The sequence below is a fragment of the Ipomoea triloba genome, chromosome 3, assembly GCF_003576645.1.
Source record: "Ipomoea triloba cultivar NCNSP0323 chromosome 3, ASM357664v1".
NCBI classification, from domain to species: Eukaryota; Viridiplantae; Streptophyta; class Magnoliopsida; order Solanales; family Convolvulaceae; genus Ipomoea; species Ipomoea triloba.
Genome location: NC_044918.1, coordinates 7,438,524 through 7,510,320, shown reverse-complemented (window position 1 = coordinate 7,510,320; position 71,797 = coordinate 7,438,524). Strand labels below are relative to the sequence as shown.

Sequence of the window (71,797 nt, the reverse complement as noted above, 5' to 3'; positions counted from 1 at the left end):
TAGTTGAATGACCATGGGTGATTAACTTGAACCATGGATGATAATAATGTTAAAGTCAAAGGAGCACAAGTGGTCAATTTGAAAGCTTATAATAACTATACTCAGAGGACCAAATGGTATTAACTCATCGTAATTCTATGGTAAATGAACAAGGTGGAAATAAAGTAGAAATTCAAATTATATTATTTTGTGTGAAGAAGAAAATTTATGGGAATTGAAAGGAAAATATTAAAATGCCCTTGGTAATAATAATAATAATAATAATAATAATAATAATAATAATAATATCATCAAGGATAATGTTGTATTTTCATCTTTGTTTTTTTCCATTCACCACCAAATTGGAATTTAAATGGGGAGTCCTATAAATTTTAATCCCACAAATGGAGACACAGAATTACAATTTTCTCTAATCTAACAATATAATGCCAAGGACCTTGTGGTCCAGTGCCATCAAACCATTCCCTTTATACGGGAGGTGGTGGATTCGAGCCTATGTTGAGAAAGTAGTTATAAACAGATACTGCATTGAGGTTGTAATTAAATTACAACGACATCCTACCAAACATGTACTTACTGCATGTAATTAAATTCCTGTTAATTTCAAGGGCTTTATGGCTTTATATACCATTATTATACCATTTATGGTGTGGGCATTTAAGTCATCTTTACCAAATAACAATATGACTACAAGCCATTAATTGCACCATAAGTCTACTAAAGTTAAGCAGTTACTGCTTAGAGTGGACCCAAGGCATAGTCTCCAAAACTTCATTCAATTCATTCATTGCAGGTATTGACTTTTTCATATTTGCAGCAACAGGTGTTGATGAATGAATTGAACCATTGCCCCAAAACTGCAATGTTTGATAGGTTACGTTGTGAATTGTGATGAGTAATAAAGTTAAAAGTTAAAACATTTGACGTCTTTATTTTTATTTTTTTTTATTTTAAGGTAAACGTAGCTATTTCATTAAATCATATCATAAAATGTTTACATCAACTATCAATGAATGGTAAATCATTCCTTACCGTCAGATATAGAAACAACTTTTCTAACTGTGTGTGTGTGCATATAATATATATACATATAATATATGTGTGTGTATATATATATATAACATATATGTATATATATTATATGTATATACATATATGTATATATATATATGTGTACACACACACACATATGTATATATATACATATAATATATATATATATATATATATATATATATATATATATGTATATATATATATATATATGTATATATATATATATATATATACATATATATATATATATATATGTATATATATATGTATGTATATGTATATATATATATGTATACATATATATATATACATATACATACATATATACATACATACATACATATATATATATATATATATATGTATATATATATATACACATATACATACATATATATATATACATATATATATATATATATATATATATATATATATATACTAGTATCGTACCCGCGCGATGCGCGAATGTAAGTAATGCTATTATTTAATCGAAGTTATTCGAAGTTATTGTAATGCAATAAACGTTTCTAAAATTTGATTAAACAAATTTATTATTTAATATTAGAAATTTACGAATTTTCAAAAATTTCATGGTACGCAACATTGGTAGTATAATTACTACTTCCTCCACCTTCGTTGGCTATCAAAATTCTTAAACATTTAGGGTTGCTAATCCTTGAAGCAGCAATATACAATTGACCATGAAAAAAAACTGGTTTACATAAGAGTAACCCTACATGAGTTAAAGTTTGACCTTAAATTTTGTTGATAATCATTGTGTATGACAACATTAAAGAAAATTAGCTTATTTGGAATTTAAATGACATGTTTAATGTTTGTCCCTGACTTTTGCCATGCAATTATTGTAAAATGACCAATTAACACTACAATAACAACAATATGCCAACATTCTCTAAAAAAAAACATATATATATTAATAACTATATTGTATGAATTCATATTACTATCTAAATCATATAAAATAATAAAACAAATTTTAAAAATTAAATTATTTGAAAAAGAAATTATATTATTTTTATAGGAGCATATTACATTTTTTCATACGTTCTTTTTAATCTATGCTAACTGCCAAATTGCCAAATAATTTATCAGTAGTAACTGCCAAATAATTTATCAGTATTGTCCCTGTCTTTGCTTTTTGTAGGCAATGGATATTCTTAATATGTATTTGAGACCACAAATACGTTCTTTTTAATCTATGCTAACTGTCTAGATTTAGGAAAACAACTCAATTAGGAAAAATACTAACTTTATTTTTTTTTTTAAATAAAGTAATATCGAGATGTACATGCAATTTATTTACCAAAAGAATAAATTTTTCTTCTCACTAATAATAACCAAAAATATTTATGGGATAACGGTAAAAAATATTACAATCTAAAAAATAATTCATTATAATACTTTAAAAATTATATCATTTTAATAATATTATAGTAGATATTAATAATAATAATAATAATAATAATAATAATGATAATAATGATAATAATAATAATATTAATATTTATAAGATTAATAATAAAATGGTTAGTGAGCAAAGATCCGTTGTCGAGAAGCTTCTTCATTCCAGCATTTCCCTCTCTCTCTACACTCCCCTCACGATGAGCTCCTACTTCTCTCTAAAAATTTGGCCAGTTCGATCGTTTAATCTTGCCATTCTGAGTGTTAAATGCGTATATCCTTTCCGAAATCCTTGATTTTGGAATGGATCTTTTGATTTTATGTGTCATGCAGACTTAGCCCGGTGACTACATGTAGCCGGATATTTTTTCCAGGTCCGAGTTCGCCGGAGTTGATTTTGTAGGGAGTTCAGAGTTTGTCTTCCGGCATTGTAGACCTTATACTCTGCAAATGTCATCGTAATGTTCTGTTCCGGGTTGTTGTAAGAACTCGGTTCCGGTTTGGTACTCCCATGATATGGTTAAGATAATTTTTTTGAACCTGATAATTGGCTAGATGCTTACATATTCATTGATTCTGGAAGTTTTTACCGGAACTCACTACCATTTATACTGACCTAGTCTAACATTTTAAGCATGTATAGCATTGCCTCCCACTTTCACTACCATTTAAGATCTAGGAATTTTACTGGCGATTCATGTAAGTTCTGTCTAACAGTGTGTTGAATTCATGTAAGTATCATATAATTCTGTCTAACAGTGTGTTGAATACTTCATATGCATTAATATATATACACTGTTGCTTACCGCCATCATATCTATTATTAACCACATATATATATAGACTTAAACTTAACTGTACTAAAATTTGAGTAGAGAGAAGTACCTTTGTTTTGCTAATGATGTTTCATCTTAGACCCAATAATAACTAAAGGTGTATAAAGTCCCTTTTATATAGATTACCACATGTTGGAGTGTTTACCCAGGAATTTTTGGAGAGATATGTTCTGAAAATGTATAGAGTCCCTTTTATACTTGACTGTTTAAGTCTCATATTTCGAGAAGAATTTATAGAGTTTCTTGGAAAACTTATAAAGCACAGATAAGGTTTACGTGTGCTAATAATTACCTGTGTCCAAATATTCATGTTTCTCTCTTTTTCCTACACTATATATCTCTCTTTAATTAAGTTTTTCAGATGTGTATTTGAATTAGAAGCATTGTGAATAGAATATCAATTTTAGTTTTGAGACATGCTCTTAATCACGAATTTCATAGACACACATTAACTCCAAATAGTATATATACACATTAATTATTACTAATAATATTAATCCTATTTTTGGACCACAATAATCCTATTAATAATGAATTACCTAATATTATATACTATATTACATAATATTATATTAATTATATTAAATTAGATTAATATTAATATATGTACGCCTCCATTCTCCCACTGCAAGGTCATTCTAGATTAGCAATCCCTCCATCCGATTCCAGAAGTTTCACTCCAACATCTGCTCCCAATTTCCAATTGCATTTCTCTATCCTGTCACTTGTGTTCTTCGCCATTTTATATAGACTTTTCTCCAAATCACACCATGTACTACGGTTATCTGTACAGTCTGCTTTGTGAAGCATTTTCAGAAGGTTCACTTCACGTGAATCTTCGCTGTCGATTTCTAGTCCGTGTATTTGATACTCAACAATTTTTGATAGAATACTACTAAATCTCACACAGCCCGCAGGCAATTCTTGTAAATAGCCCTACCTTATGGTTTGACGACGTTGTTTGTGTTGGATTTTCAATACCACCTGCAGATCGGTTCGGGTAGCACAATACTTTACTGTCTAGGTTGGATCGGTCACCCAAGGTAAGTGTTATACTATATCTTCTACCTAATGGGTATTCTAAGATACACATCTCTACAATTTGAGTTCGATGCATAAAACCCTAACAGTTTAAGCTTGAGTTCTATTTCTTGTTTACTGCCTTACTCCTCTTACAGTATAGATATGTGAAAATCTATAATTTTTAAGCACATGCATATCACTTTTGCGTATTAATTTCAATTCTAGGTTATTCTATTCGATGATTGATGTATATTTGCTTCTATCTCTGTTATAGACTACCGATTGGTCAGAATTAAGTTCAAATCTCTACCTAGAATTGCTCATAGCAGTAGAGATGTTTCATTATTTCATTATATGTTATCATGTATGCTCTAACATTTATTTCTAGTTTGTGAAAATGATGATAAGAAATTCTGATGCTATATACAGAATTCAATATTAAGTTGTCCACTAAATCATCACTCTGCGTTGTAGGGACAACTTAGCTGGCTTTTCTGTGGTAGGATTAGTTAGCTGGATTTTCTGTAATTCTCACGTCAAGTAAACTTACTTCACACTGTTCCTCTTTCATGTTTGGTTAAAATTTTGTTAGTACCATCTCATAGCCTGTATAGCATTGCCTCCCACTTTCAATTTCCTATAGTTTTTTTTTGTTGCAAATGCTATAGTGAACTAAGTTGCATCATCATTGCATTTGCTCACTGCCATGGGTGTTTTCACATTTAAGTTTCACTCCCTTAATAATTGACAGTTTTGCACCTAAGTATTGTTCTTCCCCGAAATCTTTAATGTTTGTAACTTCATAAATTTTAAATTCAAACCCCAGGCATTTAAAAGTTAGCTATCCCTGGAATACTTTCTCTATTTTCTTAGATTCAAATCAGAATCAAGTTAAGCAGCTATTTGGACTTATGTCTTTAGCACGGAAACAATACTGGTAATTTATGATTGTTATAAGCAGAAATATTCCAACTTTTAAAGCAGGTCTCTATTGCAGGTGGAGTAAAAGGGAGATCACCAACACTCTGTAAATTCATTTTTGGTATTAAAACATTTTAAGTTGATACATACTTAAATTATCTTTGATATATTGTTTTAATAATGCTTAGCCACTTAGTAGAAAAATTATCTTTGATATTAACTTGTCTTTATTTGGCTATAAATGTTTGTTCATGATACTATGAATTTGTGTGTTATTTTCTTTGTGTTTTCTTAGACTTGAAATTCCATATTTCATCATGATATCCTAGTATGTAGATTTAGCAGGGGATTTTGAATCATGCCCACATGTCTAACATAACAAAGATCTAGATGACCTTTAAGTACAACCTTTTTGTAAGAAAATGTATTCTGCAGTTCCAAGCAGTTTGTTTCGCATTTGTGGATAAAGAGTAAGTTAAACTTCTGACTGATCAATCTTCAAGTGTGTGTTTGCTTAGACTTGAAAATCCATATTTCATAATGGTATCCCAAGTATGTAGATTTAACAATATGGAGAATACATTTTCCTGAAATTGTATTTTTTTTAGATCTACAAATTTTAATATGATTAACAGACTCTAGTCTACTATTATAGTTGAGCCTATAAATAGTTGAGCCTTCAAGTTTAACCATTAATTTTTTTTTTAATTTTAAGAACCTAGAGCATAGTTTTCAAATTTTTTATATTCAATTGCTTTATAATTAATGTCATACATGGTGAAGCATATTGAAGCTTGTACTTGGAGAAATTCACATTTTTTCTAAGTAATCATCTGAAAGATATATGATGCTTATGTATGGCCATCTTACAGCCAAACTTTATTATTATTTGTATATTATGTATCTCTCCATACTTATATTTACTTAAATACTACACTATTTCTTATTACTATTTTTATTTTATATTGCAGTTTGGTAATGGAAGCTCTTAGTTTTGGTAAAGCTAAATCTCAAAGAAAAATATGCTGCATAGGTATGTCAGTTTTACATTGAAACCTTTTAGATCCAATTTGTTTGGACTTGTGATTTGTCTTGTGTAAATTTGATGAGATAAAAAAACAGTAGAACCCTGTTTGGTCTCCTCCTCATCCCGAGGTGAAAAATTTGAAGGTGTCAATTAATTGATATCTGTCTTAGACATTAGTACCAACTGGCTAAGGATCTTTGACTCTTATGTTTGCTCTCACACTGTGAGACTTATCCTTATCTTTCTTCTCAAACTTCATCCATGTGACCAATTCATCTGCCCATGCAGATTCCAAACGCTGCATTCTCGATCTGCATATATACTGTCAAATTCAAAAATAAGTTTAATGGTATTTTCACTCCTGTCTCTCGAATTTCTTTGCTCCTTCCTCCAGTTTCTTCATCTTATGGTAAATTTATTATCAAACATAACTTCTTTCACATAGTACATAAAAAAGGCATAAATAGAAAGGTGTAGAGGTAGTAACCATAATTGAATTAAACAATTGAGATTAGGTGTGCATTTAAATTTTACCTCTATTTGCAGCAGTGTGTTTCCTCCAGCTACACATTTTCACAACCAATTTGGAGATATGAATTTTTAATGATAGATTTTTCAGAATCTGAGGTCACACATTCATTCACTATTCCATCAGAATATAAATAATACTCAATATTTTGTATTCATCCTAATTTCAATTTTTTATATTTATATAAACAATACTAATTACTGATATTTTAATTACTTTAATTCAAATAATGCAGGTTTAAACTTATTCCAATACTCTTAGAATACATTACCTCTTAACAGGCAAATGGGAGATCCATAAATTTGAATGCAGGTACATGCTCTTCTTCATTTAAAAATTCATTAGGCTTGCTTTAATTAAAGAAGTATAAAAGAGAGTATACACAAATAAGATAAAAGTAAATTAAACATTAGAATTATATCACAACAGTCAACAATCAAGAAAACAATATGCATACATTACATAAATAATCCTATCTACATAAAGTACTGAAGAATTGCATTTTGTAAAGAAGGTATCAGTCAACTTTGTATTCTTTCTTTTTTTATTCCCATAAATGAGTTACTGTTTTTTTCCCATATTGAATGGCAACCCCAAAAAAAAATAAAATTAGAGGACATAGATATTACCTGGTTATACCTTTGCTTTGCTTCAAAATGATTAGCATCTGAGATAAAGAAATCAACACAAATTTGTTTTAAAAACACCAAAAATTACAAATAGAAGGGTTTTTACCTTTCCCGTGTGCTTGACTACGGTTGTCTAGTAGATTCTTGACGTTTTCCCTTGCCAGGCTCTAATTCGGCAAGCTGCTTGCTTTCCTCTCCGGCGAGGCTTCCGGCATCACTGCTGCCCTGCACAAATCACTGCTGCCTTGCACAGCCTAGTTCGGTCGTCAATTATAAACTCAGATGCCTCTACCAAAATGTATTTATAGAACTCCATGGATGGCAGATATGAATGTATCCTATTAATGATAACCCATCGGTTGAGGAAACGATGAGTCTTCAGTAATATCTGCATTGACACACTGCAGCCGGCATTGAAAGGATTGAAATCGAAATACGAAAGGGTTTAAGCAACTTTCGATAAAAAAAGTAATAATAACCTAACGTTTTACGGAAAAAATAAAATAAATATAATTAAGTTTGTTACCTTTCAGACTTCTACCGCCTGATTTTATAAAGGAATCATGTTACCCCTAAAACGGCGCCGTTTCATTGTGGGCGGGAACTTTTGCTAAAACTGCATTTAATGCTGCTCTTGTTGCTATTATATATATATATATATATATATATATATATATATATATATATATGTATGTATGTATGTACGTATATATAAACGCTTCACAGCCATCCACATGTCCAGATCAACGAATCAGATGCAATTTTAAAAAAATGATGCGGTGACATTTTCATAAGTAAGAAATGAGAACGCTTCACAGCCGTCCACATGTCAGATCAACGAATCAGATGCAATTTTAAAAAAATGACGCGGTGGCATTTTCGTAAATAACTAGAACTTTGGTGCACCTAGTTTCACTTACAAGTGCACCTATTTTCGTACCTATTTTTACTTACAAGTGCAAGTAATGTACCTTATTAATATTCATGCACCTATTTTCGCAAATACTTTCACTTACAAATGCAAGTGATTTACATTGTTAATATTCATGCACCTGGTTGCAACCTAGGTGCACCTAGTTATAACATAGGTTGCACCTAGTTATAAAATTAGGTGCACCTAGTTATAACAGTAGGTGCACCACTTATAACATTAGATGCACTTAGTATTGATGCTCACTGTACAATTCAATTGCACCTGTAATACATTTTACTTGCATTTGCAATACATTTTACTTGCACTTGTGCAAGTAATTTACTTTGTTAACATTCATGCACCTGGTTGCAACCTATGTGCACCTAGTTATAGCATTAGGTGCACCTAGTTATAACATTAGGTGCAATTAGTATTAATGCTCATTGTACAATTTACTTGCACTTGTAATACATTTTACTTGCACGTGTGCACCTATTTTCACTTGCAGGTGCAAGTAATTTACCTTGTTAACATTTATGCACCCGGGTGCACCTATGTGCACCTAGTTATAACATGACGTGCACCTAGTTATAACGTTAGGTGCAACTACATTTCGGACACATGTCGCGCTGTGATTCGTCCGCATTTCTCTCCTAGGCGGCCAGTATGCATTTGAACGCAATCCTATATATATATATATATATATATATATATATATATATATATATATGAAGGAGGGAGGAAGAAGCTTGTGCGACGGGGGGCAATGGTGGGAAACGGAGGCCTGGCTGCGAAGGAGGGAGGTGGTGGTGACCGGCTGTGGTGGTGCGGTGGCAAGAGACGGCTGTACGGTGAGTGGTGGAAGGGGAAGTTGCTATGATGATGGAAGGCGGTGGCCGCTCTTCTCCGGCCAACGGCCACCGCCTTCCACCTCCACATACCTCCCCCTTCGTTGCCTTCTCTCCCGCCACCGCCCTCCTTCGACCAACTGCCACCTTTTTTGACGTCTTTAATTAATCACCTAAACTAGTAAGAATAGTTTGTAAAGCAACGCCGATATACGTCACCGTCTTAGCTTGATCCATTATCATAGTAAAGATATCATTTACCATACTCCTGTACTATTGTACATTATATTATCCTTTAATTAATTCCTTATTCTTTTAAGCTTTCCTCGTTTTATCTTGGTTTAACGTAGCTGCAAAAGATCGAGATACAAAATAAAAAAAGAATATCTTGTAAGACTCCTGAGATGAACTTTTTGACAATCACTACTTCTGAGGTAATAATTAAGATTCTTGAACTCTGCATTTTTACTTCTGATCACCGTTTAATGCTGAGTTTCTTGTTGTTGTAATATAATCACGAAGGACTATGATGACCAAACACGAACCAAAAATAGTTATTTAAAAAAAAACAGCTTATTCTCCAGCTCTATGGCCGGAGACCGAAGCTCTTTTTTTAAAAAATAAATAAATAATAATTTTTTAGAATTACTTTTAAAAAATATTTTATATTTGGGTGACCTGTTAGAAACTGGAAAAATCTGCAAATTGAACGAATTGCATGAAACATGTATACTTAGGGATTCAACGGTTGTTTTTTTTTTAAGTTTAGTGACATAATTGCACTATCGTGTGCATTTCGATGACTTATTTGACCCTTATTCCTTTGATAGGATAAGTGGGCAAGCATCCGACCCGGAACCACTAGAGGCAAAGCATGCGGTCACGAGAAAGTCAGTGAGGCCGTCGACCCACTCACCGATGGGCAAGCACCTGGGTGTGGTTTTACAGCAAGTCCATGAGGCAGGTTGCCCGCTCCTTCGTCCCCATGTCGATGCCGATGAGGCCGCCGAAGCCGTAGCCCTTGTTGGCCATAGACTTGAAGCCGACCTAAACTGGGTGTGGTTTTGTAACAAATTTATGAGGCAGTTGGCCCACTCCTCCGTCTCCATGTCAACGCCAATGAGTTCGCCGAAGCCGTAACCCTTATTGGCCATGGACTTAAAGCCGCCATCACGTGATCACCGGAGTTGAGGAGCTGGAGCAACACCGACGATATCGCTGACATGCTGGAGGCGGTGCAGTAGGCCGCCTCTGTGCCTTCCATGGAGGCTGACCTTGAGGATGGTGAGGTTGAAGTGGCGGTTGTAGATGAAGTAATCATAGTCGGGTCCCAACTCCCCAGCGAACATCCGCTGTAGCGACTTCGGCCCTATCACTGTGAACATGGCGGAGGCCTCGATGGACATATTCACGCCGCCGTGCTCACTGAACTTATGGCGGGCGCTAGCCAATGACGCCGCCGGGTCATCCCATATATGCACGGGTGACTTGCAGCCCTTCTTCACCTTCAACATTTCGTCACACTCTCATTCCTTGGAACCCAGCCTTCTTTTGTTCGAAACGTTGACGTTTCAGTGTGTCCACCCCCATAAACGTGTTAGCCTCCATGCGTCTTCCTCCTCGAGTGTATCCGCCTCCATAAGCGTGTTCACCTCTATGCGTCCGCCTCCTCAAGTGCGTCCGCCTCCATAAGTGTGTTCGCTTCCATGCGTTTGCCTCCGAGCATACGTGTAGGGGGGTAAAGGAATGCGAGAGAGGACCCAACGATTATCAATGTAACTATTGGTCATGGTCTGCCCTGATCAATTTTGTTGAATAAAAAAAAATTTCTATTCTTGTTACACTACGTGATTATCGATGTAACTATTAGTCATGGTCCGCCTTATCAATTTTGTTAAAAACATAATTTTACACTCTATTCCCTTAAGGCCGGCACGGGATCCGATCTCGCTAGCTACCTGACAGAAGGGTGTTTTCTTGGTCAAGCTTAAGACTTGGTTAGGAAAACACTACACTCTATTCCCTTAGGGCCGGCACGAGATCCAATCTCGCTAGCTACCTGACGAAAGGATGTTTTCTTGATCAAGCTTAAGACTTGGTTACGAAAATGCTATCCCCTAAGGAATGGTACGGAGCCTGACCTCGCTCACTACCCTACAGAAGAGCCAACCTTTGACCGAGCCTATGTCCAGCCGAAATAAGCTATGAGTGCGCACAAAAAAACAAAAACAAAACAAAATACAAAAAAAAATCAAAAAATGCAAAATAGTCGATGCTCGCCTTGGCCGTGGCAGTTGAGGCCTCTCCCGCGACTGATGCCACCCTCGGCCTTGGTGGCCAAGGCAGTACTCAGTCACTCTTGGTTGTAGCATAATTTGTAACAACCAAATACCCAGAGTATCGAGTTATCGATCCACAATGAAGCAGGGCGTGTCGAGCACTAGTTACTAACCCATTCACAAGAAGTTAATCCTAGCGAAAATGGTGATTGATTGATTGCAAATGTAGTAGTAAATAAAGAGAATAAAGAAAGCAAGTTGATGAAAACAATGAAGTGAGAGTGAGATTTCCGGGTTCAAGTGTTTAATCACCCAGTGTCAATCTGAAGTGAAATATTTAATTTGGGCTTAAACAAGTGTTCAAGATGCACATAAGAGGGAAATTATTCCCATAACTCCTACAATACAATAACAAGAACAAGCATCTTAAAACCCCTTAAATAAATACTCCTTAATCACATGCATCAACAATATAAATTACAATTACAACACAAGTATAAAACCCAAATATAAACATATCATTGAAACATGAAGAACTAGTTTTTCATCCTTCCTCCAAAGCCCTTATAGCTCCTTGATGATGAGTATCTTCTTCCAAAAGTTGATGGATCCCTCTTTGAACTTCTAGAAGAGACAACACGCCCTTACTCTCACTCTTTTTATCTTAAAAAATGCAGCTTGGTCCTAGGGTTTTGGGAAAATGAGCCTTTTATAGTAGAAACCGAAATAGGGGCAAAATGGGAAAATCTACAGAGCTGGAAAATATCACTGCACAGGATTCTCGACGCGTCGAGCCTTGAATTATTGAAAAAAATCGCGTACTGGAATTACTCGACGTGTCGAGCCTTGAACTCGACTCAACATGTCCCGTACTAGAATATCTCGATGTGTCGAGCCTTCAAAATTAGCTCGCTCAATATCTGTTGACTCCAAAACATGCCTTAGAAGTTCCATTGCTTTGCATTTGATCTAAAATGGTTTCAAAACACTAATAAACACCATAAAACACTTCAATCAAGCATTAAATCATATCTACATGAGAAAGCAAAGAAAAAGGCATTGTTGATGACAATTTAATTCATTAAGTCTCAAAAGTATATCCAATTCATGTGGAAAAATATGTACAAATGAGATTATATCAACTCTCGTGGTCGAGGCTGTCCTTGGCAACTCCCATGGCCGAGGCAGTCTTTGGCCATGGCAGCCGACTCTATTCGGTGGTTCTCTATCTCATTCGGCGACGTTCCAAACCCGTTCAAAAAAAACTTATTCGCCCTTTGTGTCACTTCTCTATGTTTGTAGGATGGGTGGGACATTCGAAAAATTATAATTCTGCACTATTATTACTCCCTAGCTGACTCCGCTACGCTCTCAACTTGGGAGTAGGGGAGGCTGGTGGCAGGATAATTAGGCAAGCACCCGACCTGGAACCACTAGAGGCAAAGCAAGCAGTCACGAGAAAGTCAAATGGTCACATAACAGTGCATTACTCTGACATATTAAAGAGATGATAATTACTCCAACGGCTCTCCATTATTACAACCTAGCACTTAATGTAGGCTCACCATGATTAGGAGTCTGTTACACTCATCAAATGGGCTATTGTTGTATTGCACCTTCAGTATAAATAATGAATCTTGTAATAGAGAGATGGATGGGCTCTGTTTTCTTACACGCAAACTCTTGTACTCAGACTAGGATTACTTACTGATCAATATTATTCCGGTAACTATTTTTACTATCATCCTTTTTTATCTTTTGCCATAACTCTCGGTAAATATTTGTCAGGTATAATGACAATTTTGTAATTTCTCAACCTTTAGCTTTAATTTGAGTCTTTTGTACTTAAGATATGTTTGTTTATAGTTTTTGTTAATAAAATTGCTAAAAAGAAAAATATTTGTAAAACTCCCTAAGTTGTAACAAGTCCTTGTGACAATTTGTTAGTTCAGCAGATAGTTCAAAAAACAAGTTATCTTATGTTGTATTAGGTTGCTTATAGTTCAGCAGAAGGATCAAAAGGCTTTAAGGACAACTTGCTGAACAAAACACTGGACCAAGACAAGGAAGACAAGAAGAGGAATCAGAGTCAGTTACGAAGGCTTCAGACTTAACCGAATCTGGGCAAGATATATATATGAGGAAAATTTCCAGTGATTGGGAGATGATTATACTGGATACAAAGATCTGAACGTGAAAGCTTCCTCATATGTGATATAACGAGATATCTTGACAAAGCTTACCTTTGATTCAAGATGCATCTTCTTCATGAAGTCTCGGGCAAACAATCACTCTGAAAGCCAGTTGCGCTACGATTGAGGGGGAGCCTCAATTCAAGAAGATCGGGAGATCAAGTATTCTTCAACTCTTCAAGGTTGAACTCTAGAATGGTGATGATGAAGATTTCTAGAGTTGCCGTGTGATTCTCAACTGTAAACTGGTGATACTTTTTCAGTTTGATCAATGAAGAGTTGGGCAATCAGAGTGATGCCCCCCAGATGCAGGAATTGAGATTCCGAACTGGGTTACCAAGTCTTGGTGTTCTTTCTGCTTTATTATTCTGATTCACATTATCTACTTAATTCTCTCTGCTCTACTCTTTGCACTAGATCAGTAAATAGTTAAAGGTCATCTAACAAATCTAGTAATTGGATTTAATAGTTAGAAGACTCTTTCACAATCTTAGACCTAGAACACGGAAGTCTAAGTTTTTCATTTGGTATCAGAGCCCAGCCTCAAGGTCTTTTCCCTTGATAATGATCCTTTGAATTTCTTTCGAATCTCTCTGTTTTCCTTGTTACTAACCCTTCTTCTCAAGATTGGTTGCTGTGTGATCTAAAGAAGATATGGAAGGGCAAGCAAGACCTCCTCAACTGATTGGTACAAATTATGCCTACTGGAAGGCAAGAACCAAGATCTATCTTCAGGCACAAGGAGTGAATGTGTGGAAGGCCGTCACTCATGGCTGGACTCACCCCAAAAGGACTCAAGAAGATAAGTCAGAAATTCTCGCTCCGGTTGAACAGTGGAACGCCGAAGAAATTAGCGACAGTGAAAACAACAAGGCCTTGACACCATTACTGGATCGCTTGATGAGGGTCAATTCGGGTTAATTGCTGGATGCAGCTCTGCAAAGGATGCCTGGAAAATTCTTGAAAACTTTATGAAGGACACTCCTCTGTCAAACAAACCAAGATGCAGCAAGTCCTCACCAGATTTGAAGAATTACGGATGAAAGATGAAGAAACCATCGTCGAATTTAATGCTAGGGTTCAAGAGTTGAAGAACGAAGCTGCCGTATTGGGGGAACCATTCTCCTCGGACAAACTGGTCAGGAAGATTCTTCGATCCCTTCCTGTATGCTTCAGGATGAAAGTCACTGCAATTCAGGAAAGCGTAGGCTGGGAAACGAAATCTGTTGCGGAACTGATGAGCAATCTAAGAACATACGAAATGGATATCCTATTGCAAGACAACAACTCAAAAAGGGGTAAGAATGTTGCGTTTATTGCCGAAGAATGTGACTCAGAAGAAGAGTGTGAAGAATTGGATGATGAATCTGTGGCAATGATAACAAGAAATTTCACCAAGATTCTCAAACAAATAAATCGGAGAAACAGAGGAGGCAAGAATCAACAAAACAGACCCAACAGTGCTGCTCCATCCTCGTCTAACTCATCACGGACCGTCGGAAAATCATCAAATTCAAATCAACAGAAGAACTTTAGTCAAATAAATCAGTTCGGTCAAAATCAAAACTTGACTCGACAAAATCAATGGCAGCAAGGGGAAGTTAGGAACAAGAACAAAGGAATTCAGTGCAGAGAATGTGAAGGGTTCGGACACATTCAAGTGGAATGTGCCACTTACCTCAAAAGAAAGAAGTCCATGAAGGCAACAACCTGGAGTGATGAAGAGTGTTCTGAAGAAGCTCAAGATGAAGATGAAGAAATATCAGGAAACTTCATAGCATTCACTGCAGTTGTTGCTGAACCTCATTCGGATTTGGATAATAATTCAGATCATGAAGATGTAGATAAAATACCTTATGAAGAACTTGAACAATCCTACATCAAACTGTACAAGAAATGGGATATTCTCTTGAAAACTCACACAACCACAAATTCAAAAAATGAGTTTCTTGAAAAGAACATTGAATCCCTGAAGAAACAAGTTGCTGATACAAATGCTGAACTGGCCGAGTCCAACTCCAAAGTGATGAAGCTCTCGGCAGAATTGGAAGCTTACAAGAAACAGATTCAAATGATGAACACAACATCAACTCTCAATCAAATCCTTGACTCCGGAAGATCACCTAACGTTCGAAATGGTTTGGGGTACACTCGAAACTCTCAAAATTCTTTCACTACTAAGTTTGTCCCTGCAGGTACTAGCACTTGGACAAATGTTGAAACCCACCAGAAGATTTTGAGGAAATATAATCCAACATGTCACTACTGCTACAAGAAAGGCCACACAAGACCAGAATGTTACAGGTTCTATAGTGATCAGAGAACTGACAAATTTCAAAAGAAATGGATCACTCCAGTCAGCCGTCAAGTCTGGGTAAGGAAATCTGATCTAGTTTGCTATTCTATGCTTCTTGGAAAAGAACAGGGAAAATGGTATTTCGACAGTGGCTGCTCTAGGCATATGACCGGCAGTAAAGAATTCCTCAAGAATGTGATTCCATATACTGGACAAGTAACTTTTGGTGATGGAATTAAGGGTGACATCATGGGTATTGGGATCCTCAATGTAGCTGGAATACCCTCACTATCAAAGGTACTACTGGTATAGGGTCTTAAAGTAAATCTGATCAGCATCAGCCAGTTGTGTGACCAAAAGTTGAATGTAGGATTCACGAAAGATCGATGCATTGTTAAGGACAAACTGAACAAAATTATTATGGAAGGTATAAGATCCTCTGACAATTGCTATATTCTGTCTTCGAATCTTTTGTGTTGCAGCACCACCACAGATAATACAGATCTCTGGCATCAAAGACTTGGGCACATGAATTATCAAGATATGAACCATCTCATAAGTCATGAATGTATAAGGGGGGTACCCAAGTTCAAAGTAAAGGAAACTGGTGTATGTGGCCCGTGCCAGCTGGGAAAGCAAACCAGAACCCCACACAAACATTTCAATCATATAGGAACCTCTTCGTGTCTGGATCTTCTGCATATGGACTTAATCGGACCAACACAAGTGGAAAGTTTGGGAGGTAAAAGGTATATCTTTGTCTGTGTTGATGACTACTCTCGCTTTTGCTGGGTAATGTTCCTCAGAAACAAGTCAGAAACCTTTGAACATTTTGAAAAACTGTGTTTGAAGTTGCAAAAAGAGAAGGGCTTGCATATTGGTAAAATTGTGAGGATTAGGTCGGATCATGGTAGGGAATTCGAAAATCAGCACTTCTCGACCTTCTGCTCCAAAAATGGGATCAGTCATGAATTCTCAGCCCCAAAAACTCCTCAGCAAAATGGAGTAGTTGAGCGAAAAAATAGAACCATCCAAGAAATGGCTCGAGTCTTGATAAATAGCAAAGACCTTCCTCAGTTCTTTTGGGCAGAGGCAGTCCATACTGCTTGTCATATAATCAACAGAGTGTATCTTAGACCTGGGATGTCGCATACACCATATGAGCTGTGGCGAGGAAGGAAACCAAATTTGAAGTACTTTCGCATTTTTTGCAGTAGATGCTATATCCTAAATGACAGAGAAAAGGTTGGAAAATTTGAACCAAAGAGTGATGAAGGCATATTCTTATGGTACTCACCAAATAGCCGAGCCTACAGAGTATACAACAAACGTATCAAGACTGTCCAAGAATCTATCAATGTAATTGTAGATGATCAACCGCAACCAGTTGGCAATTATCTACCAGCTACTGATCTTGAACAGAACCAAACAAAAACAGCTGATGAAAAAGGAGTCAAGAAATCTGAGTCAGACTCTGAACTAGATGACTCCGAACCAGACACTGAACAATACCAAAGAAAGTCAGACGATGAAAAAGGCATCAAGAAATCTGAGCTAAAATCGGAATCAGAGGACTCAAAACCACCCACTGAACAACAGACAAATATAGATGACCATCCATCTACACTGTCAAAGCAAGTTCCCACACATGTTCAAAAGAATCATCCCGCTGAGAACATATTGGGGACACCCACCGCCGGTGTTCGAACCAGAGGAATGCTAAGAGGCAGTCTAGCTGAGTTATCTGGGTACGCATGTTACACATCAAAATTTGAACCCAAGAATTACAAAGAAGCACTTCAAGATGAAGACTGGATAAGGGCTATGCAGGATGAACTTGCTCAATTTGAGAGAAATGAGGTATGGGATCTTGTGCCTTGTCCTTTAGATGCAAACGTAGTAGGCACAAAGTGGATTTTTCGAAACAAAACCGATGAACAGGGAAATGTGGCCAGAAACAAGGCCAGACTGGTGGCTCAAGGTTACTCTCAAGTTGAAGGGATTGACTATGAAGAAACATTTGCACCTGTGGCCAGACTTGAGTCAGTAAGATTACTGTTGGCCGTCTCCTGCATTCTGAACTTTCAACTGAACCAGATGGACGTAAAGACCGCCTTTTTAAATGGACTTCTCAATGAGGAAATCTTCATAGCTCAACCAAAAGGATTTGAGAATCCACAGTATCCTGATCACGTCTATAAACTGAAAAAGGCCCTTTATGGTCTGAAACAAGCACCAAGAGCATGGTATGAACGGCTCACACAATATCTTCTGAAAAATGTGTACACTCGCGGTGGGGCAGACAAAACACTATTTGTTAAAAAGACCACTGGTCACATAACTGTGGCCCAGGTTTATGTAGATGACATTGTTTTCGGCTCAACATCCCCTACAAATGTTAAGGAGTTCATTCAAGTCATGGAAAAGGAATTTGAGATGAGCATGATAGGGGAACTAACATGCTTCTTGGGTCTACAGGTAAAACAAATGGAAACAGGGTTGTTTCTGTCACAGACCAAATACGCCCAAAATTTGGTCAAAAGATTTGGTCTTGACTCTACTAAGGAAGCTAAAACGCCTCTTTCCACCATGGTAAAACTATCAAAAGACTCCAACTCAAAACCTGTTGAAGGCAAACTCTATCGTAGTATGATTGGCAGTCTATTGTACCTAACGACAAGCAGACCTGATATAATGTTCAGTGTAGGTCTGTGTGCACGTTTCCAAGCAAATCCAAGGGAAGCACATTTGAATGCAGTTAAAAGAATAATCAAATATGTTAAGGGGACTGTGAATTATGGACTATGGTATTCGCGTGACTCAGGAACTGAACTACTTGGATACAGTGATGCTGACTGGGCAGGAAATCTGGAGGACAGAAAAAGTACATCAGGAGGGTGTTTTTTCTTAGGAAAAAACCTTGTCTCATGGTTCAGCAAGAAGCAAAACTCAATCTCATTATCTACGGCAGAAGCTGAATACATAGCTGCTGGGAGTTGCTGCACTCAACTCATATGGATGAAACAGATGCTGAACGATTATGGACTAAAGTTCAGTAGTGCTGATCTTCACTGCGACAACACCAGCGCTATCAATATTGCAAAAAATCCTGTCTAGCATTCCCGCACTAAGCATATAGATATCAGACATCATTTCATCAGGGATCTTGTGGAAAATGGAGACATTAAATTGCACTACATACCAACAGACAAATAACTCGGAGACATATTTACAAAGGCACTGGATCCAACTAGATTTCACATCCTGAAATCAGAACTTGGCATGTGTAATGGTCCACCGAACTAGTACAGTAAGTGAGACACCCTTTTTTTCCTTATCACAGGTTATTTCTCTTAAAAACTCGTCCTTGTTATATTTTCTTTTCGCACCACACTAACATTTGTTTTTGATAAGCATATAATCCCAGAGGAACAGTGTATCCGACTGACTAAACTGCTATAGCTTTAATTACGGAAATGACAACTGTCAAATCGGCACGACTCCCACTCTCCTCATGCCTCATCACGTGACCCAAAAAAGCAGGTCATCATGGACTCCTTCGACCTTTGAAAAACCAGTTGCAATAAGGGGAAATCAAAGATCATGCAAATCTCTCAAAGCTGCAAACCCTCTCACAAACTTCACCCAAAATCAAGAACCTTGAAGCAAAGCTCTACAATGGATCAAGACGAAACCAAATACTTTGATTTCTCCAGACTCACAAACAAATACCCTTCTGAAATTCAACATCAAGCATCCCGAGAGATGGTCATGATAATCAACAACAAGATAAAACCTCCGGGGGGAGAACCAATCTGGTCGTGGTACTCAAGAGCAGAGCAACTTGACTACCTGAAAGGGTTTCTCAAACCTCTTGCATTCGAGAAAGAAGAAACAGCTAAAGCCAAGGATCCTGAGGTTTATTCTGAAACTTCATCCCTTCTTCTTCCTTTTCTCTCATCAAATGACTATATATGAAAAGCATAGTTTTTATCTTTAACATTTTTTCATGATATAATTGTTCTATCAGATACTGAGGATGAAATTAACCTAGAAAAAGTCACTGTCGAAAAACCTATGCCCTTAGTCTCTGTAAAACAAGAACCAATAGATGATGAACATGAAAAATTGCATGTTCCTGATAAAAATCTACCCGTACCTGATAATGTCAATCCAGAATCTGCTGTAGTATATGGTCCTCACCAACTTGAACCTCCTGCTTCCCTTTTCACCAAACTCAACCTCTTTAACATCATGGATGAACACAGAAGATCAACCTCTCTCACAAATAGACTGTCTATTCCCCTGAATATCCTACAAAACACAAAACCCACACAAGATCAAGTTCTGTCTCTGCCTTCACCACAAACTACATAAGCAAAAGACCCTGAGCATCAAAATCCTGAAAATCCTCTTCCCATCCAGTCAGAAAACTCTCATACTGATGAAACTAGGTCTGAACCTCAATCTGAACCAAATCCTAAAACAACACCTACCATCTCCATTGATGATTCTCCATTAGACTTTGAGTTTGAAACAGGAAATCCTCTAGAATTACAAGTTGCAGAACCAACTGATGAAGAAGACAATCTGCCTTTGTCTCAAGTGAAGAAGAATCAAGCAAAGTCAAAAGGGAAGAAGAAGATCCAAGAAGAACATATGGACAAAAATCCTGTGGCAAAAATTCAAGTTTTTCCCGCCCCTGTCACCAAGCGGAAAACCAGATCATCCACAACACAACAGGAGAAGGAAACCCCCTCACCAGCTCAGAAAACTAAGAGAAAACAGCCAATCGCTGAACAACCTGTCCCTGTGGAAACCACGGCCAGTAAGAAGAGAAAGAAGAGCACCACTCAAACTCAGCAACCTGAAAGCCAGCCGGACGTCTCCGCCGTAACACCTCTTGAAGTAATCACCCCTCAATTCTTATATGATGAGTATGCGGCAAGATGGGACTCAACAAACAAACGGAAAATCCTGAGTGAAAGGTATCTTGATGTTGAAAAGTTCAAGTCTCAATGCCAACTTATGCCAATATTTGAAAAGTTAAACCTTGTCAAGTCTGTAACAACTCAGACGAGCTATCCACCAATTGCCATCAAGGAATTTTATGCAAACCTTCTGAAGACTGTCAAAGAGGCTGGCTCACATGTCTATGGACGTATTTGGCTGAGAGGAAAGGAATACAATTTTGACACACGTACCATCAATATGTATCTGGGCATAGATGCAAGTGACATTGAGGACCCTGTTATTGGTGCAAATACCATCACAAAGGTCATTACAAGAGGAACATACAGCTACTGGCCTGCTGAAACCAACATGTTGCCAGCAAAATCTCTCACAACAAAGTATGCTATTCTGCACAAACTAGCCATGACAAATTGGATGCCAAATGAACACCGAGGAGGATTAAACTTTCTTATGGCCACCCTGATCTACAAGATAGGCAAAGGTATTCCCGTTGATTTAAGTGACATTATCTTCAAACATGTGGCATCCTTCAGAAAACCAGAGTCTAAAGAGAGCAAGGTAAAGCTGTCTTTCCCCTGCACAATTTATGGAGTTCTGCGCTCACAAGGTTTCAAACCAGAACCAAATGAACCTATGGAAGCACCACAAGTCAGAACCATTGATGCCAAACTGAAACAAGGAAGTCATGTGCTTGATATCTTTCCAGAACATGCAAGTAGCTCAGCCCCAGCTCTGAACCTTGATGTACCATTTACCAGCAAACTCACAACACAGCACCTTGACAAAAGCATCAGAGATCTTAACACAATCATCCAGATACTCGTTGAAAAGGGAACAATTGAGATTGAGAGACCAAGAGATGACTGCTGTTGTTGCTGAAACACCCACTGATCCATCTACTGCACCTGAAGCTGATTCCACCGCACCTGAAGCTGAATCCACTGCAGACAGCCAGGACGATGAGTCCTCAGAATCTGATTGATTCTGTTCTAATACCTGGGTTGCCTTTTCTACTTGGTCCTGCTGAGGAATCTTGTGGCTACAGATTCACAAGTTCCTGGCAATAGGGGGAGTAGGAACAACCTTCTAAACATTAGTTACTGTTACTATGATTACTGGTTACCTTGGTTACTATTTTTTGATGAAGAAGATGAATATGGTTACAAGCATGGTTACTTGGTTACTAGTTTTGATGAAAGACCCCTCTGCTCAAATGGATGAAAGACCCCTCTGCTCAAATGGATTATTTGTAATAGGGTCTCATGTTAGTTTTTATTGTATTTTGTTTGATGATATAATCATCTTCGTACTTTGATTGGATGTTTAATTCTGTTTCTGTTGGGCTATGCCTTGAATGAACGCTGTTTTTAACTATCTCTGATGTTTTAGGAAGATTTTTGTGAATTGCCAAGAAACTTGTTACAAAGGGGGAGATTGTTAATAAAATTGCTAAAAAGAAAAATATTTGTAAAACTCCCTAAGTTGTAACAAGACAAGAAGAGGAATCAGAGTCAGTTACGAAGGCTTCAGACTTAACCGAATCTGGGCAAGATATATATATGAGGAAAATTTCCAGTGATTGGGAGATGATTATACTGGATACAAAGATCTGAACGTGAAAGCTTCCTCATATGTGATATAACGAGATATCTTGACAAAGCTTACCTTTGATTCAAGATGCATCTTCTTCATGAAGTCTCGGGCAAGCAATCACTCTGAAAGCCAGTTGCGCTACGATTGAGGGGGAGCCTCAATTCAAGAAGATCGGGAGATCAAGCATTCTTCAACTCTTCAAGGTTGAACTCTAGAATGGTGATGATGAAGATTTCTAGAGTTGCCGTGTGATTCTCTACTGTAAACTGGTGATACTTTTTCAGTTTGATCAATGAAGAGTTGGGCAATCAGAGTGATGCCCCCCAGATGTAGGAATTGAGATTCCGAACTAGGTTACCAAGTCTTGGTGTTCTTTCTGCTTTATTATTCTGATTCACATTAGCTGCTTAATTCTCTCTGCTCTACTCTTTGCACTAGATCAGTAAATAGTTAAAGGTTATCTAACAAATCTAGTAATTGGATTTAATAGTTAGAAGACTCTTTCACAATCTTAGACCTAGAACACGGAAGTCTAAGTTTTTCAGTTTTCTTTTTGGGTGATTAGAAAAATATGCAACCACTATTTGAATGTGTACATTAGGTAAACCATGATCCTAGTGGACTACACGGAGATAAACCAATCTAGTTGTTAATAGAATGACTCAATTAGACTTGAAATATTGTGATTGCGAAACCAACTTTGTTGAGTTGTCTTGGTTTAAGGTTTTCTTTGAGTTTATACCAATCCAGATTATTCAGTAACGTGCCAAATACCAGATTCTTCTACAGCTCTGGAATATACTACATTGTTGGTTTCAATGTACAGCTCTGGAAATGTTGTTCAATGTCAGTTCCTTCCCATAAGTCATCTTTAAAACCACATTGTCCACGCCTTCCACAACAAATAGAGCAAAGTTTCACATCTGCACCTTCTTGCCCTCAACGGTCTGGAAGGTGCTAAACAGTTCTTGGTTAGAGCATATGTGCCTTGTAGCACCGATGTCAATGAACCACTCACGTTGGTTAGAACCCGCGAGATTCACCTTAGTTGCCATGGCCGAAAGGCTAATCTTGGCCTCCTTCTGACTACTTTTCTCAACAACGTTGGCTTCAGAACTCTTGTTCTTCTTTCTTGGAGCCTTGCAATCAGATGACTTGTGCCATTCTTGTCACAGTTGAAGCATTTACCATGAAACTTTATCTTGGTAACGCCTCCCTTCGGACTTAGCTTTCGCTTGTCCTTCTTAGCATTCTTAAAGCTCTGATCGTGCTCCACAACATTGGCCTTAGCTCCACCAACAACGGGACCCTTCCCATCATTTTTCCTATTGCCTTCCTAAATCCAGAGTCGTTAGATCAAGTTATCCGGAGTCGTTGGATCAAGTTTTCTAGGTTCATTTTCTTTCTTCTTGTGCTTAAGGTAATTCTTGAAGCCCTTCAAACCTGGAGGCAATGATAAGTGCTAATTCTTAGTGCTTTTATGTGCACAATTGATATCAAAATCATATGATTTTATGTTAATTGAAAGCTAAGTATGTGCTTATTTGATTTATTTGTGTCATTTAGGTGATTTAGAGGCATTAGTTATAATATCATGTAAAGTAAAGCTCAACTGGATGTGTTTTGAAGTCACCTTGGCATAAAGACGTGTTCCAACAGTCATGAGAGGTCAAGAAAGTGAAAAAGAGTTAGTTGGGAGTATAATGACATGACTCGGGGACCCAAAGGAACAAAGGAGATGAAGAAATATGCATTTAAAGTGAAGAACATGGGTCACGTTGGTGGTCACACTGTGACTGCCAGCGTAACACCATTTTGCTTTGCACTTTTTCTCTGGCATGCGACGTCTTGGTATTTTGAGCATATCTCGAGCTAAGAGTGTCCAAATGAAGTGATTCAAGTTTCATTGGACTGGTAACTCAATGTTCTACAACTTTTATGAAGACCACAAAGGCTATTCCGGATGTCTACAAGGTAGAAAATGGCCTAGAAACTAGAGCTGTTGTGCAGAGTGGGTGGTCACAGTCAAGATCACGTCATGAACTCGACCGTGACCTCTAGAACCAACGAATTATGCTGCAAAGTCACAGTGGAAGTCACACCATGAGTTAGATTATCACCACGGGCCCAGAATCAGTTTTAACTTGTAGCTTTGGCGTGATTTGAGGGGTATAAATGGGACTAAGCGATTCTTTTTAGGGATGATTCATTTTCCACGCTGTCTCCAACGTTTTCTTGGAGAGAAAAACTTCTCCAAACATTTTCATTTGTGTAATCAAGCCACATTTGATGAAGATTCGTTCAACTTGTAATCAATTCCAATTGCAATTTCCAAATTTATTCTTACAATGTTCTTTACCAAAGCTAAGTCTTTCTTGTTTCTTTTGCATTTTATTTCATCCAATTATGGTTGAAATGTCTTTAATTCCAATTAATGTTTAAATAGATTTAATTAAGGATTAGATTAAGTCATCCTTTGTAATTGATGCTATGTGATTGAATTGCGCTATGAACTATATTGTAATGACTTGATAATGGCCCTAGTTGTGAGTTTAGTGGTTTGTATTGACTATTATATGATTGTGCCCAAATTATGCAAGAGGTGCTTGGAAAAGGTCTTGTTACTATGAGAATAAGACAACACCATAGTCACGCCTCTCACTAATCTAACTCACCTTTGAGAATAGGGAGTTGGAAAGAGACATGAAGACTATGTGTTTGATGAATTGCTTCAATTGGCTTGAGTCGCCACGAGAGTGGGACTAAATTCCAATTGAGAATCCAATCTCCACGAGAGTGGCATTGGCATTTAGTAGTATCTCTCTAGTTCTCTTGTAAATGCATTACATGAGCTCTAACCAATGATACACTATACCATCAACACTTAAATGACCTATTCCAAGCCCTTAGTTTTATTATTGGTTGTTAATTACCTTGGCAAATTGATTTACCATTGCACCTAGTTGTTCTTTAATAATTTGCAACTCACTCTTGAACTAGCTTCCACACACTCTACACTCTTGTAATTAATCACCTATTATTCAACACCCTTTCGGTCTACTCCTCAAACGATATCCGGTGTGAGGATACCCTCTCACACACACTCTATTTCCATCACCACTAAAACTAACTTTCAGGCAAAAAGTGGATTATAGACGCCACTTGGAAGGCTTAACTCACCACCATACCTTCGTCATGAATCTCATCAAAGATTAATTGTATATATTTAACTTGACTAAGCACGACCATGGAATCAACCATTTTAAAGTCAAGGAATCGACCGACAATAAATTTCTTTGCAATAGCATCCTCGCTTTTATGCTTGTGATCCAAGGCTTCCCATAACGCTTTCATTGTGTGAATTTTGTGATATACATCATATAACGCATCACACAACCCATTAAGTATATACTTTCAGCAAAGGAAGTTAGAATGTTTCCAAGCTTCCACCGCATTCATGAATTGTAAATCATGTTCCTTCACTTCAGGAACCCGCTTGGTCAAGAACTTTGTCAAGCCAAGAGTTGCCAAGTAAAATAGCATCTTCTGCTGCCACATTTTGAAATTCGGTCCGTTGAACTTCTCGGCTTTTCAGGTAAGCCACTAAGAGCCGAAACTGGTACCTGCGTCGTAGAGATATACCTCTCGGTGCTCCCACCGTTCTGGTTGGGAATGTGCAAGATTGTTGCCAATCCCACCATTGTTATTATCAATATTCCCCCCCCCCCCCCATTGTTGTTGACGAGCAATATATGGTTCTCTATTTTTGAAGGGAAATCAAAGAAATAAGGTTTTAAGCTTGTAAGGAAATAATATGAAAATATTATTTCTAGAAAAATATATACAAGTACAAAAATGAAAGGTTGAGGTTTAGTTCGAGTCAAGCTAAACACTCTTTGCTACCTCGCAAAGGTGCTAAGAAGGAGTGTTATAGCCTAGGTCGGCGTACTCGATTCATACCTTTTAAGGCTCATTTTGGGATTTGATTTGCACCCCTCCTACGTGCAAGAGAGAGCTTTTATGATATAGTCCTTCTAAAAGGTTCTTGTAGGAGGTACTTGGCGCTTTTCCACCTTCATTTTTCAACTCAAATATGTCTATTTTAATTTGAAACTCAATTTACCATTCACTCATTATCCGTTTTGAGCATATAATATATTGATCTTTTCGCCTCACTACGAAGAACTTGAATCCACTTTGATCCGACCCAAATCGAAAGTGGACCCCACAAATATTTCTACTACAAAATATCCACTTACAATGCCATTTCAAACTATTTTTTCCAACAATCACATTTGAACAATTTGAAAAATATGCCTTACATTTCAACAAAGACGAAGCTACTGTGGGGCAGTGGGAGCAACTGCCCCTCTCCCACCCTACCCCTATATATATATATATATATATATATATATATATATATATATATATATATATATATATATAGCATTAAATTTTATATAAAACCTATATTTATATTTAAATTATTAATATTTGAGTAGCTTATTAGTTTGTTGAACTCTAAACTTGAGCTTAAAAAGCTTGTCACAGGGGTTCAAATCTCATTTGCAATACTTGTCTTTATCTTCTCTCGTTTACTTTACCAAAAACATTCTATTGTAATTTATAATGTATTTTGAATTTTAACTTTATAATGAATATTTCATTTCTAACATCATTTAAACTTCACCTCCACTCAATTCCTCGCTCATGAATACCCCAACACCCCCCAACGACTCTCAATTATATTTTTATATCAAAATTAAATTTTATATTTTCACTTAAAATAGTCACGATTTATTCCAACCTCCCAATCACATTTTATCCTCAACCCAGCTATAATTGGAGGCTTGGAGCCGACTACCCCACTTAATCATGTCACACAATGTTTTCTTATATGCAAAAAGAGAAAAAAAGAAATACTTTTTCTTTTTTAAATGCCAAATTGAAGAATAGAATATTGTTACCTCAAGACTTTGCAGTTATTATTGTCCCCATAAAAAATCAAGTGTGCCCAAAATTCGTCATGAATAATAACGATAGTAATAAAATATTTTAAATCCTCCTAAAATTACTTTTTAAAAAAATAAAAGAATATTATCTCTTAATCTATGTTACTCTTTGATTTAAAAAAAAAAACATAATCCCTATCTAAATTTAGTTTTAGATAAACTCGGATTATGATCTCACTCAAAGAATTATTTTAAAAAATGTAAATTAATTAGTTTAGCTTCCTCGTAAGAGTATCTTCAATTGTAGATTTTATGAGGTTTTTTGTGGGGTCAAATGTGATATAGAAAAGAGAGTGTGGAGAAAAAAGAAAAAAAGGTTCTTGCAGGAGGAAGGAAAATACCATGTGTACTCACATTTTTTACTTCCAAATTTTACTCTCACACACAAAATCTTGATCTAGACACTTCGGACCCATATAAAAAAAATTAGCATATCAGAGCACACCATATCAAAGAGTAAAATTTAGAAAGTAAGATTTGGAAGTATATATAGTAAAACTTCATTGGGAATGGTTTTATGTGGGGTCCGCACCCAAACAAGCATTCAGCGCAAGCTTCGCGCCCTAAAAAATAATTTATTTTTTATTTTTGTTCTCTCCCTCATCTTTACTTGTAATTTGACAAAAAAATCTTCAAAATCTAAGCCTAATGAGTTTGATCTAAGGCCGTTCCCATTAACAAGCTTTTACACGGTATTTTAAGAGAAGAAGGTGATGTGGAGAAGAGATAAGGAGGAAAGAGAAGAAAAGTATTTCTCCTACAAGTATTGGGATTTTATCATATAGTGGGGCCGCGGAGAAGACAAAACAGACTGAACTTAGTGCTTTTCTTTCAAGTTGGGCGCTCTGGGCGTGCGTTCCATACATGCGCCCCAGGCGCGTAATTCTTTCTGATTATTTTGCTTTTAATTTTTTTTCTCCTCCCCTCTCTTCTTCTCTTTCTTAATCAGTAAAAACTCCACAAAAATCCTACACTATTGGCCTATAAACAAGTAAATCATCTTAGCTTATCCATAACTAACCAATTCAAGGTGGTAAAAATAGTAAAACTTAAAATCTTGAAAATACAAGTCAGTTGTTAATCAACTCCTGAGTTGACCCCACCTTTCTCTATTATCCTGTTCATGCAGAGAGAAAGAGGCATAATTTAAACCACTAACTGTAGAGAGAAAGACACCTTAAACTCAAAAATCTCCGCCAGATCGAACATCCTCAACTTCTTCCTAGTCATTACTAACATGGTAGTGGTAATTATGCGCCATCCTTTCTCCTCTTCGATGAGCTTTTCTAGTCTGAGATGATAAACATTTGTTTTGTGTCGGCAATCGCAGGAAGATCAAGACGAATTTTGGGGCTGCACATATGGTCTTTTCCTCAATGTGTTTATCTGCGCATCTGTTCTGGGTAACCACGAAATTAAACCTATTCTTTAATATTTACCATATATTATCTGTTTAAATTCTTCTTTTCAAATATGATGAACTGTTCTTCAGTGATACTGATGGCGGTGACGGCGCTAGTGCTCAAACTACTGGGCTTTTTTGCTGGTTTCTCGGCGGCGGCGGTGCCGGAAACTGCGTCGGAGACCAGCGGATTGTTGCCCAAAGATGTGGCTCCGGTGATCATATACGGCGCGTTTGAAGAAGATGAAGAGTCGGGGAAATGCAGCCGGAGCAGCTCGTCGGAGGATTTGTACGAGGGACACGTCTGCGTAATTTGCTACGACAAGAAACGAGGTTGCTTCTTTGACCCATGCGGCCACTGCGCCACGTGCTATGCATGTGCCAAGAGGTATATTCCGTGTTTGACTCCTAAACCTATGACATATAGACCGTATTTACTTGGAATTTTTGAATTTCTTTTACTTTTCAAATTGAAAAAAAATACAAATAAATGGGGTTTTGGTTTTTCGTTTTCTTAAATATAGAGATTTAAAAAAAAAAAAAAAAAAAAAGAGTTTTTTTGGTGTTAGTAAATAGAACTTATAAGTTACAATGCAGGATTGTAGAAGATGCAAGGACTTGCCCATTTTGCCGAAGAATTATTCACAAAGTCAGAAGATTGCTTAGCGCATGAAATTAGATTACAAAATGCTGTAATTATGGTCAACTTTATATAGATTAAAGATGTAAAATGTCGGTTTAAGTTTCTTGTTTGATTTGTTGGCGGTTATATAGAAGTTGATTTTATTTTGTGCATACTCTCAGGTGCTAATGTAAATTTAAATTGTTAAGTTGTACAATTTTCTACAGGAAAATATTTATGTACTCTCATTTTCTACTTCCAACTTTTACTCCACCTATCAAATCTTGATGTAAACACTTTTATTGATACCTACGTTAAAAATAGTAATAATTATTTATTTGAAAGTCTAAGTAGTAAAACAATAGTTTATGAATTCAAAAGTCTAAACATTTGCAGTCCGTGAAAGAGTAATGGACTAATGGGGCAGTTGAGTGGAGTCACCATCTAATTAATATGTAATTGGGCCAGCAATAGCCGAACATTCTAGAGAAAAAAGTAAGGTTTTATATAATTGGCCTACGCCTAACATGTTTGGGCCAGTTAAGTCCATATCTCGATACAGTTTTGAAGCACTACTACTCCGTAGTTTATCAATCATTATTACATGAACGATGGTCTATTATATATAAAAAGTACATTTTTAATATATTAAAAGTATATTAATTAAGTAATGAAAATATATTATTTTATATATACTATTAAATAATATACGCTGTACAAAAATAATATACTAAATGTACCTTATATTCATGGTTCACACAATTATATAGATCATGGTTCACACAATAATTTTCCCTGGCTTACTAATCAAAAAAGTTCTCTATTTTATATACGTTACGATCTCATAGTTAGCAAATTCGTGATCAGGGAGTTCAATCTTCTTGGGCGGGTAATACTTACTGCATAAGCAATATCTTCTCCCCAGTACTCAAAAAAATATCCTCTCCCCTTTTGGCACACGGAAAGGGAAGCAAAGAACTATTTGTCGGTCGTATTGACAAAGACGTGATGAATATGTCGTGCCTTTCCTTAATCTCTTCGTCATACATTAATGCATCGCCACCGTTCATGTTTCCCATGCCGTACTTAATTTACTCACACTTCCAGTGCTTCACCTGCTTCCTCTATTTCATTCATCACAACGGACGTACTGATGCTTTCTTTCTCCTAATATTTCAACCAAATCCTATCTTCATCTCCATCTCCATCTTTATCTTTTCAAGGTAATTAATACCAATTTCTATTTTCATGACATGGTAATTAATTATTTGTATTATATTATAATGTTTTTACATATATAGAGAGAAGAGTAAAGCACAAGCAAGCATGCATGTCTCTTTCGGGTTGCTCTTGCTTAGAAGCGATCTAAAGTCACGGAATCGCTTTGAAAATATAAATTATACAATCATGGAACTATGTGATGTTGTCTTTCATTGAATATGTTGAAAGATAAACTAAAGTAGATAAAGCAGAATGAGATACTGCACAACTATATATCATCACTTCAGTTTGATGCTTACTTCTAGAAAAGTGATCGAAGTTCAAATATTGTGAGCGTGTCCACGTTGGTCTGGCTATTGGATTTGATTTGAGCTGGTCAATTATTGCAATTTAGATTAATGTATCTCATTCTGTCTTTTAATTTGCCAGTTAATGTCACATGATGGCACTATAAAAATAATAACGATTCGCGAGGGAAAAATTTCGTCGCGAAAATATTAAATTCCGTCGCAAATCACGTTTTACGACGGAATTTTACATTTTCGCAATAGAATGCATTCCGTAGTGTCAAGGCTTATCGTATTTCATTTCGTCGCAAAAAACGTTGCGAATCGACTACAGATTACGTTCCGTCGCGATGTTTCTGTCACCATTCGTGATTTTTCTTGTAGTGTGACTGATTATCTAGCGGACACTCTTTAATAGTAGTTATGGATTTGAATCGTAATTCAAAACTTATATTACAAAGTTATTGTAGCTGGAACGTGATATCATTAAATTCCTGTTATTTTCAAAGGCTATCTTGGGAATTTCAAGGACTTTATGGCTTTATATACCATTTATGGAGTGGGCATTAAAGTCATCTTTACCAAATAGCAATATGACTGCATGCCATTAACTGCAATCCTTAAGTCTACTAGAGTTAAGGAGTTACCGCTTAGAGTGGACCCAAGACATAGTCCCCAAAACTTCATTCATTCATTGCAGGTATTGACTTTTTCATAATCACAGCAACAGGTGTTGATCAACAAATTGAACCATTGCCCCAAAACTGCAATGTTTGATAGGTTGTGAATTGTGATGAGTAATAAAGTTAAAAGTAAAACCATTTGGCGCCTTTAATTAATCGCCTAAACTGGGAAGAATAATAGTTTGAAAAGCAAAGCCCATGTGTCACCGGCTTAGCTTGATCCATCATATATAGTAAAGCTGTCCTCTGGTCCTCATGTACTGCTGTATATTATATTATCTTTTAATTAATTCCTTATTCTTTTAAGCTTTCCTAGTTTTATCTTGGTTTAAAGTAGCGGGAGATACAGAACCAAAAAGAATGTCTTCTGGGACTCTTGAGATGAACTTTCCGATCACTTCTTCTGAGGTAATAATTAAGGTTCTTGAAAAACTCTGCATTTTTACTTGTGATCACTGTTTAATTCTGGGTTTCTTAGCTTGTTGCTGTAATATAATCACGCAGGACTATGATGACCGGCGGATTACATTCGAATTTGCGGTTATGGTTTTCGTCTACACCTCAGTTCTGGGTCAGTTAATTAATTGCTTACATAAAACTATAAATAAAGCTTTTTTTTTTTTTGTTGTGCTTATTGGTTTTTCTTTGTCTGGGGTTTAGCGGTGTTTCTGATGGTGATAGCGTTATTGCTGAAGTTGATGGGGTTCTGCGACGGCGGGGCGGTGGCGGAGGGAGGAATAGCGACGGAGAGTAGCGGGCTGCTGTCGAAAGAGGCGGCGAAGAAAATGTACGGGGTGTTTGAGGAGGAAGACGAGGAGTTGGGGACATGCGGTCGGAGCAGTTCGAACGAGGATCTTTTCGAGGGAAAAGTGTGTGCGATTTGCTACGACAAAAGACGGAGTTGGTTTTTCGTTCCGTGCGGTCACTGCGCCACCTGCTCTTCATGTACCAAAAGGTTTGTCGTTTTGCTTCTGGGCAGATGGGTTTTGTTGCGCTTAGAAGAAGGACAATGTTTAAATTAATTAATTAACTGGGCTCACTTAATCATGATTATGTTACAATTTCTAAGGATCAAAACCATTTAGACCTCAGTAACATGATCTTTTTTTTTGAACTAAAAGAAGGTTGGGGATCGGATGCAACACTAGGACTCCCCAAGGTTCAGTCAGCATGGTCCATGTTCAGAATTTTAGTACTCTATGTTTACAATTTTAAAATTTTATGTTCATAATTTTAAAATTCTATGTTCACAATTTCATAACTCTATATTTAACAGTACAACACAATTTTTGAATCTATATAACAAAATTGTGAATATAGAGTTCAAAAATTGTAAATATTAAGTATTGTAATTTTGTATATTGAGATTTAAAATTGTAAAGATAGAATTTTTAAATTGTAAACATGGAATTGAGTCTACCTTGCAAGATAGAACCGGGTTCATAGCATAATTTGCCATGAGAAGATATTAGATATGAGGAGAATCATGTAGATGCCCTAAAAAAACAAATAAACAGTTGGACTTTAAACCATGTAATTGTAAATTCTTTGAATTTATATCGATACAGATTATGATGCCATGACACCAAAAAAAAAAAAAAAAAAGAGGCGAAAAATATGTAATTATTTATGTTGCATTAATTAATGAATTGTGGTGCAGGATTATCGAAGGAGAAGCAAAGACTTGCCCTTTTTGCCGATGCTTTATCGAAAGAGTATCAAGATTATTGGTCAAGCATCCCTGAAGTACCCTACAAGAAAACAAGACTAAGGAGTTTTAATCCGGTTAATGAGTCAAGGAATCGAGTTGTGCGATGTGGGCCGCCTGGGCTGTTGGGCCCTTCCAGTTTCTATGGTTTATGTAATCCTTGAAACTTGAGAGCAGTCACTTCATGAAAAAGAATGGTCTAGTGTGAACGGAGATTATTATTATTATTCTCTTCGTATTCGCGAACGAATGTGAAGTATAGTCCATCGAATTAAAAAGATATTTACTCAGTTGCGACTACGTTTTGTACATCATTGATCTTGTCGCTTGCAATCTAATTTAACCGTCGTATATGCGTGCGGGCAAAGAGTTTGGGACTCGCAAATTTTAGTGCGATCGTGACGGGGTACAGTACCGACGCTGCGACAGAAAAGCAAAAATTGAAAGATGAAAAAAAAAAAAAAAAGAGAAAAGAAAAGGAATATGTATAACGCAACTTGCTTAATAATCACGTATTCCTAGACTTTTTATTAAGTGCTCCACTAAGGCTGCAACTCTGCAAGTGCAACATCTCTTTTGGAAACAACGCTTTTAATAATGGTAACATTTTAAATTCAACTTGAGCAACTTATTAAAATTTTTAGTTTATATTGATCTATTTTCAAAAAATCACCAATTAAAGTAATAAGGTAAAGATTTATTCAATGCATATTTTTTTAGAAAAAATGTAATATTCTTTTCACAATAAAATATAAGTTTCTCACCTCTCCTACCCAAAAGACGGGTGAAAGAGGTATAAAAAATTTTCAAATACTTGTACATGTACGTTAGTGTCATGTATCCCATGATTCTTCTTCTTCTTCTATTTTGTAATACATAATGTTGGGTGTCGATAAGGTTGGTCGAGTTTAGCCCTTGCTCTATTCGAGACATGACGTTGTGACTTACCCTGGAGGGATGCGGTTAAATGATTAATGTTCACTTACTTATCACCAATAATTGGTATTTACCTACTTATTACCAATTGGTTTTAAGTAATATATGACAACCAGATAGTCAAGAAATTTTGTGGTTACGGGATGGGTCGTCTTTGAAAAGTAATTATAGTGCAATACTGAGATCCAACACATAGCTCCCACAAGGCCACAAGAAGTGATACTTGGAACAAAAGAAGTGAAACTTGGAATATTATATATGGTTACCAAAGTTAATCGTCTGATCAATTTAGTTATGATTGCTCACATCTAACTTAATTTCTCTAAGAAAAAATAAGCATTTATTCAAATACTAACTTACTCTATATGTTTTTGAATGTCACATCATAATATATATTATGATGGTGAGACCACTCTATAGCATATAATATCTTGAGAATAATAATGTAAATTGTAAAATTCAATAAGAATTTAATGATATAGAAAGTTAGTATATATACGCAAACTTCAATTTTCATACAATAGGTTGCTCCGCCGTGGGACACCGTTGGGTGGTGGAGCGAATTCAAGGAGCCCACCGCCCACACAAACACAATAGATGACACCAGAGTGGGCTTCGAGGATGCTTCCTACCTTGCCCAGTTTCCCCATGGTTATTATACAGACAAAACCAACAGATTGTAGAGAAAAAGTAGCCACTTCCATCACTCTCATCATTAACATGCAGCTTCCCGATGATAATAATGGGACTACTTATTATGAATACTAGTAGACAGCAAGTTACACCTAAAGGGGTGAAAGATGACAAATCGGGAAAGATGAGATTGGTATAATAAGTTGATACTGAAATTGTATATTTATTTTTAATATTTTCACTTATAGGTCAAATATATATATATATATATATATATATATATATATATATATATATATATATATATATTGATGTATTAACCTATCCTTAACAGCATGTTTGGTTCACAGAATGAATTTGGAGAGAATATGAATACTATTTCATAGGGAATGAGATAGGTAAGGAATAGAATATGAATTGTATTCTATTGTTTGATTCGGTGAAGAAATAGATTTTAGAAATGTAATTTCAGTATTTGGTTGGTTTAAGAAATAGACATAAACACCTCTATATAAAAATGTATTGTTATTATTTTTTTGAAAATCAACTAATAACTTAGATTAATACAAATGTATTATTATTATTAATTACATTTTTAATATATAAATAAATAAATATATTAAATAAACAAATATTATATATAAAGATTATAATATAATACAAAGGGTATTTTCGGCACTATAGTACAAAAGTTACTCCCAAATACTTGAGAATAGTTAATACTAGGGGGTCCCCTAGGAATGACTATTCCCCCTGCAAAGGGAAGAGCTCATTCCCGGGAATGCTATTCCGAGGAATAGAATGATGAAACAAACAATTGAATAGGTCTATTCTCGGGAATGGCATTCCATTCCCGACCTATTCCACGAACCAAACACGTTGTAATAGTGTGAGGTTTTAAAGAGATTTTGCAAGTGTGACTAGGAAATTAAAGAAAAAATGAGAGCGTGAAAAAAAAAAAAAAAAAACAAAATCAAATCTGTAAAAATAATTAAAAAAATATATTTACGCTTCAAGGCGGGCGCGAGAGTTACGCCTCATGCATGGTGAGGCACAATTCTCATTATAATTGGTGGGCCCACCTTTTCTGAATAAACTTCAAACTTGCAGGGAGATCTCAATCTCTCTCTCTCTCTCTCTCATCACCTTCTCTTCTCCATGTTGACAAATTCACTCTAAAAAACGGTGTAAATATTACTAATGAGGAAGACCTTAGGCTATCCTTATCTCAAAAATTTTAACACTTGCAAGATGATGTGGCAATACTTTGATTTAAAATAATTTTTTATTTATTTATTTTTATTGCTTACATAGTTACATGTATTGCAAGCTTAAGCTTGCAAAGGACATTGCAAAGTACAAGAAAGCTCCATTTGACAGCTTTCCTGTATTTTTTTTTAAAAAATATATATTTTCTTATAATATATATATATATATAGGGGCGCGTTCTAATAAGAACGGGCGCCCAGGAGAGAAATAAAAACGATCCACGGCCGTTCACGTGTCTAGATCAACAAATCAGATATGATTTTTAAAAAACGACACGATGGCATTTTCGTAAATATCTCGAACTTTGGTGCAAGTAAATGTGTTATAAGTGCAAGTAGTTGGTGCACATTTGCAAGTAAAAAGTGCAAGTAAAATCACTTACAAGTGCACCTATTTTCACTTACAAGTGCAAGTAATTTACCTTGTTAACATTCGTGCACCTAGGTGCAACTAATTATATCATTAGGTGCAACTAGTTATAACGTTAGGTGCACTTATTATTGATGTTCAATGTGCATTTTACTTGCACATGTAATACATTTTACATGCACTTGCGCACCTATTTTCACTTACAAATGCAAATAATTTACCTTGTTAACATTCATGCACCTAGTTATAACCTTAGGTGCAATTACATCTGGACATGTAGCGTGCTGTGATTGGTTCTCAGTTGTCTCTTGGGTGGTGCGTTCTTATTTGAACGCAGTCCTATATATATATATATATATATATATATATATATATATTTATTTATTTATTTATTTATTTATTTTATTAAAAGTGGGACCATTTTGAAAATGAGAGTATTGCTGGGATGTAGAAGAAATAACATGTGAAGTGTTAGGAATATATTTGTATTAGAGTTCTAGTTGGTGTCTACTATAACTTTGTGTATTTATTGTATCTCTGAACTATACTGATCATAATATACAATCCTCATCTGAAGAAATTGTAAATTTGATGATGTGAAAGTGAGATCCATTTTACAAATTGAGAAAAAAAATTACTGGATTAAGGATAACCTTAGGTTGAAATTATCCCTTCTTGACTTGGCAAGATGACATGAAATATATAGAATTAATATCACTTTTGGTCCTATGACTTTTGAGTTTTATCAATTTTGGTGCACAACTTTAAATTTTGGTGCCTAACTTTATTATTTTTATTAGTTTTTGTCCTTCCAGCCAAATTGACGGCAAAATATTGCCGGATTTTATATTTTTAAGGGTAAAATTGTCATCTCAAGGAAGCATCTTCAAGATCTAAAAAAAATCAATGTAAAATAATATTTATAGGAGTATGATTGATGCAAATAATTGGGAAGTCAGACAGAAGCTAGACAGATATCTATAAGATTTATAGCATCGACGATTGACAAATTCTTTTTTTTTTCTCTTAATATGATTTTTCTTTTGTTTAGATATTGAAGATCTTTCTTTAGAATAATGATTTTGCCCTTAAAATATAAAATCTTGCAATATTTTGCCGTCAATTAGGTCGAAAGGACCAATACTGATAAAAATAACAAAGTTAGGTACCAAAATTGAAAAAATTTAAAGTTGTGCACCAAAAGTGATAAGACCTCAAAAGTAGTAGGACCAAAAGTAATATTAATTCAAATATATATTACGGAGTAACATTTATATTTTTTTTTATTAGTTAGGTGGATTGCAATAGTTGCAAGTTTACAATCTGTACAAAAGCTGCCGCCTATACTTTTTTTTTTTTTCTTTTTTTCTTTTTTTTTTTTTAAAAATTCTTTTTATTTTATTTTGTTTCTTTATTTATTTGTTTTTTTCTTTATTTTATTTATTTGTTTCGTTTCTTTATTTTGTGTTCTTTATTTTTTTTTTTGATTCTTTATTTATTTTGTTTTGTTTCTTTATTCATTTTGCATTGTTTTTATTTTTTAATTAGTGTTTTTATTTAAATCTTTTTTGTATTATATAATTGAATTATTAATACATAATATTTTTAAGAGATATGGAATCGGTTTGGTGGAGACCAAATAATTGATTAAATATGTTTAAATATTTATGCACTTCAATTTGTAATATCTTGAATTTTAATCATTTCAATGTATTTGAATATGTAATTTGTTTAATTTTAATGTCTTCTATTTCATATATACTTTGCTTAATTTTAATGATTACAATTATTTCGATTTTGTAATTTTTAATTAAGTTTTAGTTTTATGATTCTAACGTAACATGACTTATTTTATTTTCATTTTTTACATAATATAATTTCTATTCAATTACATACATAATACAAATAATTTTTTAATTAAAAAGTAATTATATACATAATATTTCAGTTTTGTTATTTTTAATATTTTATTGTAATTTATAGATTGATACAAAATAATAATTGTGGAGATAAATTAAGATTTATTGATTAATAAATTTTAAATGTGATGTGAAGGTGGAACCACTTTTGAAAGTGAGATAGTACTGCAAGAATATAGAAAGAAGAGTAAATGAATTGCAAATTTAGTGATGTGTAAATAAGACCCACTTTTAAGATGAGAGAGTATTGCAAGGATAAATCTAGCTTTAAATAATATGTGGATATAATCGATTTTTATTTGGTCATAGTCGCATTCTAATTTGATGTCAATTTGAAATATATATTTCGTTTCAGCAAAGTTTAAATTGATAATGAAACTACATATGATTCTTAACACATGCTTTGAATTGGAAACATATGGATTTTTGTATTGGAAATACAAAATAAACAAATAAATAAAATTGGGTATATACTTGTCCGAAAAATTCGTAAAATGACATTTAAAGTGTTTATTTTGACACAATATTTTGTACATACTTCTATTTTTGTCAAGTCAAAGCGAATTTGGATTTTCTAATTTAGATGATATATTATGCATTGCAAATAGATAATTAGTGAGTAATAAATTGATTTTTAAAGTGTACCAGTGACTATAAAATTTATTGTTTGAATGAGCGCCTATTATTCCGCAAATTATATCGTGGACCGTGGTCCACAATGCATTGTGGACCGCGGTCTCAAAACGACGTCGTTTTGATTAATGAAAACAGACGGATGAATTCGCGCCACTCACTTTCTTTTCATATATACTGCAGTTACATTTCAACACAACTGCAGTTACCTTTCAACACAACTGCAGTTACATTTTGATATAACTACAATTTTATTCGATAATATAAAAACACAAAAGTGAAACTGTTATTCAGTATCTGTTCATATACACTGCAGTTACATTTCAACACAACTACAGTTACATTTTGATATAACTACAGTTTCATTCGATAATATCAAAACAAATGTAAGGCAGTATCTTTTGGAATGAACTGTAGTGTCAATTACGGGACTCCGTCTCCCATTTACTAAAACGACGTCGTTTTGTGACCACGATCCACAATGCATTGTGGACCGCGGTCGACGATATAAGAACTGCTATTATTCAATTAAAACTTTATTGAGTTGACTATGTCTAAGGTAAAGTTGTCTACAAATTAAGAGTAGATATGTTTGCTGAACATGTCAAGTCTACCATTTGAGACTTGCTTTCCAAAAGTTGAAACCTTTTGAAATATTGTTTCTATCGTTGTGTATCCTCTTTTAGGGTGTGTTTGGTTGGTGGGTTTAGGCATAAGGAATGGGTATGAAAGTGATTGCTTGTGTTTGGTTGATAGGTTTTGTGAATGTTATTATGGGTTTGGAATACTCCATTAATGAGAAAACTCATACCCTTATTATATAAGGGTTTCATCTCCCTTCCTCCTTTCTTCCTCAACTATTAATAATCATTCCCAATCCACCCAACTACCAAACATGCTAAATACTTTCACCAAAACCCATTACCATTACCAATTATTTGATACCCATTCCGATTCCGATTCCCATGTACGAACCAAACACACCGTTAGTTTTGCTTCTCTGTCGGATAGAAAACTCTATTGCTATAGCATCTTTGTTGATTGACAATATTTGTTGAAATTAATTGAATGACTTAGATCTCATTAGTTTTTGAAGTTACATAATTTAATTTCAATTTAATCACTATTTTAATTTTGTAACAATAACTTTAATTACGTAATTGTGTATTTAATTATGTAATTATTGATTTAATTCTATAATCATTGGTGTTCCACATTAATGTAGGTGTTACAAATTAATTAAGCGTAGTGGATGCCAATGACCTTGTGATCAAGTGACATGTAATGACTCTCACAAATGAGAGATCATGAGATTGAGTCTATGAGAAAGTATATAAATGAATATCTACTACAATGTAATAGAGTCAATAATACTAACAAAAATATAATAGACTGAGAGAGAGTGTTGGGTAGAATTTCTTTACACTTCTAACAGATTCCTACCCACCCACGCACTTGAACGCCCATTGACTTTAGGAAAAATTATGCTTGGATTTATTGATTTAATTGTGCAATTAAACAGAATGTATGGTCCATTTAGGAAAACAAAAAACAAAAGAAGTAAAATGAAAGTATGTAGTGAAATTATTTACATATTTAGCACGTAATAGAAAATGGCTAAGGTAAAGCAAATTTAAGTGGCAAATTATACCGTGCACCACGGTGCACATAGCAATGTGCACTACGTATGTAAACGACGTCGTTTTGAGCATTGTAAACTAACCGTCTATTTTTTTGGAAATCATGTTTCCCGTTTCGGCCGATCTGTGTATTTATGTTAATATTCTGTGTATTCTAGGTAATCGTTCTGTGTATTCCAGGCAATCATTTTGTGTATTCTAGGCAACCGTTCTGTGTATTCATGTTAGTAACACATGTTGTGATGTGTTTGTGCATTCGAATGTTTAGGAGGATGAGTTCTGTGTATTTTGTGTCAATATTCTGTGTATTCATGTTATTAACACAGGTTGTGATGTGTTTGTGTATTCGAATGTTAGGAGGATGAGTTTTGTGTATTTTGTGTCAATATTCTGTGTATTCTGGGCAAATATTCCGTGTATTCTAGGCAAACATTCTGTGTATTCTAGATAATGATTATGTGTATTATAGATAATGAATTCACTGGAGTCATTTGCGTCCGTGTTCACTAACCTCGAAACGACATCATTTTAGACCAGAGTGCACATTGCTATGTGCACTGTGGTCCACGATATAACGATCGGATAAGAATGCCATTATCCATCTAATGTGGCCAAGATGCCACATCACATATGGCCCCCCCACAATTGTTGCCCCAGACGTGGGCAAAAATTACGAAATTAAGTTCACAATTATCTCACATACAATAATCACAGTAGTGTCTTTGGGCAAAAAAAATATTCCCAATTAATTATAATTTAATGTAGTTATTAAATTTATACATTAAAAAAACACAATTGCAATCATGAAAGCAACATTAGTGGAATAATATAAATATCAGATTTTGGTCAGATTTATGATGCCAAGTAGAAGAAAAAAGTAAAAATTTATTTTTTTAAAGAAGAAAAAAAGTCAGAGTTGCACGCTCATGTTAGACAACTCTGGTGCACAGAAAGAGCACCCATTCAATTCAGTATTATTATTATTATTGTTGTTGTTGTTATTTACTTTCTAGAGAAGAAACTCACATTAGCTGCGATAAATGTGAATTTTTTTCATCCTAAGAGCATCCACATCTGTGGATATTAATAGGTTTTTTCAAATAAAAAAACTATGCATGAGGTATTTATTAGTGTGGGATGGAGTTTTTTTAAGTTCTTCATCTCTGCAAAACAAGTTTTATTTGTGGACCCTATTTTAATGCTAGAAGAAAGAGAAAAACATACATAAAGCCGTAGGTGCGCGTTTCACACACCTGTTGCGCGCCTAGCTGGCACGTGCAATGCACGCGATGCTAGGCGCGTAGGTGGCTTTGTTTGTTTAAAGCCACAAATTTGGCTTTTCTGACGGTTGTGCAGAATTTTTTTTTCTTTGTTTGCTCTCTCCTCTCTATTCGCTTTCCTACCTGGCTTGATAATAACCATCTAAAAACCAATACCGATAAGAATGCTCTAAGTAATTCATGCATTAGTCTTAAAATTTGTCAGCATTTTTTGAGAATTTTTTAATCATAAAATTTAATTTTATTGAAGTAAATAATATTAGGTATGCTTATTTTATCTACATGATGTTGTATTGTTGTGTCTATTAGTATGATAATAATTTTTTTGGTAATAATGATAGTTGAAATTTTTAATCAAATAATGTATAAGATAATGTTGTATGTAAATAAGCATTAAAAGTTGTTATAATGGTTAAGTATTCCTGATTTCATCAATCTCATAATCAGTTACCATATGTTTTCAATAGTAAATAAAGAAAGTGAACTACTATTTTTTTTTTGAAAGGAGAAAGTGAACTACTATAATTTTCTAATTTTCTCCATTTTATCCATATTAATTTTAAAAGATAATGTTATCCACTTCTCTTAATTAAAACTTATCCATTTCCCCTCAAAATAATAATAACAACCATAATAATATATTTTTGTTATTTTACCTTTATTAACTTATTTATTTTTAGATCTTAATTTTTAAATTAAATTTGTGAAACATAGCTTATAATCAATGGACCGATAGTGATATAATCAATGGACCGATAGTTATAACGACGACTGGCATTTTCTTTTTAGGGATGGACTACATTTAAAGGAAAAAAAAAAGAAAAAGAAAAGAAAAGGAAATAGCAATAAAAGAATAAAAAATAAATAAAATTCACAAACTTCTTCCCCGCTCCATTTGCCATTTGCGTATAAGAAAACCTTCCCCGAAGCTGGTGTTAATGGTCTCTCTGAGATTCTTGTGAGGGAGTGAAGGAAACAGAAATGGGTTCGCACGAAGAAGAGAACCGAAGCGAGCAGCCGTTACTGAATCCGGACGAGGAAGAAAGCGCCTATGAGCGGACCGAGAAAGTCCACATCATCGGACTTGACGAACCGGAAACCGAGGAGGACACCACAAAGACGCCGCCTTTTTCATGGAAGAAGCTCTGGCTCTTCACCGGCCCGGGCTTCTTGATGAGCATAGCCTTTCTCGATCCCGGGAATTTGGAGGGCGATCTTCAGGCCGGCGCTATTGCCGGCTATTCCTTGCTCTGGCTGCTCTTCTGGGCCACGGCTATGGGTCTGCTGGTCCAGCTCTTGTCCGCCCGCCTCGGGGTTGCTACCGGCCGCCACTTGGCTGAGCTCTGCCGGGACGAGTACCCCAAGTGGGCTAGGATGTTGCTGTGGGTTATGGCTGAGCTAGCTCTGATTGGGGCGGATATTCAAGAGGTAATTGGCAGTGCCATTGCCATCAAGATTCTCAGTAATGGTTTCTTGCCTCTCTGGGCTGGTGTCGTTATAACTGCTCTAGATTGGTAATTTCTCTTCATATTTCTTCCTTCCATCCCAAAATTAGTGTTTTACTTGTTATAATACACCCAATTGTTAAGACTACTACTTTCCTTGCTTGGAGAAGCCTTTACTTGCTTGCTTGTTCTAAAAGGACTAGTAATTTAATATATTAATTCTAATTTCTGGCTGCTTTTTGTTAATCTTTTTTTTTTTTTCATGTTTATCTTATTACTTCATAGATATGTTTAGACTCATTCTCAGCTTTCTCCTGTTATATATGTATGTCTCATACTCTTGAACTGCACAAGGAAAAGAAAGAACTTTGATTACCTCAATTTTGTCCTGTTGTTTGGAATTTTTAATTGATGATGTTTAGAGAGGTCAATTTAAAAGTTTGACTCTAACATTTCTTTTCTATTGTTTATATATCTGATGTCTAGAGGCTTATTGATATTTACATTCTGCATTTGATCTATAAAATTATGTTCTTTCTGATTACAGCTTTATATTCCTGTTTCTTGAGAACTATGGAGTGAGGAAACTAGAAGCTCTTTTCGCTGTACTCATTGCTGTTATGGCATTCTCATTTGCGTGGATGTTTGGAGAGACGAAGCCTAGTGGGGTTGAACTTCTTCTTGGTGAGGACAGTCAGTTTAATGAGTTGCTATTGTTTGAGCATTTGTCTTTGTAGTTTTATGATGGATTGAACTGTTTTCTTGGTTGATCTAAAACTATGGTAAATTCCATTGTAAGTTTAGGTATATTGGTTCCAAAGCTCAGCTCGAGAACAATAAAGCAGGCGGTGGGAGTTGTTGGGTGTATTATCATGCCTCACAATGTGTTTCTGCATTCTGCTCTTGTACAATCCCGAGATGTTGACAAGCGCAAGATAGGCAGAGTTCGGGAAGCGCTCAACTACTACTCGATAGAGTCTGCAGTTGCCCTTGCAGTTTCTTTCATGATCAATCTATTTGTCACAACTGTGTTTGCCAAGTCATTCTATGGCACCGACAAGGCGGATAGCATTGGCCTTGTAAATGCAGGGCAGTATCTTCAGGAGAAGTATGGAGGAGGGTTGCTTCCAATCCTTTACATATGGGCTATTGGATTGCTAGCTGCCGGTCAAAGCAGCACTATAACTGGAACCTATGCCGGGCAGTTCATCATGGGAGGCTTCCTGCATATGCCGTTGAAGAAATGGCAGAGGGCGTTGATAACAAGAAGCTGTGCTATTATCCCAACTCTCATTGTTGCCCTTATTTTTGACACCTCCGAGGACTCGTTGGATGTTCTAAACGAGTGGCTTAATATTCTTCAGTCAGTCCAGATCCCTTTTGCTCTCATTCCCCTTCTTTGCCTAGTCTCCAAGGAGGAACTAATGGGCGTTTTCAAGATTAACCCCATTCTCAAGGTATGTTTTTGATCTACACACACGATATGGCTTATTTATGTTTGAGGGAATTGAAGCACGTGCTCTATCTCAACTAAAAGTCTAAGCTAGAATGGGGTGGGCTCTGTCGCTCTGATATCAAATTAAACTAAAAGCTTTAAGCTGATAATTGGATTGCACATTTATGTTTATATATTACTCGGTATATATATGCTCAACAGAGGGATGATGTTGGAACTATTTTTACATTCCTATTTACAACAACATTCATATTTACAACATCCATTACTGTGTTACATTCAGGTAATATCATGGCTCGTCGCTACCTTGGTGATTATCATTAATGGATATCTCTTGCTGGACTTCTTCTCTTCAGAAGTTAGTGGGGCAGTGTTTACATCTGCAGTATTTGCTTTCACAGCTGCATATGTTGCCTTCATAATATATCTCGTGTTGAGGAACATACCCTTTTTCCAAAACAAGAGGATCACAGATGCAGTGAGTTGATTCAGTGCCCCTCCTAACACTTATGTGTACCATACTGGAATCCTTTCCAGCTTACCTGCTAGTCTAACCTTTCCAGCTAATGGTTACTTTATGGATTTATTAGTTGTGGGACTAAAATGGAGACAATGAAGATGACAGAATGTATATTGTGGTCTTGTAGATCTTTGAGAACCTTGCAAGTTGCAACATTGTAGTTTTATTCTTAATGAAGAAATTACTTCTAGTAGTATATGTTCAGCCTGGTGACTGTATATTATACAATGAAATGGGAGAAAATTATATACAACTGTCATGAAATAGTATATGAACAATACATACAGATTTGCAGAAGTAAATAATTCAACCCCCAAGACTGTTGGAAATCTGGAATGAGTCTTCCCATCCCAAGTTTTCCTTAGATTGGGCAGATTCCAGCAAATTGACCTGAGAATTAACAGATTAGTAAAATCTTGCTTGTAATGCCTATGAAGAAATGAAGAATCATGAGATAATTGACAGATGAAGATGATATAAATATAAGGCGTGATCCTAGTTCACAACGCAAAGAATGAAGAAATTGGGAGGTACCTTGATGATATCGCGTTTTGAGCAGGGATGAGCATAGGTAGCCAAGACAGCCAAGTGAAAGTGCTAAAACATTGGAAAATACACATTTTAGATGAATGAGAAGCTAATTCATGGAAAAATGATAATGTGTTGGACATTATTGTCTGGAGATTATGAACTATGCTAGCAAGATGACAATGGAGGAGCTTACTCGAAAGGGATCACTTCTCAACGATTGCACGAACATCGAGTGCCCAAAGTCCCTATCCTGAAAATGAAGTAACAGACCAAGCAGATTAACACACCAGACATTGTCAAATGTATTGTTCGAATGAAATCATCGAGAAAAGTAGGCAAACGTTTCTCCTATTAGGCTCTACCTCCAAATACAAGTCCTTCAGCCGCCTCCCGGTTTGAGCACAGCAAATGCGGACAACTGATTCATCAGAGCTTCCACTGACGATGTAGTCCCTTCCGTTCATGTAATATGAGCGGGTGTAGTTATGAGCACTTCCGGTTGAGTGTATCCCAAAATCTGTATGAAGTCTTCCATCTACTGCCAGAAGTTGTTTCACCTGGCATCATTGGAAGTTTGGAATTATCCTCAGTCTGTTATCATATATGGAGTATCTAGAATTATATAAACCTTAGACAGTCTCTACTCTCTCGTTATGAGTTAAGTACCTCGTTGTCTACAGCAGATACGAGCAGATAAAGGTCATCAGGCGAGAAGCAAACCATCACATTTCCCCTCGAACTTGAAGCTGTATAGCAAGGCCGCATTGGTTGCTGTCGTAAATCCCAGAGCTTGACATCGTGGTCGAATGATGATGTGACCAACACGTTAGGGGAGTGGTTTGCAAACTTAGCAACATTTATGGGTTCGGTGTGCATGTCACTGAACATATGTATGCGCTTGCCGCTGCAAATGTCATATATAGCGACTTTCTTGGAATAACCACTCGTGAGGAATTGATCATCGGTTGAATTGACATGAACTGAAGTCAAGTGCTCAAAACTCTCGAAAATTACAGGGGCAGAGGTGTAATAGTAGCCTTCTGCTTCTTCCCGAACATGATTGATGTCATACAATCTCAAAGAACCATCATCGGAACCAACAAGCAGCTGATTTTCAAGAACCGTAATTAAAGTGGATTAGATCAACAACAAGAAAATGTCAGACAAGGAAACTATGCTTTGTTCCGAAGAAGTCGCACATTTTCAAATATATATTTGCTTTAAACCACTTAGCATGCGACTAGACTATGTTAAACGATCAATGTTGTCTAGAACAGCACTTCCACAACACTTAGTTATATAAGAAACTAAACATATCGTTAAAGAGGTCATAATCACCAATAACGTGTAGTTCATAGTCATGAATTCAGTGAGGATATGAGTAAAGTACCTTAGATGGATGCTTGTTAAGCCAAGAAAGCCCCAAAACGCTATTTGTCATTCCAAAAGGTGGAATTCTAGTCACGATATTTCCTCTCTCGTGGTTTACAACAACCACCTCCCCGTCCAAGGTACCAAATGACATTAGACTAGGATCAGATGGGTGGTACTCAAACTGTCTTGGTTGAGGAATCTTGTTGTCTTCATTAATAATATTGCAAATCTGAGACAAGGGGTTTGCAGAAGGCCATGATGAAGCCCCGAATTTCGCAGCACAAAGGGACCTGTAATAGGAAAACTGGCTATTTCCCCGAGAAGCTGGCCTCTCCACTCTTGCCGATTTTCTAGAGTACAGATTGTTTGTTCCAGTTTCACGCATATGCAAAACTCTAAGAACACTCTCTTTATGCGGGCGCTTGTAAGGTAAATACTCATAGGAAGTTGAGAAGACGGCCTTGGCTATTTCCCGATCCTTTTTCCTTACAGGCATATTATCTAGCACTTGCAGATGAGGCAACGATGTAATCATGTACTCCCTGTAGTGTTTCTCAAAGCAGATGGGTGAAGCGTGATGAGAAACATACATCTCGGAAACAATTGAAGTATCTCTTAGCTTCAAGGGACGAGGAGACTCATTTTTCTCTTGAACATTCAATTCTCCAGCAGGGACCTGATAAGAGATGGGAACTTGAGGCGACAAAAATAATATAGACTACAACTTAATCCGTTATCACAACACAAGGCTTTCTGACCTCGAGTTCTAAACTTTCAGGTCCAGAGCAGGAAGCAGAAGACAAATCTAGTGCCATAATTTTCTTGATCTGATCAAGAACTCGATCCACCAAATCATCTGGTAACTCCTGAGGTGTATTCTGGAAATCGCGGACGCCAGTAGAAACCAGGTCATCGGAATCATCTGCAAAATATTCAATACGTAACATCTATACTGTGTATGAGTTATCACCTGCTATAAGAGTAATTACTTAATTGACCTGATTGAGATTCTTGCACAGATAAGATTTGTTGTCTTACTGGATGATGCAAGACACATTCCAGTGTCTTTGCAGCATATACAGTTTTGGAACCGTAATTCTGCCAAACAAGTCAGTCTTGACAACGCAGTACTGGTTGTCCAAAGATCAGCTACTCTCGTCCCGCACATTGACAGACAAGTTAACTTGGGCATGTTAGCAAAGCAATCCTTCTCCAGAGAAACGAGGGAAGAACAGAAATCCAGATTGAGGGTGTGTAGCTGCATGAAATTCCCAGTCACGTTGAGTTTCTGAATCTCAGTAGACCTCAGTTTTAGCAGACGGCAATTCGAACCACCTTCAAAAAGTTCCCTGCAAAGATCCCATCCTAACATTACTATCATGAAGGTTTAACCACTACAAGGGCGTTGAGCATTATTATCAAAGTATACTTTTTAAACTTCATTTCCCCGTAGAAATTTCATCCCTAAAAATTGCTGGTCAATATTGTGAAGGGTAATATCATCACCAATACATACCATATGATATCCTTTCTCAATAACATATCCTGGAGATTGGCAATTCGAAGCTTTGAATCGACTGCCCGCATTAAAGACAAGACATACTCTTGGTTCAAGATAGAACGCGATCTACAAAGTATGTCCACTGCATCAACGCTAAAAGAGTGAACTTTAAGGAGGGCATCAATAATGGGGGATAAGTCAGAATCCTCCAGCTCATCAAGCGAAAGCACAATGGTGCACTCCTGCTGTATTCTTTTCTGCAACATGGCCTGAACAGCAACACCAAAGAGTCCATCCATTGAGATTAAACCAATTGAACACAAAATGAAATCTTTTTGCATGATTCTAACCATTGTCATAAAGAACAAGAAGAATAGTACTCAATCTCACAAGTATGCAAGCTCAAGCACCAAATGCTATCATGACTGGCAATCCTCCAGAAAATAAACACTAAAAGCAGAAATCAGGGCAATATGTTTTCATTTCATCAAATACAAATTCAGTTATTCTATTCTTCTTGGCAACAAAAGAAGAATCATGGTGACTCAGCGGCTCAATAGGTCAGAAGACCATTGTCTGCGCCCACAAGAAGCCACCCCATAATAGGGTGAAACTCCCACACTGTGGGATCGATACTGTGTCCTTACCCACAATTTGCTACCCAGGAACCAACTGAGCTACCCGTGTGAACACTTGTCAGGTTGAGTACAATTCTTCTGGCAAAAGGAGTGAGTGGGTAATCACCTTATACAGTGCTGATAGTATTGCAGAATTGGGTAGCACATCGTGGCTCTTGCAAGAATCCAGGTACCTGCAGCAACAATTTCAAGCAAAATCCTTAAAATTAACACGAATTATATACACAGACAAGCAGATCAAGCATTTCAATCATTCCACCACAATAATTGACTATTTGCAGAAAAAGTAGACAACTTTACACATTTTGACCTTCAATCAAACCCAAACGTACAATATCCTTAGAGCTCTGAAGCAATCTTGACCAAAGAATTCAGCAAAAAAACTAAACTTTAGAAACCCTTTATCAAGAACAAGCAAACGCAGGTAGAACTAATCAATAAGAAGAAAATTCAACCCACTGTTCTTAACTGTAGAAGACATACGAACAAGAACAAAAAATACAGAACATGGAGAAATATACCTTGCCACTAAAGTCGACATATCAAGAGACATAGCTGCTTATCTCCTCGCATTCACAGCTATGGTATGCACAACAACTTATCCAACTTGAAAAAAAAAAAAAACAAACAAACAGAGAAGACCCACAGTGCAACTTACAGATGAAGCCTGGGATGGGGGGCCGGGATGGGGGTTTGGTTATAAGAGCAAAGTCAATTATTATATATTCTACAAGAAATTTAGTGTTGGTATGATTGAGAGCTTATACTACATTATACTGTGGAATAACCACGTGAAAAGAATATATATTTTTAAAAAAGAAGATGAGGATAATGAGTGGCGTGGTCCCGGAGTTGGTCAGCCTGGATGTGGCTGTTACTGCTACAGGTGATGAGATAGGAAAATTAAAGGAATTAGATAAGGATGGTGAAACTAATTAAACCATACGGACAACCTCAAGTGAATTGTCGAAAGTGACGCTCAGAATTATAGATAGAAGCTAAGTATAAAATAATAGAAGTATGATTAATGTACGTATGTAGCGGGTCGTGTATTCTGTGGGCGTAGCATCCTCGAAGGAGTGTTTTCTTGTCGTAACGGCCATGCAGTTGTGCCACCTGTGCAGGCATGCACTTGTTACTGGACATGTTGAATCTTTTTTCATCTTCACATTTTATTTTTAAATATATAAATCAGAAATTTCCCAAAATGGTCCCTCGACTATTGCTCATTCTCAATTTTGCATTTCGACTTTCAATTGCACCTAATGTGATCCCTCGACTTTCAAAAACTCACCCAATTTGGTCATCCGTTACATATTCCGTCAAATCAGTGTTAAAATGAAGGGCATTTTCGTCCATTTACCTATTGTTAGCCTAATAAACATTGAGAAATAGTTGAGGGATCATTTTGAGAATAGTCAAGGGACCATTTTTGAAAAACTATTTTATTTATTTCATTTTTGTTTATTTTCATTTTTTAGACACTATAAAATTAGAATTTCTATACATTTTTTTCTTACAAAAATAAATAGTTAAAATCGTGCAATCCAACCTCAAAAATTTTAACTTTCTGTACAGACTTTTCCCCTCTAAATATACAAACTATTCCTATGAAGTTTTACAATAAGTTCCGTAAATTTCATAAATACTCATATACTTTTATGTTCATAGACAATCAATCACTATGTATCACATTAAATATTACTTTTACCATTGAAAATAATATTTTTTTCAAGCGTAGACACCCAAAGAGTGTAAAATGTAGGGAAAATATTGGACCAAAAGATAAATTTTTCTAGTAAACTTCTTAGGTGAGCCGAAAAGTAAAATCTCGTCAATGTTTCCTGCAATATTTTCTGTATTTGATTTCGAAGTAATTATTAAATTTTATATTAATTTACATTATTTAAGATATTGTATGACATCTTTTATATGTTTTCCTCTTCTTATTTTTTTTTATTAATTATTAATTATTAAGGCAAGTATAATTTATTTTGTAATGTGGACACATTATTTTTAATAATTTTGATTTAATTTTAAATTATACCTTAATTATAAAAATCCTACCTAATAATTTTAGTATATTACATGGGACACAATAATTATTATAAATAATATTTAATAATTGTCAATTTGTATTCAACAATAAAATTTATAGTTAATTTTTAAGTCAATCATAAAATCTTTTGTGTTGTGGGCACATTATTTTTAATTATTTAAATTTAATAATATTATATCTTATTTATAAAAAAATCCAAAGTAATATATTTAGTACTACGGATGTGACTAAGAATTATTTTAATCGGTGCTTAAAAAATGAGTATTTATAAAATTTACGAAACTTATTGTAAAGATCTGCATAGGAATAGTTTGTATATTTAGATAGAGGGAAAAAGTCTGTAAAAAAGTTAAAAATTTTTAGGATGGATTGCACGATTTTAACTATTTATATTTGTAAGAAAAAAAATGTAAAGAAATTCTAATTTTATAGAGTCTAAAAAATGAAAATAAACAAAAATGAAATAAATAAAATAGTTTTTCCCAAAATGGTCCCTTGACTATTCTCAAAATGGTCCCTCAACTATTTCTCAATGTTTTTTAGGCTAACAATAGGTAAATGGACGAAAATGCCCTCCATTTTAACACTGATTTGACGGAATATGTAACGGAAGACCAAATTGGGTAAGTTTTTGAAAGTCGAGGGACCACATTAGGTGCAATTGAAAGTCGAAATGCAAAATTGAGAATGAGCAATAGTCGATGGACCATTTTGGGAAAAAACTCTATAAATCATGTGTTATTGACTTTGTAATAACTTATTAAAGAATAAAGAGTAGTTGTGACACAATTATGGGTTACTTAAAAGATAAAGTAGTCATTAGCCTCTTGGAAGATAGCTTGTAAAGTTGTTAATCATCAAGTCATGATTCACGCAATTGCATAGATTTGTTCAAAATGTGATTAATGATATTTATTTATAATATCTAGTTTTTCTTAAAAGGTGGAGTGTCGGATCTAAGACGGATGTTTGGGTGACACGATTTATGGTGGTCATAGATTTGGTTAGTGTGCTAGCTAAGTTAAGGATGTTTCACTTTACTCGCGTGTTGTTGGTGCACAACTCAAGTAAACTAGTAGAATCGTCAAAATGAACTTTGCCCGTCAAGTCAGCTCGCGCCCGGCCCCTATTTAGGTTGGGAGTGAGTTTCGGTTTCAAAGGCATGTCAAAGAGCAGGCCTTAGAGGTCCACCTTGCTTGCCCCGTGGGCTTGGCCCACCTATATATATATATATATATATATATATANTTTTTTTTTTTTTTTTTTTTTTAATGTTCATAGACAATCAATCACTATGTATCACATTAAATATTACTTTTACCATTGAAAATAATATTTTTTTCAAGCGTAGACACCCAAAGAGTGTAAAATGTAGGGAAAATATTGGACCAAAAGATAAATTTTTCTAGTAAACTTCTTAGGTGAGCCGAAAAGTAAAATCTCGTCAATGTTTCCTGCAATATTTTCTGTATTTGATTTCGAAGTAATTATTAAATTTTATATTAATTTACATTATTTAAGATATTGTATGACATCTTTTATATGTTTTCCTCTTCTTATTTTTTTTTATTAATTATTAATTATTAAGGCAAGTATAATTTATTTTGTAATGTGGACACATTATTTTTAATAATTTTGATTTAATTTTAAATTATACCTTAATTATAAAAATCCTACCTAATAATTTTAGTATATTACATGGGACACAATAATTATTATAAATAATATTTAATAATTGTCAATTTGTATTCAACAATAAAATTTATAGTTAATTTTTAAGTCAATCATAAAATCTTTTGTGTTGTGGGCACATTATTTTTAATTATTTAAATTTAATAATATTATATCTTATTTATAAAAAAATCCAAAGTAATATATTTAGTACTACGGATGTGACTAAGAATTATTTTAATCGGTGCTTAAAAAATGAGTATTTATAAAATTTACGAAACTTATTGTAAAGATCTGCATAGGAATAGTTTGTATATTTAGATAGAGGGAAAAAGTCTGTAAAAAAGTTAAAAATTTTTAGGATGGATTGCACGATTTTAACTATTTATATTTGTAAGAAAAAAAATGTAAAGAAATTCTAATTTTATAGAGTCTAAAAAATGAAAATAAACAAAAATGAAATAAATAAAATAGTTTTTCCCAAAATGGTCCCTTGACTATTCTCAAAATGGTCCCTCAACTATTTCTCAATGTTTTTTAGGCTAACAATAGGTAAATGGACGAAAATGCCCTCCATTTTAACACTGATTTGACGGAATATGTAACGGAAGACCAAATTGGGTAAGTTTTTGAAAGTCGAGGGACCACATTAGGTGCAATTGAAAGTCGAAATGCAAAATTGAGAATGAGCAATAGTCGATGGACCATTTTGGGAAAAAACTCTATAAATCATGTGTTATTGACTTTGTAATAACTTATTAAAGAATAAAGAGTAGTTGTGACACAATTATGGGTTACTTAAAAGATAAAGTAGTCATTAGCCTCTTGGAAGATAGCTTGTAAAGTTGTTAATCATCAAGTCATGATTCACGCAATTGCATAGATTTGTTCAAAATGTGATTAATGATATTTATTTATAATATCTAGTTTTTCTTAAAAGGTGGAGTGTCGGATCTAAGACGGATGTTTGGGTGACACGATTTATGGTGGTCATAGATTTGGTTAGTGTGCTAGCTAAGTTAAGGATGTTTCACTTTACTCGCGTGTTGTTGGTGCACAACTCAAGTAAACTAGTAGAATCGTCAAAATGAACTTTGCCCGTCAAGTCAGCTCGCGCCCGGCCCCTATTTAGGTTGGGAGTGAGTTTCGGTTTCAAAGGCATGTCAAAGAGCAGGCCTTAGAGGTCCACCTTGCTTGCCCCGTGGGCTTGGCCCACCTATATATATATATATATATATATATATATATATATATATATATATATATATATAAAATTTATTTTACAATTTCCAATCAAAACCTGTGTAGTTTTACACACATCAACTTTCATAACTTGTGCAACAATTTTTCATTCAAAATGATCTAATAAACATCAAGCTAATAACCATCAAACTAATAACCCAATTCATCAAACTAAACATTAATTCATCAAACTAATAACACAATTCATCAAACTAAACATCAAATTAATAAACATCAATTCATCAAACTAATAAACTTCAAGTTAATAACTATCAAACTAATAAATATCAATTCATCAAACTAATAACACAATTCATCAAACTAAACATCAATATAATAAACATAAACTAATTTAAAACTAATAAATAACACAATTTATTATCAAACTAATAAACATCAATGTAATAAACATAAACTAATTTGAAACTAATAATAAAGCATTTTAGTAACTCATTCATTAATAAGGAATTTAGACCATATGTCTCTAATTTCATTAATCTCTTGTTGAGTGTAGGGCAATCTTCCTTATTTCTCCAAAGCCTACAAAGTTCAAAAGAGATAAATAATAAATAATCTAGTATTTTTAAAAATTAAAAGGAGAAAGATATTTTATTAATTTACTTGCCTTATCCATTTCTTTGTATATGTTGTTGGAAACAATTTCAAACATGAATTTCATTACATAATAGCCACATTCGGTATTACCTCTTTGTTTAGCACACTACATTTGAATTACAATAAAGCTAATAAATTTTATAAATAAAAAACAATAAGTTTGTTTTACAAAGTGTATGAACTACTTACCGAACATGTAATCCATTTTGGTAAACAACTTTGTTTCTTTCCACTCAAAATGCTTGTTGTGGTGAGACACCTATTAATATAAGCAAGGTTGAAATAATCGCTAGGCGCCCGATTTTTATTAAAGAGAATACAGGGGATATAAGGGCTAAATGTCTAATGGGCTAAAGGGAGACAAGGAGTTAAAGGTTTAAGGCCGTGTTCTCCACTGCTCTATACTCAAATCTGTACACACGATAACACAAAACAGTTTGTGTTCTCCACTGCTCTATACCAACGCGAGAAGGAGAGAGGTCGCTGGAGGAAGAGTAAAAGTCAGATCTGAATCACAAATTTGCAAGAGGAACGGAGGGGAGAGGAGAATTCAAGGCCGCCGAAGGAGGGAGTCTGAACCGTCGAATTCGCAGCCAGATCTGAAGTCTGAAGTTTGGGCATCGCCGCCGAAGGTTCAACTATTCAAGGCTTCCGGAGCTCGTCCCATCGCCGCCGTTGCTGGACGAGGAGAGAGGCAGAGGTTCAAGATCGAACGAAGGGGCAGGTGGCGGCGAAAATTTCTGGGTTGCATGGCTCCGTTCTTGGTGGTAGGCGACGGCGATGACTGGTTTGTGGTAGGCGACCCTGTTGTCCGTTCTTGGTGGTCTGTGGTAGGCGATGTTGTTGTCCGTTCTTGGTCGCTTCGTTCTTCGGCGAGTGACGGCGACCAGATTTAGGTGATGGCGATTTTTTTTTTTTTTTGGTTATACGACCGGCTAGGCGGCCTAGGCGGTCGGCCGCGGAGGAGGCCGATTCCGGCCTTCCTCAACGCGGCCGGGTGCCGCCTAGTGCGATTTTTACAACATTGAATATAAGACATAAAATATATGTAAATACTTGCATCACTATATTAATAATAACTATTAATTATTTATAAATTTACATACGTTTCCATTATCTGTTTAATGTCCACACATGGTCCTTGACCAATTGAATCAAACCAATAAATCTCATGTAATAGAGGATAAACCGCCATCAACATCCAATGCCCACTACAAATAAGTAATTTATTAGTTTTAAGTGAATATAATATATAATAAAAGTATATTATATATAAGTACTTTTATTTAAAATGTAATTAATACTTACTTGAGAACATATAGAGCTAAATATGTATTTTTCTTTCCATTTCGTATGGTGTCATTTATATACGTTATCCTCTCATAGCTGCTATTCATTTTTGGTTGAATACAATGTGGATCTAGGAAGCCATACAAGATTTTTTATCCCAAACCAAAGTCTTTGTAAAGACCCCTATTTACAAGCACAATCAATTGTATATATATTACTAAAAATTATGATGATAAATAAATTTAAAGTATTATGAACAAATAGTACTCCGTAATAAAGAACTTATTAGCTTATAAAGAACTGAAAAAGAGAAATATCGAAAAAAGTAGGGAGGTTTCCAAACAAATTGGAGAGTTTTTGATGCAATATGTTATATATTTGCAGATCCTATGGCATCGGTTGTTTCAAACAACTGACGCAGTAGGGTATTTTTTTAAAATTAAAAATGAGATTTAATAATTCATAAATAAAATAAAATAATAAAAAAATACAACTTCCGTTAGATGTCTAACCGACTTCGTATCTACATTTAAAAAATTACAAAAAAATAAAAAAAAGAAAATGATAAAACGTCGGTTAGATGAACTAATAGACGTCGTATTGATATTAAAATTAAAGAAAAAAAAACTATACGAAATCGGTTATTTCAACTAACCGACGTCGTATCATTTTTTCTTTTTGTATTTTTTAAATGTAAATACAACGTCGGTTAGATGTTCTAACCAACGTCATATCATTTTTTAAATGTCAAGAAAATCAGACCATGTGTTCATGTCAAATATCTTCTCGGCTTCTTGTAATTTTTATTTTTATTTTTGATTTTTTGTTTTTGTTTTTAATTACGGCAGTTTTACATAACATATTAACAATTAATTTTAAAAACCTAACCATGGATAGATATTCTTGTTGGGTTAACCCACTTGGGTCAATGGGCTGTTGCTTGGGCCATACACAATAGGCCTTAATACCAAGCCCATTACTTGACCATATAAGCCTAAAAGGTATCAGTTATCCAAAGTGATTTTTTTTTTTTTAATTTTTAAATTTTTAAGACACTCATCCAAAGTTAAGGGTTAAAGGGAATTAAGACAGCTAGAACGACCGTGCACAAAATAAAGATTTTTTAGTGATCATAGAAGCTTACTATAATTATTTGAGAGTATATTGACTAGTGTGTAATTTTTGATTGATAGGCTTTATCAAAAGAATATTGATAGAAATCAAATTCATGATATTTCATGTGATAATTATGTTCTATCCTCATAATCACCGTTTCTAAGTATCAAAATTTTTATAAAGACAAAATGAAAAACGAAACATCACAAGAGCATTATAACAGAAAAATTATTGTAGAAGCAGAATATATAAATAATAAACACTACAAGGGTCATCTCATCATACATCAAAAGAATGAAAAAAGGAATATAATGAAGCGAAAAGGCTAATCCTAAACGGCCGAAACCAAAGTATCATTCCCCGTGCCATATCACAAGAGTGTATAATTAATATCTATATATCAAAATCATCAACAATACGGTGATGGGTGCAATTCTTGTATAGTCTCTAGAACAGAAGGCAGCTCAACACAGCCCATCCAATCACCAAGCTTCCCACCATACTCGTCACCTTCATTGCTCCACTCTGCAATTTCCCATCCAAAGTTTCAAACATTAGTATGCATTTCTATCCTTGAATTTAAACAGATCAGAACATATCATAAGGTGAAAAGATACGAGACGTTGTTAAGAATCTCACATTGAAAATATGCATTTATAAGATTAGGAGTTATACTAACTGATGGATTTGAATTCAGTCTTTTAGTGTGGTTTGATTATGTGCATTACAGCTCAGTTAAGTAACTTTTGTCCAATTTTAGATTGTAACATATGTTGAGTTGAAGGTACCTGATCATTAAGGCCTGCCGGAGAGGGAGAGATGGAGTCGGGGTTAGGTCCGGGGGCTTCGCTGGGAGGCGCAGGTGGGCTGAGCAATGCCGGAGTTGGAGCCTGAGTCGGAGCAGCCACGGGGACTTTAGCGGGGGGAGTTGCAAGTTCCGGGGCGGGAGACTGAACGGGAGTGGCAGCCGGCGGAGAGGATACCGGAGCCGAAACAGGTGAGGACAATGGTGTCTGGGCAGGCGGGGATACAGGCGCGGCGGCCGGAGCATTGGCCTGGGGAGCGGAAACTGCAATACGTGGAGCCAAAGCAGGAGCCGGAGATTCAGGCTTTGAAGGTGAGGCCGTCGGAGGAGTCCCCGTCGTCGCCGCAGCAGGCGCAGAAGCCGGAGATTGACCTCCGACGCCGGCAACTACAATGCACATAAACGCCACCGCGATTCCGACCTTGGGATCCATCGGAGAGAAACAGAGACGAGGTTTTGTTACAAAAACGAACAGAGAAAGATGAAATAAGTTTTGTTTCGAGATGGACTGGGAAGGAACTGACGAGCCGTATATAACGGACAATACTATGGTGGGCCCAACGCGCAATCGAACGAAACACGATACTATGTGGCGCGTGAACAGACTGGACAGTGGGCCCGTATTGCTAAAATTGAGGGTCGTGGCTGCCACGTCAAGTGAACCCAGCTGGGCATTTCGCAAGTTAGGTGATTCCTTGGCTGGACTCGCGTCTAGGGATCACAGCTGGAGAATACTACAAGTGGGACCGCAAGGCTGCTAAACGAATCAGAATCCGCCACGTACTGATTTTTCTACACGGAAATCGGCTTACTTTAGCTGGACTCTCACGCACCATTCCACCGCAAAGCTTAACGGCGCAACCTTTAACGACGGCACTTCCTATGAAGAACCTTTACATAAAGTGAACACTACGCAAAGTGAACGTAAAATTGTTTTTAAAGGACAAGTCTTGTATGTTAAAAAGACACTAAAAAAAGACACAGTCTTTATGTCAGAGAAATGGCTCGATATTTGATGTATATAGTATGAAATGGGTATTGCTATTCCTACCACCTATGGTGCAAATAACATTGAAATTTACAAAAGATTACAAATTTCAATAATTTTATAGGTGGTATAAATAGCAATAAGGTATAAATATGACTATTTACACCACCATAGTCAACTGTATTAATTACACAAAGAAAAAAGTATTGGAATTAGAGTTTTCAAAAAAAAGTGTTAGAATTAGAGTGTTCAAAAAAAAAAGATATTGGAATGGAATGAATATTATTTAAACAAAATTAAATTGAATAACAATTTAAAAGTTTAAAAACAATAAATAAATAAATAAATAAATAAATAAATAAATAAATAAATAAATATATATATATATATATATATATATATATATATATATATATATATATATATATATATATATATATATATATATATATATATATATAACAAAAAAACAAATCCGTTTTTGTTTTTTTTTTTTCAAATATTTTTTTAATTTTTAAATAGTTATTTAATTTAATTTAAATTAAATAATATTTATAATTTCAATACCTTCTTTTTTAAAATTCTAATTAATACCTAATCTTTTGTGTAATTAAATTTCTTAGTCAATATTGTTATTTGTGAGATGAAACTATTGGTAATTTGGGTGGCAGAGAATACTAACTGAACCCATATGACTCTATATATATGTGTCTTTTTTGTATATGTATCACACAATCTATAAGCCATGGATGGTTGGGTAGAAGATTTTTTTAGTTACAATGATCAAAATCAAAACCATTTTTTTTAGTGACAATGACCAAAATCAAAGCCATTTTTTTAGTTACAATGATCAAAATCAAAGTCAACGACATTTTTTTGGAGACATTAATGCTTTATATCGACCGAGTCATTCAGTCACAAGACATATCAATCAAATCAAGTCTTGAACAAAGCAAAATTGTCATTCGGCATCGGTTCAACACTTCACATTTTCTTGAATTGCGTGGATTTGTGTCAATTCATGCACTCAATCTCATATTTAATGAGTTTGAGAGGTCAAAAGCTAGCGGGTTTATTTTTGAAAATTGTGGATGTCGATTGCGCACAAGTTGTGGGCTTCCATGTGCACACGAGTAGGTAACATATTTTAACAATGATCATCCTATCCCACTTGATTCGATTGATATATTTTGGAGAAAGCTCGACTTATCACCTTCCATCTCTCTAAACAATGAAGATTTTGGTTTTGAGCATGAGCTTCATATGTTTAAGGATCAATTCAAGAAACAATCAAGAACGGGTAAATTCAATATATTGAGAAAGTTGAGGGAGATGATTGCGCCATCTACAACTTTGGTGCGTGAGCCGACTGTGCATATAAATATTCGTGGGCGTCCCACTTCAAAGAACAAATATCTCAGAAAAACTCAAGATCATCCAACTATATATGCCCACTCAAGATCTTGGTAGACATAGTTTTTCAGCTGCATTGAGATTTTTCGAGCCAAATGCTTTCAGTTTCAAGAACCAGCTCGGAATTGTTGTTCAGTTGTACAACTCCAGGTGATAGACATTTTTTGCATCCATATATTCATCAGCTTCCAGTTATATTTCATCCTTTCATAATGCAAGTGCAAGATGTGAGACCTGACGGAAATTGTGGATTTCGAGCGGTAGCTACATGTCTTGGTTTTCCGGAGGACGAATGGTTCAGAATTCGAGCTAAATGAGCCAAATTGTGCAGATGCATGGATTACTCCATATGTGAATCGGATCAATACTTACAATGAGTATGTACGCTCTAGTTGTACTCATGATAATGTTATATTGGATTGAAATGGAATGAAAAATTTCTTTTTATGTTTTATTGTGATGTTAATGTGTTTTTACTGTTTTTAGCTATTTTTTATTGTGATGTTAATGTGTTTTTACTGTTTTTAGCTATTGAAAATTAATTTATTAATGTGTTTTTACTGTTTTTAGCTATTGAAAATTAATTTATTATATTATTATAATAAGGTAAAATAATGCAAAATTAATTTATTATATTATTATAATAAGGTAAAATAATGCAAAATTAATTTATTATATTATTATAATAAGGTAAAATAATGCATACAAAAAATTTGAGTTATAAAGAATATCATGAAAATTTATTAAACATTAGATACAACAAAAAATAATTACAAATTATTATACTATCACAATTTGAAATAATAATAAAAATAAATATTTTAAATATTTAATTACAAAATATTATAGACAAAATTATTATTCTATCACAATTAAAAATATAAATAAATAAATATATAAATAATATTTTAAATAGAAAACATAATGTTTGACCAACTTTAATGAATGTGGTGTAAATAGCAAATTCTATTTACACCATCTATAAAGCTATCAAACCTATTAAATGGTAGTGTAAGTAGAATTTTGGGTGGTACAAATAGAATTACCCTATGAAATATACTTACATATACTCACTCCTTAATTTCAATTTTTATTTTCTCTTAAAAATTCTTAATATAGATATTTTTTTTGGATTTATATGATAAAAATATCTTATCATTACTCATTTATCATAGAGTAAAAATGGAGAAATAAAAATTCAGAAATACAAGCAGTAAAATTCATTTAGCATAAAGGTTAGTAGGTTACTATGTGTGATACATATGTATATGTCCGTGACGGTAACAGAACTTGCTGGAGAAGGAAGCTTATAAACGATGAATAAAGAACTGAATAATTAAAGAGAAGAAAAAGTATGCAATTTTATTCCGCTCGTCCCATCAAAATAATTGTTGGCTAGCTTACGTAACTTAATAAGGCTAACTTGTCCAATTTTACAAAATTTGAACGGCATCATTTATTCATTTAGCATAGTGCTTTATTTTATTTTTTTTTAAAAGAAAAATAAGTGTTTAAATTAGTAATGCCATATAGGCAAAAATTCAATATTCCCATACGACTATTTATACATTTTCAGCTTAAATTTTTTTTTTTTATGGTACTTATGAGTAGGGACAAGGAGGCGATCATTGTTCATCTTAAAGATGGACGTATTATTACTTTTGTGTCAAAGTGAGCTAATGATCAAGTATAATCATTCATATGATGAGTGAATGACAATTGACATAAAATTGTGCAATTGATAAAATTATTTAGTGTGAACGAGATAACTTATTTAATCAAACTGTGGACATTGGTCAAATTAATTGAGACCAAAGCTAAGCTATAAGGTAACTAGATAAAGAAATTGCTTTGAGCAACATTTAATGTCTTATTATTGAATATATAGTCACTACTCACCATAGTATTATTGTTTTAGTTGACTTTCTTGAACTATAGTGAATTACGAGGAGGAAAGAAAGAAAAGAAAATTGAGTCCCATGAATTCGTCATGTTTCGGGCGCAGACTTTGTGGATATTGCATGATTTTAAGTTTAAATATGCTACTCAATTATTATATTGTGGATCATGGTTGATAGATAACCAATATGAGTACCCGGTCGGTACCACCTAATAGGCAATCAGGCCTCAGACTCAGCAGTCAGCACCCAAAACGTGATCAGTCGGCTCCTCAACTATCCTTCCATAACCTACAATTTATTACGCAATTATTGTGCATTTATTATCCATTTACTACCCATTAATCTCTCCAATTACCCTTAAATCCCATTATAAATTCTCATTCATTACCCATAATAACCATATTTAATCTCCTTAATAACCACCCACATACTACCCTACCTATTATTCGATAAAAAACCAAAATTAGGAAAGAGGTAAGGGACAACTTCAATTCAGCTCTTGGGAGGCTCCATTCTTTCATGAGAGAGGTCTCACATAGAGCAAGGATCCACATTTTCTTTAGATTAGTAAACACAATGACACTACATGTACAAAAATCGCCTACAAAAAATAGTGAAATTTGGCCTGGCACCGCCCAAAAAGGCCTGTGGTTTTTACCCTTTCGATTTTCATGTTAAAATGCTTGTGTCTACTCTTGTCTTTATTTGTTTTTTCATTTTATGCCGAGTGACTACCCCGGGGTTACAAAACCATTACTGGCGCCGTCTGTGGGGACTAGTATAAAAGGTCTTGTGATTTCTACCTCAACAAAATCTTCCTCAATTGAACGACATTTGCAATCGTTTTTTGCTCCCAAGGTCAAAGCTCTTGCTCCTATAATCTGAGACACCATTCACGTACGATTGTCGTAAATCTACTCCAAAGAATAGTTCGCAAAGTACGAAGTGTCAATAACAAACGCATGTTAACAAAATTTTCTGGGTGACTGTTTCATGCATTCGATCTGTACGTGGCTATTCAAGGTGGGAATCCAACAATTTAAAATCAATGAATTTTGAAAGATTTGCATGAAATTTGGTGACAGAAGCGTGATGGTATTATTGAGGTAAATAAATATTTAATAAAGCATGAACAATCAGTACATAGTAGAGGGACTGCAAAATGAGTAGATGATTCATTAATATGTCATCCGATTGTACTGTCGGTTAAAAGTACCCTGAAAAATAGGCGTAAACCACCTTGGAAAGAGGTATGAATGATCTTGAAAGACAGATGAAGACTGCCCTGAAAGACGGGTCAGTGAGAGTTGTTAACGTATATACAATCAGCACACAGAAGTCAATCCAAGAAGCAAAAGAATTAGTTAGTTCTGTAAGTCTCAGATCGGATCTCTACAATGCGGAAAATATCTTGCTGACTAAAACGTTTCGTCAGGTCTCTCCATACTCCCTCAGCAGTGTTAATCCAAAGCACACCTCGTCTAATGGTGGGAGAGACAGCCCTAAGTATCCATGACAGAACCATAGTATTACATTGATCCTAGTAGAAGTATCTGGGATATGCTTTGCTGGGAATTGCCAGGCTTCCATCGACCAAAACCATCTTGTTCTTCGACCTCAGTGCCATCTCCATGGCCCTTGCCCACGGATGGTAATTGGGTCTCCCTTCCAATAGGACTGTTACGAGCTGCAATGAAGGACTCTCATTGGGGTGAAGATGAAGAGGATCAATCCGATCCTTGGGGTCGTATGCTGCAAATGCCGGAACTGGTATGGGACCTGCATTCTCTCCTTGATCTGTTGTTGGATTAATTGCTGCCATTTGAGGACGAACTATGCTTACCATTGGTGTACGCCAGGCCATGATCTCATGGCTCTGATACCATGTTGGATTTCATAGAGAAAGAACTGAGAAAAAGAATAGTGTATTGATTGAATTATCTAACACTTTACAAAAGAAGGTTTGGGACCTTATATACAAGCTAGCTGTTGGAAGCACTTTACAGAAACAGAAGCTTAACAGACTAACAGAACTAGGCTAACAGAACTAACTAATTCATTTGCTTCTTGGATTAACTTCTGTGTGCTGATTGTATATACGTTGACAAGAGTCGGAGACTCCCATGAAGCATACACGAATCCTCACAAAATTCCAATTTCCATCGGTAGACATATGTTGTACAGAAATTCCTATGCTCAAATAACTCGAACCAGCTGGTACAAATTTACCATTTAGAAGCATAGATGTACGTGGTAGTTTCTTATCAACATTAGCAGTTACCTCACAAATATGCCAAGGAATATTGAAAATCAGCATAACAGTACGTGTCAAACTTGGAGAAAAAGAAAATGCTGGAAGAATGATTGTGTGTCCAAGGTAATAATATTAATTTATTTTTTAGAGGGTACATGTATATGGAAAATTATTGTTCGCATGAATCTCTCAAAAATGGCGTGGTATGGGAGAAAGCATGAAGATTTGAAAATCCATAATTTTATATTTCAAAGAAAACGCCATGAATTCCTCCCTTAGCCAGCCAACCCACCGGGATCTGCTCTCAGCCGATGTTGGCAAGCTATATTTCAAAATGGATCGCAGAACAATGAGGGCAACAGCAGTCTCCAGAACTTGAGACGACAAGTAAGAATTTGGCTACCAAAATACAAATTAAAAGCAAGGTCTTGATGAAGGGACCGATTAGCATGGAGCACCACTTAGCCGCAAGATTTTCGAACTTGGCAATTCAGGGATTTACGGATGATCTGTTAGACTGCTCGGACGAATTGAGTAGAATCGGGGGATTGATAGCAAACAACCAAAATCCATCAACTTTTAATTCCGTCGAGAAGAGTCGAGAGACACGATGGTAACAGTGAAGGTACAAAAAAGTTTGTTATTCTAATCTTATTCAATAAATGCTTAAAGCTCTTAGAGCGGAATGTTAGTTAAAACCTTTATGCGCTTATAACTTGAACGCGGAAGCACAAATAATAATGAACCGCATGTAAATCAAATTAATCAACTAAACAATGTTCATGATTATGGATCTTTAATTAAAAAAAGAATAAAGATAAAGACTTACTTGATTCCATTGAGATGTAATCTCCAACCTGAACAATCAAGAATGCTTCACCTCTCTGATCTGTATACCTTAATCACCTCCTGATGATACGGAGACTAGAAAACTCAGAGACTAAAAACCTTATGATCAGAAACCGTATGGTCCCTAGAGTTTTCCTGGGTATTTATAGATGTGATGAGAAACCCTCTTTCAAGAGGAATGGGAAACTTCCTTTAAGGAATATGAATCCCTCTAGGAATGTGAAACCTCCTTTTAGGACTCCTTTTAGGAGAACCCATATCCTTTTTCCATTATACATCTTTTAACCCTTATATACTTAAATTTTAACAGAATGAGAGGGAGGGAATTTCACCCAGTAATTCCGTCTTTATACATCACTAATCATCAACGTGAGTCCCTTATGGAATTACAACCTTTATTATATAAATCAATGTTAGGAAATAATGTTTTCAAAAAAAAAATGTTAGGAAATAATTATTTCTAACAGTCTCCCACTTGATTCATATGAGCATGAAACCTTTATTATATGAATCAACGTTAGGAATAAAGTATTTCTAACATTCTCCCACTTGATTCATATAAACATGACTTTACATTTTCAATCCTTAATTTGAGCTCACTTAATATGAAAATGTAGAAGTCAGAACCTCATCGAACTTTACTAACCGAATCATGGCGGTTACAGGCCTGACATAGCGTCCTGCTCCCTTCCATGTATCATAGTTAATAAGAATTCAAACCATAATAATAAGGTCAAAATCCGAAATAACCTTATTCCTTATGTCTTAACTAAATAAGACCAATGTTATCACTTCTGAATTATGCATAAATAAGTGATCAACATCAACAATAACAAAATCAAAACCTGAATAGATATCTAAGAGTATCAACATCCCAATGTGCTAATCAAACATAAATCCATACATGTATGACATGATTAATCGTTATACAAGGACTTTACCAGTATGCCCAATTTTACCAACATAGCCAATGAAGGTTTTGGGCGCCAATCCCTTAGTCAATGGATCCGCGATCACAAGATCGGTGCCAAAATGCACTATTGATACTCTTTTGATTTTGTACCTTCTCCTTAACAGACAGAAATTTCAAATCCATGTACTTGGCACCTTTAGTATATCTGTCGTTTATTTGAGAAAAACACAGTTGCTGCATTATCACAATGAATCCTCAATGGTTTGGCAATAGTGTCGACAATGCCCAAACCAGGAATGAAATTGCGCAACCATGATGATTTGAATCTGTAGCCTCAAAGCATGCTACAAATTCTGCCTCCATAGTGTAAGGAGTAATGACAGACTCCTTCACACTTTTCCAAAATATTGCTTCACCAGCAAGTAGGAAAATATGTCTGAATGTGGAGTTTCCATTATCCAAACATCCGCCATAGTCTGAGTCTGAATAACCTACAACCCTCAGGTTATTCTACCTTCTATATGTGAGCATGTGGTCCTTCGTGCCTTGTAAGTATTGCAGGACCTTCTTTGCAGTTTACCAGTTTGTATCTTTCTAAAACTTTGTTAATGTAAGCCTTCTAGGATAAACCTAAAATCCCATGTGATCTATCATGGAATATTTCTATTCCAATCACAAATGAAGTCTCACCCTTATCCTTCATTTCAAAGTTCTTAGAAAGATATTCCTTAATGCCACTTCCTATTGAGTTTGCACTTGATCATCAACTTGAGTTTCAACTTCATCTTCATTTACAATAGCTTCCTTATGTGGAATTGGAGCATCTAGTTGCTGTTGTTCCAAAGTATTTCCATAAGGCTGCACTTGCAGCAATAGGAACTATAGCAGGGAAAGGATCACTTGATGAACATGGATCCATCAATGACTCCTTAATCTCAACATTACGAGCTCCCACACTCCCACGGACTTTGCCATTTTCAATGAAGCGAGCATTACTAGACTCAACAATCCTCGTACTATGAATAGGACAATAAAACATGTATCCCTTAAACCTTTGTGGATATCCAATGAAATTACCACTAATGGTTATGGAATCTAATTTATTTCATGTGAATTATATATCCTCACTTTAGCTTGACAGCCCCAAATGTGAAGATGCCTCAAACTAGGTTTCCTTCCTATCCACAGTTCATAAGGTGTTTTAGAAAAAACCTTACTAGGAACCCTATTGAGTAAGTATGCTGTTGTCTTTAATGCATACATTCACAATGAAACAGGCAATATACAGTTTATTAACCATACTCCTAACCATTTTCATAAAAGTACGATTTTGCCTATCAAAAGAGCCACAAGTATCTGTATGTATCAAGTAATCCCAAGCTTATTGTGGCTGAGAGTTTTGATACATGTCTGACTTGCTATCTCTTTATGCAATCGACACATGCATCATTCCAGTCAATAAAATCCAATTTAGACAAAATTTCAACCTTAATAAGTCTCAATGTCCTTTATTTGGATATATGACTAAGCCTTTTTACACCACAAGAAAGTTAAAGATTCATTCGGTGCACTTCCTTTAACACTAACGTCACTCATAACATTAAACAAGGAATTAGCAAAGTCTGCATTAAGATTGAAACAATATAAAGTATCCAACAAAACACCATAACCACAAAAAAGGTATTTTGATGATACAAAGAAAATATTTGTTTCCAATCTTAAGGTTAAAACCCAATATGTCCAACCTAGATGCTGAAGCAAGATTTCTAGAACATTCTGGAACATACAGAAAATTCTCAAGATCTAGGCAAAAGCCTATATCCAGCTTAATTCTGTAAGTTCCAATATCTTTAATTCTAGCTTTCATCTTGTTCACATGAAAATAAACTTTTCATTTTCCCTTTGCGGTTGAAACATCGGAAAACCTTGCATAATGTTAGAAACATGTGTTGTAGCACCAATATTTAACCACCAAGTATTAGAAGGAATCTTAATAAAATTGGATTCAAAGCATACTGAAACTGAATGTATACTTCTGTTTCCATCCAAGCTATCCTCTTCAGGCATTCAGCCTTCTTGTGCCCAGGTTTGTTACAGAAATGGCATTTATGCACTTTCTGAACACACCTTGCACCTTCATAGGATGCTTGCCCTTCTTTTACTTTTAGACTTGCTGCCATTATAGCGCGATACAATAGTGTTAACTACAACCTTTTATCTCACATATCAATTGCTTTGAGTTAACAAACCTTTATTCAGACTATGATATATAAACCTTAAGTTTGTATTTAAATCCGCCTTTGGGTCAAATTTAAATACAATGTCAATTTACCGACATGCATCATTCACACATACTTGAATGAGATTATTCATCAAGTTCAAATTTAATATATAGGCCATCTTTGGACATGCGCTACATATTAACAAAACAGGAATCATAATCTCCTAAATTGTCATTAATCACATGTCTGATCCACCTTTGGGTGACCGCTAGAACCATGTGTTAATGATCACAAATGTTTATCAATCCTTAGTGTCATTCAATGATGCAAAATATCATGTGTATAATAAACATTTGTAAACATAAATAATTATTTAGCTATTACCTTGAGTGGGCCACTTTGGTGACTAACGCACTCGCCTTATGCTAATAATTCATTTATGTGAATAAACCTTAATTTATGTTGTAAACATAAACATAAATGATTATTTAGCTATTTACCATGAGTGGGCCGCTTTGGCGACTAACACACTCGCCTTATGCTAATAAATCATTTATGCGAATAAACCTTAATTTATATGTCGTTCTATTATAACATATAAATTAAGAGTGGATCAAATCTCCATCCATAATTGATCCTTTATATATACATATGAGCCCAGAATTTAAAGCTAGTCCAAATGCTTTAAACAAACCGTAAGAGCCCAAATTTATATATAATCCCTTATATTTTAAGCCCAAATTAAATGAGCCTAGAATTTAAAGCAAGTCCATAATACCTTAAATAACTCAAATAGGCTCAAATTATTTGGTCCAACAAAATAATCAATCATTTTGTCTTTTCCTCTTCATACCTCCCACGGAGCCGGCCGGAAATCGGAGAAGCTCCACCGTATGCCCTCCGCCGTGAGAACCCAACTATGCCACCATAGCCGTTCGTGACTCCAAGTTTGATTCCATTGTAATAGTTGATTCCAACATTCATACAAATAATCCAGCAATAGGAGTACACATACGTAATATTCGATTCCAAAATCCAACCAAATCAACTTATATATAATCAAACAGTACATGTATATATTTGTTGGTTTCAATTGATTTTGATTCCACGAACATATTTATGTGGACAAGCCTTAATTTATATGTCATTCTCTTATAACATATAATACATGATTAAACAAACCTTAATTTATATGTCATTCTCTTATAACATATAATACATGATTAATGGTGACAAACAATATACTATATAAATCATGTAATAGCAAGTAATATGGACAATCATATTAATTTTGATTCTAAGTACGGTACGTACATACGCATCATATATGCTATTGATTCCATAACTTTGATTCCAAGAAATCAGGACAATATATATGTAGTATATATGTATAAACAGTACGCTGTACGCACATTGATTTAGAATCATGCAAATCAATTTTAATATACATAACCTATATGTTTGTTGATTCCAGGTGAACAAATATCTTGATGTCGAATGGAAACAAAATCAATATATGTATATAAACAGTACGATCGATTCCATCATCAACAAAACACAAGTATACTAAAGGTAGCAAAACCCCAAACAAAATCATGAATCAAGAATCACATGGCAGTGAATATTGTACCCTTATAATTAAAAATCCTCAAATATCATGAACCCTAATTTTAGTGATTAAGCAATTTACAAGTAGGCTCTGATACCAAATGTTAGTTAAAACCTTTATGCGCTTATAACTTGAATGCGGAAGCACAAATAATAATGAACCGCATGTAAATCAAATTAATCAACTAAACAATGTTCATGATTATGGATCTTTAATTAAAAAAAGAATAAAGATAAAGACTTACTTGATTCCATTGAGATGTAATCTCCAACCTGAACAATCAAGAATGCTTCACCTCTCTGATCTGTATACCTTAATCACCTCCTGATGATACGGAGACTAGAAAACTCAGAGACTAAAAACCTTATGATCAGAAACCGTATGGTCCCTAGAGTTTTCCTGGGTATTTATAGATGTGATGAGAAACCCTCTTTCAAGAGGAATGGGAAACTTCCTTTAGGGAATATGAATCCCTCTAGGAATGTGAAACCTCCTTTTAGGACTCCTTTTAGGAGAACCCATATCCTTTTTCCATTATACATCTTTCAACCCTTATATACTTAAATTTTAACAGAATGAGAGGGAGGGAATTTCACCCAGTAATTCCGTCTTTATACATCACTAATCATCAACGTGAGTCCCTTATGGAATTACAACCTTTATTATATAAATCAATGTTAGGAAATAATGTTTTCAAAAAAAAATGTTAGGAAATAATTATTTCTAACACGGAATACAATCTCTCTAGCATTAGATAGGAGTGGCGGCGTAAGCATGGCAGTGGGCAGCTTCAAAGTTTCTCTCGATTGTACTGGAACCATAAAAGCCTCTGGGCAGAGAGGTAATGTTAAGAAGAGCAGGAAAAATGCAATAGACAAGCATATGTATATTAACCTACATGGTGAAGGGACCAACTGAGAGACTTGGTCGTATAAGCCAGGTTGTCGACCATAGGAATATGGTTTTCCGGAAGCACCCTAAAAAACGAGCAAGAAGCACTCTAAAAGACGGGTGAGAACCGCCTATTACGATTGACACCACAGTCAGAATTTTTCATTCCCGTAATGGAAATTTTTAGCTCCTAGGCGTTGCGTAGTAAGGGTCTGAGATTCCCACAAAATTTGTACTGTTTCTTACCAAAAATTAGGAAGAGGTAAGGGACAACTTCAATTCAGCTCTTAGGAGGCTCTATTCTTTCATGAGAGAGGTCTCACAAAGAGCAAGGATCCA

At 35.2% G+C, this 71,797-nt stretch overlaps 6 protein-coding genes and 1 long non-coding RNA gene across 11 annotated transcripts; 5 read left to right on the top strand and 2 right to left on the bottom strand.

The window, feature by feature from the left end:
- The first annotated feature begins 3,969 nt into the window (after window positions 1–3,969).
- Window positions 3,970–7,899, top strand: LOC116013794. 2 transcript variants are annotated; one of them, XR_004097279.1, is made up of 6 exons: window positions 3,970–4,360; window positions 4,815–5,382; window positions 6,233–6,294; window positions 6,577–6,637; window positions 7,053–7,129; window positions 7,611–7,899. It is a non-coding gene; the product is annotated as an uncharacterized LOC116013794 (long non-coding RNA). The 2 variants fall into 2 exon arrangements; XR_004097278.1 differs by lacking the exon at window positions 6,577–6,637.
- A 12,152-nt stretch (window positions 7,900–20,051) lies between these two features.
- Window positions 20,052–21,930, top strand: LOC116012846. The gene is made up of 3 exons (XM_031252522.1): window positions 20,052–20,318; window positions 20,400–21,663; window positions 21,707–21,930. The coding sequence occupies exons 1-3, from the start codon at window positions 20,052–20,054 to the stop codon at window positions 21,928–21,930; spliced, it is 1,755 nt and encodes a 584-aa protein (XP_031108382.1).
- A 6,759-nt stretch (window positions 21,931–28,689) lies between these two features.
- LOC116014221 (E3 ubiquitin-protein ligase APD2-like) lies at window positions 28,690–29,839 on the top strand. 2 transcript variants are annotated; one of them, XM_031254233.1, is made up of 4 exons: window positions 28,690–28,793; window positions 28,884–28,956; window positions 29,046–29,343; window positions 29,553–29,839. In XM_031254233.1, exons 1-4 carry the CDS (start codon window positions 28,791–28,793, stop codon window positions 29,626–29,628), a joined length of 450 nt encoding a protein of 149 aa, XP_031110093.1. In that variant the 5' UTR covers window positions 28,690–28,790; the 3' UTR covers window positions 29,629–29,839. The 2 variants fall into 2 exon arrangements, with proteins under 2 accessions (XP_031110093.1, XP_031110092.1); XM_031254232.1 differs by having other exon boundaries at window positions 28,719–28,799.
- A 1,929-nt stretch (window positions 29,840–31,768) lies between these two features.
- On the top strand, window positions 31,769–33,827 carry LOC116014113 (E3 ubiquitin-protein ligase APD1-like). The gene is made up of 5 exons (XM_031254112.1): window positions 31,769–31,785; window positions 32,103–32,176; window positions 32,273–32,339; window positions 32,429–32,723; window positions 33,429–33,827. The coding sequence occupies exons 2-5, from the start codon at window positions 32,129–32,131 to the stop codon at window positions 33,511–33,513; spliced, it is 495 nt and encodes a 164-aa protein (XP_031109972.1). The 5' UTR covers window positions 31,769–31,785; window positions 32,103–32,128; the 3' UTR covers window positions 33,514–33,827.
- A 9,194-nt stretch (window positions 33,828–43,021) lies between these two features.
- On the top strand, window positions 43,022–45,772 carry LOC116014321 (metal transporter Nramp3-like). The gene is made up of 4 exons (XM_031254355.1): window positions 43,022–43,669; window positions 44,148–44,284; window positions 44,405–45,057; window positions 45,340–45,772. Exons 1-4 carry the CDS (start codon window positions 43,137–43,139, stop codon window positions 45,541–45,543), a joined length of 1,527 nt encoding a protein of 508 aa, XP_031110215.1. The 5' UTR covers window positions 43,022–43,136; the 3' UTR covers window positions 45,544–45,772.
- LOC116014320 lies at window positions 45,724–50,329 on the bottom strand. 3 transcript variants are annotated; one of them, XM_031254354.1, is made up of 11 exons: window positions 50,279–50,329; window positions 49,727–49,793; window positions 48,998–49,251; window positions 48,520–48,830; window positions 48,240–48,403; window positions 47,498–48,157; window positions 46,774–47,214; window positions 46,470–46,664; window positions 46,301–46,357; window positions 46,111–46,173; window positions 45,724–45,966 (listed from the first exon to the last, which is right to left on the bottom strand). In XM_031254354.1, exons 3-11 carry the CDS (start codon window positions 49,246–49,248, stop codon window positions 45,883–45,885), a joined length of 2,226 nt encoding a protein of 741 aa, XP_031110214.1. In that variant the 5' UTR covers window positions 49,249–49,251; window positions 49,727–49,793; window positions 50,279–50,329; the 3' UTR covers window positions 45,724–45,882. The 3 variants fall into 3 exon arrangements, with proteins under 3 accessions (XP_031110214.1, XP_031110212.1, XP_031110213.1); XM_031254352.1 differs by having other exon boundaries at window positions 50,142–50,282; XM_031254353.1 differs by lacking the exon at window positions 50,279–50,329 and adding an exon at window positions 49,931–50,114.
- A 7,501-nt stretch (window positions 50,330–57,830) lies between these two features.
- On the bottom strand, window positions 57,831–58,910 carry LOC116012249 (lysine-rich arabinogalactan protein 18-like). Its single transcript, XM_031251748.1, has 2 exons — window positions 58,402–58,910; window positions 57,831–58,138 (listed from the first exon to the last, which is right to left on the bottom strand). The coding sequence occupies exons 1-2, from the start codon at window positions 58,849–58,851 to the stop codon at window positions 58,061–58,063; spliced, it is 528 nt and encodes a 175-aa protein (XP_031107608.1). The 5' UTR covers window positions 58,852–58,910; the 3' UTR covers window positions 57,831–58,060.
- Window positions 58,911–71,797: the final 12,887 nt, after the last annotated feature.

What these genes read in the sequence shown, in the direction of transcription:
- LOC116012249 (XM_031251748.1), bottom strand. Translation starts at nt 58,851, where the DNA reads ATGGATCCCAAGGTCGGAATCGCGGTGGCGTTTATGTGCATTGTAGTT. An exon ending in CGGCAGGCCTTAATGATCAG is followed by an intron (nt 58,139 to 58,401) that starts GTACCTTCAACT and finishes GGGAAATTGCAG; the next exon opens with AGTGGAGCAATGAAGGTGAC.
- LOC116012846 (XM_031252522.1), top strand. Translation starts at nt 20,052, where the DNA reads ATGCCCTTAGTCTCTGTAAAACAAGAACCAATAGATGATGAACATGAA. An exon ending in CAAAACCCACACAAGATCAA is followed by an intron (nt 20,319 to 20,399) that starts GTTCTGTCTCTG and finishes CTTCCCATCCAG; the next exon opens with TCAGAAAACTCTCATACTGA. An exon ending in TATCTTTCCAGAACATGCAA is followed by an intron (nt 21,664 to 21,706) that starts GTAGCTCAGCCC and finishes ACCATTTACCAG; the next exon opens with CAAACTCACAACACAGCACC.
- LOC116014113 (XM_031254112.1), top strand. Translation starts at nt 32,129, where the DNA reads ATGTCTTCTGGGACTCTTGAGATGAACTTTCCGATCACTTCTTCTGAG. An exon ending in TTCCGATCACTTCTTCTGAG is followed by an intron (nt 32,177 to 32,272) that starts GTAATAATTAAG and finishes ATAATCACGCAG; the next exon opens with GACTATGATGACCGGCGGAT. An exon ending in TGCTCTTCATGTACCAAAAG is followed by an intron (nt 32,724 to 33,428) that starts GTTTGTCGTTTT and finishes ATTGTGGTGCAG; the next exon opens with GATTATCGAAGGAGAAGCAA.
- LOC116014221 (XM_031254232.1), top strand. An exon ending in TATCTGCGCATCTGTTCTGG is followed by an intron (nt 28,957 to 29,045) that starts GTAACCACGAAA and finishes ACTGTTCTTCAG; the next exon opens with TGATACTGATGGCGGTGACG. An exon ending in TGCTATGCATGTGCCAAGAG is followed by an intron (nt 29,344 to 29,552) that starts GTATATTCCGTG and finishes GTTACAATGCAG; the next exon opens with GATTGTAGAAGATGCAAGGA.
- LOC116014320 (XM_031254352.1), bottom strand. Translation starts at nt 50,173, where the DNA reads ATGTCTCTTGATATGTCGACTTTAGTGGCAAG. An exon ending in ATGTCGACTTTAGTGGCAAG is followed by an intron (nt 49,794 to 50,141) that starts GTATATTTCTCC and finishes TTGTTGCTGCAG; the next exon opens with GTACCTGGATTCTTGCAAGA. An exon ending in TGAAGGACTTGTATTTGGAG is followed by an intron (nt 46,358 to 46,469) that starts GTAGAGCCTAAT and finishes CTTCATTTTCAG; the next exon opens with GATAGGGACTTTGGGCACTC.
- LOC116014321 (XM_031254355.1), top strand. Translation starts at nt 43,137, where the DNA reads ATGGGTTCGCACGAAGAAGAGAACCGAAGCGAGCAGCCGTTACTGAAT. An exon ending in GTTATAACTGCTCTAGATTG is followed by an intron (nt 43,670 to 44,147) that starts GTAATTTCTCTT and finishes TTCTGATTACAG; the next exon opens with CTTTATATTCCTGTTTCTTG. An exon ending in AGATTAACCCCATTCTCAAG is followed by an intron (nt 45,058 to 45,339) that starts GTATGTTTTTGA and finishes TGTTACATTCAG; the next exon opens with GTAATATCATGGCTCGTCGC.